The sequence below is a fragment of the Leiobunum rupestre genome, chromosome 1 (genome assembly GCF_980474605.1).
Source record: "Leiobunum rupestre chromosome 1, qqLeiRupe1.1.hap1, whole genome shotgun sequence".
NCBI classification, from domain to species: domain Eukaryota; kingdom Metazoa; phylum Arthropoda; class Arachnida; order Opiliones; family Sclerosomatidae; genus Leiobunum; species Leiobunum rupestre.
The window spans coordinates 4,480,628-4,542,630 of record NC_143384.1 but is presented as its reverse complement, the minus strand read 5'-3'; the positions used below and the strand labels follow the sequence as shown (position 1 = coordinate 4,542,630).

The following is a 62,003-nucleotide window of genomic DNA, read 5'->3' as shown; positions in this document are numbered from 1 at the left end:
TCATCCAAAAAGGCTCTTAAAACATCCGAATCTTCCATGGAATTTAGAACTCTTTCGTTTTTAATTTGTGCCAAAGAGTCAGATAAGATGTTTCGATGATAGGCTAAAAATAATAAATAAATTGTGGATAACTAAAAATTAAATTTTCAAGAGCTAAGAATATCAATTATTGCAAACCTTTAACTTCATCTTTACTTAGATTTCCGCCGAGGCTTAAACGCAAACTCATGTTAACTATGTTAAAATAATTTATTATTAGATACAATTTTAGTAAATGAACGTATAATTAATTATTGTAATGTACAATACCTTTTTAAGATAAGGAAATATACATCCAGAAAAGATATAGCAAAAATAAAAAGGAAATAGAGTAGTATCACCTCGTAGCTTTGGCCATGGCCGCCATTTTAGGCGCGTTTTTTTCTCTATAGGAAAAAGTATGGGTGACGTTGCGTGATGTAGCACTGACACTACTCTATATAAATAAGTGGCAATTTATGTGGTTTTCTAAGGAGGGTAGAGCTATATCTAAAACCCTAGCCACCGACTGAAAAATGACTGGGTTCGAAAACTTTAGTAAAGGCGCGCAACGTTATAGGTAAATTAAGACAAGATTTTCTATACTAAAAAACTTAAACTTTATTCGGAGAATTGGCTCATTTATGGGTAGAGCCGGATTGGAACGAAACGGCGTTCGTTCCCTGAAATTCCTTGGTTGAATCTGGCGAAAAATTGGGAAGGAGCTACTTTTGAATCAATAGCTTCTTTGGTACAATAGGGGGGTTTTTCTTAATGGTGTTTCTAAAAGCGCGCGAAAACTCTCAAAACCTCGTTTCAGTTGAACTGTAGAGCAGTTTTGAGCGGAGGAAACGAAACTTTCGCTTCTTTTGGGCACCATGTGTGATAGATACTGGGACCCTACTCTTCGCCCTCGGGCTACTTATATACCAAGAGGACAATTGACGAAGTATTTATGGTCCCAGAAATTGGCGAGAGTTTCGTTGGATACACTTTTAAAGAGGCTTATATTTTACAACTTGGGTCTAAGGGTATCTGGTTTTCATTACAATTTATCTCATAGTTGGGCAATTTGAATTTAAGTTTAAGGGAAATATAGACGATTTTATACAATGTAAATGGATAATAAGTATTTTAAGAATGATTAAGGATTGTAATATAAACAAATGGTTACAACAAAAAATACAAAAATGGTAAACAAGATGTCGCGTAGATCTTTCTATACAATATTCAACACTCTATACTAAGAGTACTGTGGCGAGCAGCGAAAAAACACCGAAAGCATAGTAGCAGACGACCGAATACAGGAAATCACAACCGGAAACAGCCTAGGAAAATTTGGCGAGAGCTAAAATATTCAACTGCAGGCTACTCCTCTTCTGTTTATACTCTATGCTTCTAGCTACCAATAAGGTGACGGGTCTGTAGGGCTTATAGGATTTTCATATAGAGGTTCATTTAGAAATTCTTGAAATGTGGTTGGTGGTAGAAGTTTGGGTACAAATTTTTCCATCAGTTTAAAAGTGAGATGTAAAAACGCTAGGAATTTAAATTCAATTGTTTCATTTTGTAAACTAGGGTTTTTATTTCGTAGGTAAACAAATTAGATGGTTTTCAATTATAAAGGAAAAATTATTTATCTGTTCTATTGCTATTAAGGATAAGTTTAAGTGATTGTAGGTGGAATTTAATTTTAAGTACGTTTGGCTCGCGTAGTCCGACACCACCCTCTCTGGCAGGTTGTCTGACGTGTTTAATTGATAGCCAGTGTTTGCGGGCATTCCAGATAAATTTACTGCTTAAAGAAAGAATGGTGGCTATTTTTTCTTTCGGCAGATATATACTCGGTAATAGGATTCAGATTTTACTCAGCACGTTGTTCCAAAGTAAAGCTCTGCTTTTATAGGAGAGGTGTAATTTTTGGCGATGGAGTATGTAAATGTTACATTGCAGGATGGTAATGATGATAATTACACCAATCAAGTAACGCTGGATTACCAAAGAATTTTAAATGGTAGTTGGATTCTGAATTGTAAATTGCATATTAATAATTCTTTAGTTATATTTAAATAATCAGCATTGTATTACGAACAAAGATAATTTTTTCACGTGCTTGATGTTTCTTTTAATCTTGAGTTTATTATTAATTATTCTTCTTCAATCTCGTCATCATAACGTAGTTCATTTATATGCAAAATAGCAAATTTTAATTTTTTATTTTCAGCTTCCACCATCTTAAAATCTATCGCTGAAATATCAATCGCGAAAATAAAACCGTACAACAAATATAGGACTTCACGATTGCAATCGAAAACAGAAAAAATAAACCGTAATACAATCTCTTACGTCACTATGGGAATCGATAAAAATATTTCTTTTAAAATGTCGTACAACAACCTCAGCGCTTAAACATCGCTGAAATTGGAATCGCTTTTTTGAATAAGCGTATTTTGGTTGTTGAACGCACCCACGCTCTTTTCATTTTCCTGATGTGCTTCCGAAGAGCGCGAAATTGGAATTTCATTATTTCTTCACCCTTTAGAATTTGTTTTGTTTTAGTAAAAACATAGTAAATATCAACTCTATAATTTATTAAATGAAGTATAATATTTTAGTGATTAATAGCCCTTTCTACAATATAATATAAAGAAATACAAGTATAAAAACGTTAGTTCTTCGGGTGTGAGCTTAGTGTCTCGTACATTTTCGCACGCGTGCTCCGAGAAATAAAAATAAATGCGCGCGATCTCAACTTTAATAGTGCTGTAAAACTAACATAACCACGTGACCTTCCGTATTTTACAGAAAGCCCTATTTTGTCTTGTATAAGAAGTTCGGTGAATTTGTAAATGCAGTTTAATTTTTCGTGATTAAATTTATCTTGTATAGGTGTAATATGGAATTGTTTGCAGAATTCTACATATAGTACGGGTAAAAGAGGCTCAAAAAGGGCTCTCCACTCAGCCACTGGCGAAATTCGCCTCAACTTTGAGGATTCGATGAGTCCGCAGATTTTCTGGGTGTATAATTTAAAGCAATTATCACACAAAAACAATGTGTCTGGGTTTTTTCCATTAGAATTTCAAAATTTTTGTAATACTATTTGACAGTTCAAAGCATGGACTGCGTTACTGAACTTATTTTTCACTCCATTTAATTGGTTTTTGGTTTCGAAGTTTATAACTAATTTATCTTCGTAAATACCACTGCAAAGATTAAAAAGAGTCAAGCACTTCCAATGTTATGAACAATGTTTCGACACTATCAATGTTGGGTAGTAGCTGCCATAAAGTGTTTTTTTCATCAATGTCATAGCCATTTATTTTCAAAACTCTTTGGGAAGTATGGTCTTTGATATCAAAATATATTTGAACAAATCCAGATTTCATGTCAATTTTGGAAAACACCAAACCTTTCTTTGTAGGCATCACCATCCAACCCTTAGGCAAGCATTTGCCGGCAAGCAGTTGAACTAAATTCTCACTATAAGCTGTGGTCTTTGTATCTTCCGTAACCTCAAGAGATTCAATTAATAATGGCGATGTGTTGGCTGTTGAGTGAGCCTCATCTTCTACCATTATTTCCTCAGCTATATTAACCCGGGTTTCAACTTTAATAGATGATAGTAATTGAAGTTCTTCGCCATCAGTCCCATGTTCTTTCTGCACTTTAATAGGCCTATCCTCATTCCCGGTTGTCGGTTCCAACCATTAATAGCGATAGCGTTTGGGAATTTTCAGTCTTTCGTCCTATTGTGGCTTCCTGTACTTTTAAAAAATCATTGCTTGAAGTTCTGTGAACCTCAAATCCATTTTGTGACAGAGTTTCGGATAGGGGTTGTCTATCAAGCTGTAAACAAATGAAATTAATGTTTAAGTTTTCATTTTCAAAACCAATTAAGTTCATTATGCTTCTTACTGTTAAACACCTATTGTCCTGAGTTTCAGTGAATGGTATCGGGTCTGGATTTTCACTCGTAGGGCCCCGACCACCAACAAAATGTTCGGAGCAGAATGGGATGTAGTGCGTGTACTTGTTTACTTTTTCAATTGATAGTAGAGTATCATATCTTCCACAAGCTGACAGTGGCGCCGATCGCTTTTTTTTTCAATGGGGGCCGAAGCTCACTAATAAACTTGGAATGAGGCTGCTGGCAACACTTTCTTGCTACGGATGCTTAAAAGTAAATGTCCTTTAACATCGGCGGTTTTACCAATGGGGGCAGAGCCCTCATTGATTTTTCCCAATGGGGGCTTCGGCCCCGCCGCCCCCATGGGATCGGCGCCACTGCAAGCTGATATCCACGTTAGACATTTACTAAAATTCTGTTTAGGCCGCGGAAACGGAAAGTACCGTACATGCTCACTATTTTTTTTTATTATTAAAATAGAGCTAATACCCTAGGCCTAACAACGTTTTCTCGATTCCAACAAAGGGAATACATGCATACATTGTCTTCGTATCATTTTAAAAATTAATAAACACGAACTATATAAACTTATTTTACTACAATCGACATGTTAACTTTATATTTTTTATGAAATTCTACAATTCAAATATATTTATGACACCCGAGACTTGTCAGCTAATTTCAAACACGCAGCCATTTTGGAACTTTAAATGTCCTTGACGGTTCGTTTGGGGATAAATTTCCCACCCCCCTGGTTTCTGAAAAGTTGTCTTGGGTATCTCAGCCGGTTTAGTGCTGTGAAGGCTACGGCTATTTCCCGTCCCTTTAGAGATATACGGTCCGTGCTTTAAGGGAGGGACTTGCACATTTTTCGGTGGTGAATTGATTAGCCTCTCGTTGCATTGCAGATTTAACACAATTCTAGTAAATAATTATTTCCCATACATGAAAACTTAAAACCGCAGTTAAAATTCAAATTGAGGATTTCCATTTCAACATCATAACTTTGTTAATATTGTATGTTTTTGTACCTGGACTTGATTGATGATTGTAAACTTCGGAAAACGTCGACTGAGAATAACAATGATGCCAGAAGCATTCACGACTTGGTTCAAAGTCATCCAGGGAAGGCCATTCATTGTTACACAGAACGTGACATTATAGAGGAGATAGTGACTATAGTAATCGCTGTGAGCAAGTGTTTCTCCATTTCTTGGTCATATATAGATCCCTGTGATTGTTCTGTAAAGAGGTAGAAACAGGGTGGAACTTGTAGCTTATCTAAGGAGACTGACAATTATTTATATAATTAGGTGCTAGGCATAAGTCGTAGTGAACCCCACCTTGAAACTGCCGCTAAGACATTATCTCAAGTCACATGTCAACACACGATCCTGAGTAATAATACCGAAACCAACATGACAGTCTTTGTGATGTTGACCTACACGCAAGCAACACGGAAAAAGATTAAATTAATTTTGTAATTTTGAATTATCTTATTCTCAACTTTAAATTTAATCGGTTGAAACAAGTCTCAATAAATTGCGTTTAATTCATTGGGTTACCCACCCTCACACGGATGTGTAAGAAAAGTGTACTTCAGGCCAATTTGTAGTATGTGTACATGTAAAATTGATTTTTTTGATATAAACACGTTTGCCATATAGTGTTTTTATTTTCCAAGTTACCGACATGTGACTTAAGGTCAAGAAGTTAACTTCGTCTATACACACTTTACATACACTCTGCTCGAATATAACTAAAACTATAAACCAAACAATAAAAAAGCCTTTCTAACTGACGAATGTTCTTAAAACATTCAATATGAAACTATATGCAAATGAAAACCCGCGGTGGGTGTGGATTTCAACGCGTTTACCCAATCGGGTGATTATAGGGTATTTTTATTGATAGGTCAGGTGGCTATTTCCTTACAGGGGTTTTTATTTTTTGGCTTACTTTTTGGTATATGGTTTCCAGCATTTTTTTCTATACGTCTGATCAAATCAGTCTCGACTAAATTATTCTCTTTGATCGTCCCTGTAAAGCTTTTTTCGTTACCACTGAACATTATTAAAGACTCCATTTCTGAAAACGGCAGATCCCAGAAGGAACTGACGTGGCTGTCTTGATCTCATTCATTAATCGGAGCGACAAGTACCTCGAGAATCCCGAGTTGTTTCATCCCGAGAGATTCGAGTCAGGTGACGTTCACCTCTTCGCCTTCATCCCGTTCTCCACAGGCTCCAGAAACTGTTTCGGTAACTATCTAACCTGTCACACGTGTATATAAGCCTATTGTTACTATTATAGCATCATCTTCATCTAGGATATCTTTCTTAGCAAGTGCTATTTTAAATAAGATCCTCCACTCCTAGTTTAATTTAAAATAAATAGCATTTCTTAAATTATAAATTAAAGTTATGCACATAGTTTTCTTAGATAGTTTATTAACCTTGAAAAAATTAAATTAGATCACGTTAAAATTATAGAAGTCTTTTTTTGGCTTTTAATATATTGGATAAACAGTTCAACTAAAACACAGCTCTAATTATTTTTTCTTGGAAGTATTGAAGTCCTGCGACCAAATATATTATACAGTAACTGAATCTCTGGTAATATAGTGGTGTATTTCCAAGGGTGGTTGAAATAATGTGTAAATATACAATCCTTCACGGGCTTTAAAAGCTTAACAGGACAATTGTATTTTTCTTTTGAACTCCGGCTAATGCAAAGAGAGTTGTGCATGGACATATTTTGTTGAAGTTCTTCTGTTTACGCCTATATAGTGAGAGCGCATGGTTACAAAATATACCCGAATTGTTCGAAATTGGTATACAGCTCTGAAAATTGATATACACGTGCCTTGAACTATACTCTCGACTACCTAAATTTTATTTTTCAAAAAAACCGACTGGAAAAACTATTATAAGCAAAAAACGCCCTTGTTTCCGAGGACGCGCGCATCGTAGTTTAATTGTGTTTTTAAAATTATAAGGTCTAAGTTGCACCGCATCTCCGCAACTTTAGGAATACAAAATGGTAAATCGCGTGGTAAAGGTGGTAAAGTTATGATTTTTTTATGGTAATACGTGTCACAGTGCTACTTAAAACCTGATATGGAACCACATCGAGGTATTTTTTTTACTTGACGTTTTTTACCATTTTTAATTTTTCTTCATAGGGAAAAATGGTAAATCGCGTGTATCTCGGGTGGTAAAGGTGGAAAAGTTTTGAAATTTTTATGGTGATACGTGTCACAGTACTACTTAAAACCTGATATGGCACCACATCGATATATTTTTTTTACATGACGTTTTTAACGATTTTTTGTTTTTCTCCATAGGGAAAAATGGCATATCAGGTTTTAAGTAGTACTATTACACGTATCACCGTAAAAAATTTCATAACATTTCCACCTTTACCACCCGAGATACACGCGTTTTACCATTTTTCCCTATGGAGAAAAATTAAAAATGGTAAAAAACGTCAAGTAAAAAAAATACCTTGATGTGGTTCCATATCAGGTTTTAAGTAACACTGTGACACGTATTACCATAAAAAAGTTCATAACTTTACCACCTTTACCACGCGAGCTACACGCGATTTACAATTTTTTATTCTTAAAGTTGCGGAGATGCGGTGCAACTTAGAATATTTTATTTTAAAAAACACAGTTAAACTAAGATGCGCGCGACCTCGTCAACAAAGGCGTTTTTTGCTTATAAAAGTTTTTCCAGTCGGTTTTTTTGAAAAATAAAATTTAGGTAGTCGAGAGTATAGTTCAAGGCACGTGTATATTAATTTTCAGAGCTGTATACCAATTTCGAACAATTTATCACCATGCGCTCTCACTAATACTCGAAATCACTGTTACCTGGAGAAGTAAATTGGTCGGCATTTAACAATAATACTCATACGCGGAGCTTCATTAACTGATCAGTAGATGGCGTTAATCGTCCACAGTGGTTTTAGCGGTGCTACTTATAAATAATCGCACCCACGCAACAACGAACTTACGGACTTTGCACTCAAGCTCGTACAGGAAAATCAACGTGTTAATTTACAAAGAAAAATCATAAGTTTTCTGTCCAATCGTTAGTCTTTGGTTATGTATTATTTTAAAACAGTGTTGCCATGCCCTTTTTAGCTAATAAACCGTTGAACACGACCAATCACAATGGTCGAGATAGTGAGGTCACCGTGTTACTTTAAATTTGAATTTTAGGTAAAAAAATGTATTTATTTAAATAGTATATATTTTACAAGCTTTTTTACGTTTGTAGTTTATTTTGGTGTCAATCAATATATTACACTTTACTCTCAGCAAAAATTTCTAAAGAGCAATCGCTTTCTTTGGGGGATTATATTTCCGGAGGACGTAGAAAAATCCCTGCCTTTGGTAGTGTACGAAGGTAACAGTGATTTCGAGTATAGTATTATTATAGGAAAAAGCTTAGCTACGCTGAGTAAAGAAGGCCATATATAGGTAGACCTGAGTCATTCGTTGCGACCAAGAAAGGACAGGTATTTGAGTGGATAATAAATAGTTTTAAATGTAAATTAATTCCAATAAATTTTATTTTTTGGGGTTACACACATACGTAATTTACGAGTTTACCGTATCACTTTAAAATTGTGTAGTTTTTGACAATCGCCTTCTAGTGACCGACGCTGTATGTATATATCAAATCACACTAAAATCTACATAACCGTAATGGCAACCACAATTGTTTACTACCCGTTGAAGTTTTAACAAAGTGTACAACACCAATGTACAAATATCATCTTATGTATTGCTGTTTTCCTTTTCAGCCTACACTGTAAAAACTGAAAGTTTGAAAGTGGTTTAATAATGGTTTGAACTTGATCTTGATTCCAATAATGGTTTCAAATGCGACAGTTAAAGGTTTAAAAATGGTTTCTGCAAACTTTAAACCATAAATGGTTTACCTCGAAAGTTCAGCCAAGCCCGTATATCGTTCTATTGTTATCTACTTATGTTCTAATCGCCTTATGGTCTCGCATAAGAACTCTATACCGCAATGTAAAGATTTCAGATCACAAAAACTTAATGTACTGATATTAGAACGAAAAATGGTGCCTTATGCACGTGCCTACTTTTCTGAATGGTTAATACGCCCCAGGACATCAGACGTAATAAATAATGCCTTAATTTTAGAGCGTAATATCATAATGTTCTGTTTTTAGAGATATAACAATACTTGGGTATTTACGGGAATATATAGTTTGAAATATTTGTAACCGCGAATTTCTTCTCAGCAACCTTGAACGTATACTAAAGCCATTTCTCTCTATTCGAATGAATGCACTCCCATATTGACCCCTTGGGCCCTTTCCAATAAAGGAAGGCATTGAATTCCATTCCAAAAGAGAATACGCTTTCCTAAAATTGTGCTTTCCAATTTCGACCTAAATGGTCTTTTTTGTTAACTCTCCATGAATTTATGACAATTATTCAGTCTTATCGATATGCCGATAGTAAGAGAAATTATATGAAACATAATTCCATTTATTTAAACTTCGCTACTTAGTCTTTGACTTCAGCGATATATTATATAATTTTTACCTTTAATCAAATACAAATTAGAGAATCCGCATTTATAATAAGCCAGTTTTCTGTTTCCTCTGTTATTTCAGCGCATTTAGGAAAGCGGGAAATTCGAATTTCAATTGAATTTTTACAGGACGAAATAAATACCGTGGATTTTATATCTTTACACGAATATCCAAATCGTTCAATGTTCCATAAAAATGAGTAAAATAAAATAATATATATTCTTCATTTTTCTGAAATTTTCAATCCTCCATGTCAAATCACCAAATTTCTAAAAACATTCCCATGGCACCAATCCCGATTTTATAGGAGCGTAGCTCCCTACTAGCGACTCAAATGGCGTTAAGTCTGTAACGCTGTTTCTCAGAAACTACCCCACCTATTGAAATGAAACTTCGCACACATAAAGAACTAAGTAGCCTCGATGTCCTCACGAAACCCGAATTTAGAAGTTTGAAGTTTATCTAGGAAAAAGTGAATTCTCACTGCGAATTATATATGTTGCTCTCTCAAGAGTAAAGAAAATTTAAGACCTCTTGATTGACCCTCCATTGTTTTTATAATTAATAATATTAGATAATGCATTTATTTTTATTTTTTTCCATACGAACTGTGTAAAAAATATACTATCATTTTCTCGGATTGACACCACCAAAAACAGACTTTGGAAATAGTTGTAACACTCAACTCCGAATAATTAATTATATTTGTATATTGGTAATGTAATATATAATGATATCTGCTAAATGATACAATTAGTTTTGAAATACAAAATCAAGGCAATGGAAATAAAAAGTCTTCAAGCGAAGCACCCGCGGGGAACGTGCTTAAAACGGAGGCGGCGTTGCCCTTCTGAACCGCGATGGCGATGCGTTGCATCAGGTATTCCATAAATCGGGGCTCTCTCGACATTTCAAGAATCTTATAGCCAATAGAGTGTGTGGCCCACGAGGGGTCGGAGTGTGCAATAACTGGTGGCTTTACCGGGGAGTCGGGGTCCGGCTTTTGAAACCCGGCGCACTGGGAGATGTTAGCTCCGTCCAAATGGTCCTATCTCCACCTCCGACTTCGGTCCGGTGTGTGTAACCCATCTCCCGCCCTTTTGGGGTTCCACCGGGATATCCGGTGCCAGCTGTGCCGGGTTATGCGGGCTGCTGTGTGATCGCAGTTCCCCTTTAGGTGCTCTCTCCAAAGGGCTTGGCTCTCTACCTTTCTAGGTAGGGTGTCGGCTGGCGTTGCCAGAGCATCCGCTCTCATTCCCACTGCTGTGTGCGAAGTGGCGCATTGGTCGGCCCATTGCTGCACCTTCTGCTGGGTTGAGCGGCTTGCGTCGAGGGTGCGACCATCAGTAGTAGGGTTCTGCTACCCATGCTGGTTTTGTCACCTGTCCGGGCGTGTGGACGCTGGCGTAGGGCATTTGATGATGGACCTCCGGTGGTGTGGTTTCAATCTTACCGGTACACCGGGCTATAAATCTGATGCATGTCCAGCCAATAGAGTGTAACAGGGCCAGACTCTCACCGCCAACCGAACCTAGCGTCTCAATGGCAACAAGACACGAGACTTTCGTACTTCTTGTTCTTCCAACCCGATTGGGACAATCCTCAAAATTAGAGCTTTAGAGACGAGAGACCCTTCATTCCCTCTTTTAAAAGAGGGAGAGGGAAAGAGCGACACTTAATTCCCTCTTTGAAAGAGGGAGAGGGAAAGAGGGACACTTCATTCCCTCTTTTGAAAGAGGGAGATCACTAAGAGCGTCGAAAGATGGGAAAATTCACTATTACGAGCGAGCGTTAGAAACGAGAGGGAGAGGGAAAGAGGAGCACTTCATTTCCTCTTTTGAAAGAGGGAGATCGCGAAGCGCGTCGAAAGGGGTGGAAATTCACGCTCCGGTTACATCCCTCCTAGAGAGAGGGAGTGGGACCAAAAATCGTAGTTCTTTTTTCAAGCAATTCGCCTCTTGAGGGAGAGTAGGTCAGTAGAGAGGGCTCACATTTATCCCCATCTCTGTCGGAAAGCGACTCGAGAAAAAAGATTGCTGTCCGTCGGAAGCCAAAGGAGTTGGGGGAGCCCCGGAAAGAGACTCTAGAGAAAAGATTGCTGTCCGTCGGAACCCGGGTTTTAATATTGCGCACCTTTTAAAATTTAACAATAAGAGCAGAAGTAAATAATGAGATAGTCTAATAGTGTCTTCAGATTTTACCTTCCCGCATGCTTGACATCCTTTTTGAAGAGCTATCGACCACGTGGTCTTTTTCAGCAATAGGAAAGTACTTTATTCGACATATTTTCCCGCGCAAAGTAGTGCATTCCAGGGCATTCTGGGACACATTGTTTCGGTCCTCGCTTTCAACGCCTCGAATGGTCTGCTTTTGTTTCAGAAACACTAACCTAGTATTTTGCTTCGTGATCGGTTTTGTTTAGACCTCGTTTAAAGATTTTAATTACGTAAATAGTTTAATACAGTGATTAAAAATGCCAATTAAGCAACCTTTGCCGCCGATTGCAGTTTTTAACGACCCAAAAGTTCAATCTACCCAGTGTAATTTTTAATTGAGGGATGAATTTGAAAAAATTGAAATGAGAGCAAAGGCTTCAGTTAGTAAACAAACCCAAACCGAAATTTTAGGTGCTTTGTTTCCATCCTCTGTTTGGAGTGATTTAAATGCATTCGCGAACCAAAAAAAGGAATCCAGTCCTTGCCAGAAAAGAAAGATAGAACAAATTGATAAGGGAACTCTGACAGAAGAAATTCACTCAACCAAAAGGCAGAAAACAATGGAAATGCCAGAAAGATTATCTATGGTTGAAAAGTACATTTCTACAATTAGTTTAAGTAAGTTCTAACATTTCTTCTGTACATCATCAGACATTATTGAATAAGGCTACATTCTAACAATATCTGTTTTTATATAGATTGGTTGGAAATAAATTATAAGAATCATAATAACCAATATTATCAGTTGGTGGTAACGTCGGAAGATTCGTTACTCGCAATCTCAGCCGATTACTATGACACTCCTATATAAGACTGTTATTTGCTGCTGATGGTACCCTAACTGTAACTACTTTGTTCAAGCCAGCTGAACATTTAAAATATATGACTGATTCTGAAGATTCGGAAGGGGAAATTCTAGATGAAGGTGTCATAAAACTTTCATTATCTAAGCTAAGCCCAAAACATGTTTTCTGTACAGGAATACCAAAGGTAAAATTTTGAAATAATTGATGGAATTTGTTTTATAATTTACACAATTTTCTTACACATGCAGGCTGATTGTCAAAACAGCGAGACGAAAAATCTTAAAATAACAGATTTCCCGTTTGAACGTTATCCAGTTTGGTTTGAACCGCCAACCAACATTCCCGAAACAAAAATCCAAAACAGACTGTACCAGTGTGAATATTGCAGAAGTTTAGATTGGTATATCTCTTTTTTTTCAATTTCTTTTTTACATTTAAGGACCTAAAAGAATACGTTAAACTTGTAGAAGGTGCAGAAATACGTCTACACTCCTACAAGTTTCTTCTAACATTTTTTATCTTAAAAAATATTTTGAAAGATAAATTTTTTTTTCAAAGATAAAAAATATTTTTAAAGATAAAAAATATTTATAAAGATAAAAAATATTTTTAAAGATAAAAAATATTTATAAAGATAAAAAAAATTAAAGATAAAAATATTTTTAAAGATAAAAAATATTTTTAAAGGAAAAGTTCAGGTTGGGTAAGATTTGGATTTATTTGAAAGATCATGTTTAAATAAACTCAAAAATATCAGTCGTAAAATTGTATCTTTTTTAATGAAGAGAAATTAATTTTTAAACGAGCGAAATTTATCCGCCAAGCGATCTGCCATTTTGTTTCGCGGTGACGTTTTAGGACTTAAATCACGCGCTTTTCGTGCTATAACAGCGCTCTGTTCCCTGCGCGCGCTTGCTCCGCGTGCGGTCTGCGGAGGGAAAGCGAAAGAAAATGGCAGCTCGCTTGGCGGGTAAATTTCGCTCGTTTAAAAATTAATTTATCGTCATTAAAAAAAGATACAATTTTAAATAAATCTATAGATAAGCATGTTTTCGACTAAATCTTCACACTTGACAAAGGATCTTGTAAGACCCGAAACGTAGTGTCGGACGTTGATCAAATATCACGTTTTAAAATGTTTGTTTTTAATTTTCATTTTGTTAAATAAATTTTAATTAAATTCAAATCGCCTCATGAGCTTTCCGTAATTAATACAAATACCTCCATTATATTAAAGATCAAAAGAAAAAGAAGGCGCTGGTTACTCCCACAAGGAAACTGAAACGAAGATTTGCAACATCACGCTGCCCAATTAGCAAACTGACACCAACATCTCGTAAAAAAAGGATTATTGGAAATAGAATGCTTCGATTCAGTCAAAGCCAAACAATTTGCCAATTAGAAAAGCAACTAGAAAATGCTAGGCTAGCGCTAACTGGAAAACAAGCTGAAAAAATGTCAATTCTTGTGTCTGAAGTTAATTCTAAAGGCGAAAAAGAGTTAGAAGAAATCTTCGAGGTGCAACTGCTCATAATGAATTTGTTGGTATGGCATTTAAGAAAGCTTGGGAGAAAGATATGAGACCCCTTTAGGAGAGGAATGATTTTATGAAGGACCAAATGAAATGCGCTAATGGCTCAAATGGAAATCGCTGGAATCCGTTAACTTACAGGATTGCTTTGAGTGTGTTTTCACGTTCTCCCGCTGCATAAGAGGCGCTTGCTTCATTCAACATATTACAGCTACCAAGTGCCCATACTATCCGAGCAAAGGCAAGAACTTTACCATGTGACCAGGGAATAGATTTCAAATTTTTAAAGGAAGAACGTTTTGAAGAAAAATTGAGCAGCTACCCCGAAAATAAAAAACCACCGAAGGAGGGGATTTTAGTGTTTGACGAAGTGAAAGTCGTCGGCAAACTAATTTGGAATTCACGAAGCGGGCAGTTTCTCGGTTGTGCCTTAGATCCAGATGATTACCCTTCATTGGACGATCTTTTCAAAGAGATAACGGCTTCTGAGGTTTTAGAAGCAGAATACGTATTGCAGTTCTTATGGAGGTTGCTCTTGATTGTGACGGGGGAAGTAATAATATCGGAGCTTTGAGGCAAAGTTTATGTGTGAAAAAGTTTTCGACTCACGAGAGAAATGAAGATGGCACTTTGGATTTTAAAATTGATCCAAAATTTTAAAATCCCTACGTTGTTGACAGTTTACTACATTGGATTATTTGTCCAAGCCGTGGACTGAAAAATAACATAAATGCTTTAGAACATTCCAAGGATGGTGGGTCAAGATATTTCACCAAAAATGGCCTAAAGGTTGGTTGGAAACAAATCAGAGTTATAAAGAAACGAGAGGACGACAAGCGAGAAGCAGATGAACTAGCCCAAGTGAAGGGGTTCAATCGCATATTGACCGAGACTCCTGGACAAAATTGAACGTGACCCCAGCAACAGGTACTTCATCAGTGGCGAAACGACCGAACTTTGTCTACAAACTTCAGTTACGTAGGGAACTAATACCACAGCTGGCAGAAGCATACCCTCTTTATTTAAAATTGCTATTGCAGGAGGAATGTCTTCGGGAAATTGATCAATGTTTCTTACGCTCAAACTAAGCTTGTAAAGCAAGTGGGTAGCGTTTCTTGGATTTTCAGTCAAGGGTTTCTTATTTTTTCGTAGTTTAGAGCGAACCTGCATTTTTCTTTACTCACTTTCCATACTTCTCCGAGACTACCTCCCCCGAGTCTGTTAATTGAGTATAATATGTCGCTCTTTATGTGCCTTATCACAGACTTTGACTTTGATGTAGGAACTTGATTTGGACCTTTCTTTCCTCCTTCTACCCAGGCATCTGATATTTGTTCGTTTAGTCTAGGTCCCAATAAATCTCTTCTTGCTTTGGCATATTCATTTATCACTCCGAGACCAATGTAATGTATCACAGAATACAGTTTTGTTTTATCAAAACATTCATCTATCACTATATCTTTGACTATATCGTGAGTACTACGACTATAAGCCCATAAGAATCCCGAATAGCCATGGTTTTTATCTCCAAAGTTTTTCTTCAAGGTGTTGTATTTTAAGCATATTTTATCTAGTATTTGCTAGATCCATCTATCAACAGCTTTATACGTCGTTACGTCGTAACCAATTCTAAAAAACTATCTTCATAATTTTTTAACAATGCTTCAATGCTTATGAAACCCATGTTCCTTTTCTGTCTATAGAATTAGATGAATACTAATCAAAAACTAGGAAAAAAAGTCTAATTTTAATGTCATTTAAAATTCTTACCTTTTTAAGTTTAAATCCTGTAAATAGTCGTTTCCTTGTAGTCGTTTTCCACATGGCATAAATTTTGTGGCTGGCGCGATATCACGTCATATTAGGCTTACAGAAAGCACTGATTTAAGTTACATGTGTATCTATTCTATTTTAAAAAGTAGTTTTATGATTTATGATTTATTAATAGACCCGTATAAAATACAACTCTTTTGAAACAGAGCGGCTCACCACCATATGTGGGCGCACGGTAAAAAAAAAAAAAAAAAAGTTTTAGTCGGAAATAAAATTACAGAAATTTAAAATTTAGAATTAAAAACGAAAGACCAAAAACAATTATAGTAATAGTGATAGTTCATATTAACAGTTCAGCCTACGTCATTCAGCTTAGTATTTCTTCCAATAGACTAGTATATGTTTCACCATGTTCAAATGCTCGCACCCTCCCGTAAAACCTAACATGCGCCATTCTAGGATGTCCTCAGCCACTTCCGTCTTCGGGCGGTGAAGGAGAATTATGTGACAGAGCTTCATTTTCCCAGCCGCAAAGCTTACAATTGTAAAAGTGCTACAAGTTATTGCGACGCCACGTGTCCTTAGCACGTTTCCATACACCAAGGATGTTCTTAACTTGTTCTAGATCGCCATCGTCGGTGTTGAAGCCCAGCAATTCCTCCGTAGATTTCGTATTGTTAAGTGTCCGCCATTCATCGATGTCTTCCTTTATATCCAAGGCCGGACAATCTAGTAGAATGTGTCTGAAATCATGTCGGCACAATTTGCACGAAGGTGAGATATTATTCAGGAGTTCGGATTGGCGCAGGCTGGTTAGGAGAGCGCCTGAACGTGCGTCAAACAACAAGCCACTAAACCAGGAACCATCATAGAATGGTTCCGGTGCAGGTTTACTCTTCGTTTTATACACCAAAAGGCTACGTTTTTCAGCAACATCATTTAGCCATAGTCTTTCCGCAGCATCCCGAACCTCCTTCGTTACAGTGACGCTCCATTGATTGTTTTTCAAATGTCGTATTTAAGGCTTCGATGAATAAAACAAGTACACAGGAGTTGCGGAGAGCTGCGAAATCGGTTTCGTCAGTGACCGTGAACTCGCGCGAGACGGAGGGGTTCAAACGCGACTACCGCCAACTGCATACGGAATTTTGCAACTATTCTCATATTATATCATTATTTTCGCGTCGTCTTTGTTGAAAATGCCGTTTTCGGTTTTGGCGACGACCTAGTGTAATATTTGAAATCAAAGTTTAATTAATTTAGTGTAGAGCTGAGAGCAAAGATGGTAAAGACATTTTTCAAAATGATGTCAGGGTGTAACCTGAATGTTCCCACGAATATTTCATTCATAATTAACACCAAACATCACGAATTTAACGAAACGCTAGAGTAGTTTGTTAAAATTTCAGAAGCAAATAACTTGGAAATAAGTGTAATATCTTAGCTCCGGTGTAAACGTATAATTTTCGTTAATTATCTATCATTTATTTTCACTAGATAAGTATCGGATAAATAACCTAGTACCATAATATTCAATTCTATTTCCGAGACTAAGGCCCGTAAAACTACCACCCTTAGGCCCCCAGCCGCTGCAGTGCCGGTTGAGCGTCTCGTCGTGACTATTCCACCGGATTGGACTCTTACCACCCATGAAAGGACGGTTCTCTCGAAGGGTTTATCCTTCGTTCCAGAGAAACCTTTGCCGGATCGCTTCCAGTTGCTTCACGATCTCGAGGTCTTCTACCGTCGTGTACGCCTTCGGTCTCATTTCTCCGACCAGCAGCCTAAACCCAAAGCTCCCCTCACTATGTTTCAGCAGATCCACAATCCCAAAGAGAAAGTCTTCAATCCTCAAGGGAAGCCTAAAACTCTTGATGTGTTTATTGCTGCCTGCAAGAACGAGATTGCCAATCTTCAGTTCCGCAAAACTACGACTTCTAATTTAACGAATGCCGAACGTGTTGCTCTCCGTTCTCTTCGAGGTAGGGGTGATATTGTGATTAAACCTGCTGATAAGGGGGGTGCTATTGTAGTTTGGAAGAAGGATCTTTATGTTGCCGAGGCCCTCCGTCAACTTTCCGACACCGATTTCTACGAAGAGCTTCTAGTTGATCCAACATCCGAGTTTCAAACACAGATTATTTCTGAGATCAATGAAATGATCGAGGCTACAGATCTTCCACCCATGGCGATTTGCCTTATCGTTGACAACCACCGGACATCTCGCTTCTATCTACTACCTAAAATCCACAAACCTCACAACCCGGGTCGTCCAATTGTCTCCGCCTGTTCCTGTCCTACGGAGTACATTTCGAGTTTCTTGGATAGTGAAATGCAGTCGCTTGTGACCTCTCTTCCGAGTTACATTAAAGACACAAGTGATGCTCTCCGCCGTTTCTCTTCTTTCTCCTTTACAGGTACTAAAAGGTGGTTAACTTCTATGGATATTAAATCTTTGTACACGGTGATTCCTCACGCTGATGGTCTTCGTGCCCTCCAACACTTTTTGAACAAACGGACCGACAAGTACCCTCCCACCGATACCCTCGTTCGTCTCGCTGAACTGGTGTTGACGATGTACGCTTTCTCTTTTGACGGCAAGTTCTACAGACAGGTTAGCGGTGTTGCTATGGGCACTAAGATGGGACCAAGTTACGCGAATTTGTTCGTTGGCTGGGCTGAGGAGCAATTCTTTTCAGGTTACGCTGGCCCTACTCCGGATTTACATGGCCGTTTCATCGATGACGTTGCCCAGTTCGCCTCTTGCAGTCGTCTTGACCTCGAAACCTTCCTCGCATCCTTTTGCGCCATGCATCCTGCCCTAGAGTTCACGGTCGAAGTCTCCGAGACAACTATCAACTTCTTGGATATGTGTATTTCGGTTTCCGGTGATGGCGTGTCCACTACTTTATATCGCGAGCCAACTGACTCTCGTTCATACCTTTTGCCGACATCTTCCCATCCTCGGCACACCACTAATTCAATTCCATTTTCCCAGTTTCTTCGCTTACGCAGAATTTGCTCTTCAGATAATGACTTCAACAACAAGGCCATCGAAATGCGCGATTGTTTTTCGGCAAGAGGTTACTCTGACAAGGTTCTACAGCTTGCTCTTACCAAGGCCTCTGCTGTTACACGCGATGATGCTCTTGCCGTTCACCCCAAGAAGCCCGCCACTGAGAGGCCTTCTGTCGTCCTGACGTATCATCCGCAAATTCATCGAATCGAAACTGTTATTCGGAAAAACTATCACCTTTTACAGATGGACCCAGACACAAGCCATATTTTCAGTGATCCGCCTAGATTTTGTTACCGCCGTGATAATAACGTGCGCTCTATCCTTGTTTCTAGCTCCTTGCCGGGACATGACGCCAGCGCGACTTACGAGTGTACCCAAAAGTGCAATCGTACGCGGTGTAACACTTGCGCTTTTGTGTCTGGTGATCTACTGGTGCGTGGTCCGAAGCGAGATTTCCAGATCAAAGGGTCTTTCACCTGCACGACGTCCAATCTCGTTTACGCTCTTAGCTGTAAAGTCTGCTCGATGCTCTACATCGGTGATGGGTGTGGGCCATTCCACACAGAATGGATCAACGTGGGTACCATGGGTCAACGGATTTTAATGAAAATTGACAGAAATGTTACTTTAGCTATACGAATAGCGAATATAAAGTGTTTTCTAAAAATTTGAAGTGGTTATTTCTTTATGTCGAAATGTATGACACCCCAGAAAAATTTAATTCGTAAAAGACCATTTCGGTACCCCTTTACAAAATATTGAATAAATTCCTCATTTTTTATATCAACTGGTCAAAACTCGCATCGAATATGTAATGTACGCTGACTAAAACGGTGGGCTACTCCGATTTAACGTAAATAGTATAGTTCGTAAAGTATAGAGTTATATACGCAAAAAACATAATTGTGGGGGGTGCCATTTTGGGTCCATTTACGGAAACTGTCCAACTTCAAAAACATAATTAAAATTACACAAAGAAAAACTGGAGGAAAGATTTTCAAAGGCCTCGACTGTGATGGGTACAAGAAGCCATCACCGATTTGTTCCCTTAAGTAAGTTTGAAATGAATATGCGCATAATATCATCCGAATATTTTAGTTCTATGGTTTCAGTTGTGAGACGAGAAAAAGAGTCCGACATTTAGTTTTCCGATATATCTGTGGGTCAGTATGTTGCTGCTATATACGACAAAGAAAGGCCCGTAGCCGTTGTGATGGAAACCTTCGGAGATGAAAACGATTACCGTCTAAAATTCATGGTCCGCGACCCCTTTTTTTATTTATATTATTATTATAATTATTTATAATTATTAAGCCACACGCTTCTAGCACTTCAGGGAGGAATTTTAAATTAGATAATGAGTGTCTTAAACAAATACGAGAGCTGTTTATATTGGGAAACTAATGTTATTCTATATACGCCTTACTTTTGAAATAAATAAATTGTTAAAAAATACGGTTTTTTGTTATTTTTTTTTAGTAATACAAAATAAAATACTCTAATAATATAATGTGTTTTTAGAAAGTTCTCGTTGCGTTCTACAATAACAACTGTTTAATTAATTTTTTGAAGTTGGACAGTTTCCGTAAATGGACCCAAAATGGCACCGCCCACAATTATTTGTTTTGCGTATATAACTCTATACTTTACGAACTATACTATTTACGTTAAATCGGAGTAGCCCACCGTTTTAGTCAGCCTACATTACATATTCGATGCGAGTTTTGACCAGTTGATATAAACAATGAGGAATTTATTCAATATTTTGTAAAGGGGTACCGAAATGGTCTTTTACGAATTCAATTTTTCTGGGGTGTCATACATTTCGACATAAAAAATAACCACTTCAAATTTTTAGAAAACACTTTATATTCGCTATTCGTATAGCTAAAGTAACATTTCTGTCAATTTTCATTAAAATCCGTTGACCCATGGTACCCACTTTGAACCATTCTGTGTGGAATGACCCGTAAGCTTACGTCATTGATATTTCGCTCAATCATGGCGCTCCCAGAATAAAATTAATTTTAAACGAAAGGCGTATAAATTCCGTTAATTTCATTATTATCTCTCGCGTCATTTTTGAGAAATATGAACCCTAGCACTTACTCCCCACTTCGTTATTTTGTAGCTTAGACCAAACCATAGAAATCGGATAACAAACTAGAACGCTTAATCGAATGGCTGACAAGGTACCGATTAGATTCTTGGCTAAAACGACAGTAACGCCATCTGCGCTGCCTAAAGAGGCGCGCTCGCGCGTAACTTGGTTAAAAGTTTTCCACCACCCCATTGAAATTAATGTAAAGTTGGCGATAATTAAACGTTAATTAACCTACCAAATGATATAAGAAATATTCCACTGACAATTTTTCCCGTTTATATGAACTTAAATGTAATATAAAATCGTTTATCGCTTTATAAAATTAAAAAATAATATTTTTCCCGCACCATGTAGATAACCGAGCATCTGCTCGTCTAGGTAAAGTTTGTGTTGTCAACGCGCGTATTAGAGAGAAAAATGAGATTTTAGAAAGTAGGTTGTAATTCGGAACGATATTAATACTTTTCACGAATTTTGTCATTGGTGAATTATAAATATGACTTGAAATAAGTTTCAAGGTTTATTTAAAAGCTAGTTTCATAACTTTTCATCCATTGGTTCGTTCAGAATGTATCTTTAAAGTAGACGAAAATTTTAAGGCGCGGAATCTTGCCCAGTCTTAAGCCTCGGTTTAATCTACTGCGTATTTTGAAACGGAAAAACCCGATTACTATCGTTAAATCTTGGTTAAATGATGGCGAACGCTCCTTGTAATAAGAAACAAATAACTAAATACGTTCTAAGCTTATTTAACGCCAAAAATTCCACGAATTTCGTTATTTGTTTCGTATTAAAAATATCATATTATTAATCCAAGATTAAACAATACAGTGCTTTCAATTCGAAACTCCCGACGTCACCAAGGTAATTTGCATATTGATAAAAAACGGTAACTGTCATGGCGGCCACTATTAACACTACAGTTGTGACGTTACAAGTTTTCAAAATCGTATCAGACGAAAGCACTCTATAGAGTAGTATCACCTCGTAGCTTTGGCCATGGCCGCCATTTTGGGCGCGTTTTTTTCTCTATAGGAAAAAGCATGGGTGACGTTGCGTGATGTAGCACTGACACTACTCTATAGTAATCGGGTTTTTCCATTTCAAAATACGCGCGTTAACAACGCAAACTTATTATATTATTAATGTTAATAATTTTAATATTATTTTTGAATGTTATAAAGCAATAAACGGTTTTTCAAGACGATTTTATATTACATTTAAGTTCATATAAACGGGAAAATTTGAATGTTGAATATTTCTTATATCATTTGGTAGGTTGATTCGCTCGCGTTCGAACAGTCTCATCGGTGTCGTGTTTTCTTTTCAAAGCATTGATACTGGTCTTTTGGATTTATTCCTTACGGCAGTCAATATGAACTTAAATTGAAGTGACCCATTATTCCGACTTTCCCGTCATTTTGTCTCACACAACCTTCACAATAGCTTCATTTTCAAGCGATTTATTGCAAAAATAACAAGAGTTAGCTGGGTGGTAAATTTTAAACGCGGTTACATGAAGAGCGGCGGATGCGTTTTAAGTTAACGAAGGCGCAAAATTGTAAGACGCGTTTCAGGTACAACGTTAAAACCGCGATTACGACACAACGATTGCTCGTATGTAAAATGTTCATAGAACATTTTTTGTAGGAAATAGCCGGACCCTAATGTTCATAATTGAGTTTATAGCCGTACATACAATACTAACGTAGATATTCGCGATAAACCATTACTGTGCACCGGTTTTCCCCATAACCACTGCTCGTAAAACAACTATTTCTAACAGTAACCTGTGAAAAGATATGTTTTTGTTTGGGTAATTTTTCCTTAAATATTTAATTACGGAATTTTGAACCATTCTTCATTTTTTATTTAAAAAACTATCTTTCTATGATTTTAAAGAAACTCGTTTTCTAGTGTGTTCTTAACGATTGGAAATTATGGTAAAAAGAAAACTATTTCTAACACTAACCTGTGAAAAGATATGTTTTCTTTTGAGTATGTACTCTTACACGATTTGATTACTTTAATTAAACATAAGTTACTTTAAAGATGTAAAAAAAACCACGTTAGCGTCGTGCTAAAGTCGGCCATTTAATTTTAGGCGAAATAGAGTGTTAGTTCCATCACGGCCCCCTGCACGCGCTCACGCTGCTCGCGACGATAGCGGCCCCGGCGATCGACTGAAAATTGCGAAAGTGAAATTAGTTAACTTTTTCCCTACATCGACCTTTGGCGCTGACGTAACAACTAAGAAATGGCTGGAGTATATGGCGAAAACGTTCCAATTTTTAGAGTTTCATTAATTATTACTAATTGTGTAATTTTAGGGTTATAATTTCTTTCCGTAATCTTTAAATTACTTATTAATAAATAAGTAAAATACGTTTGGATATTTTTTAAATCAAAATACGCGCCGAGAAAACCAGACAAAGAAGACGCTGTCGACAGCGTCTTATGTTAATAATGTAAAGAACTAGTCATGTGTCCGATTATCAGCTGTTGTTTTTCGATTTTATTCTTAGAGTTCTTTCGAGTTCTTTGATAGTAAGTTGTTTTAATATTTACAAATTTAACTTCAATTTAAGTAAATAAGTAGTAAATGTAATGCAGATTATAAAACTAGAATATTATTTTTACAGTTAACAAAGTCAGACAATGTTGAAGATTGCTGAAAATCTATGTATGAGACATGTAAGCATTCTAAATCACAGACTCACTAGTCTCACTCACAGTTCACAAATCACAATATGGGTTAGGCCTAAATGTAGAGATTCCCATTTTTTTTACCATAATTTAAGTTAAAATTGGTTTTGGTTAATTGCTTTTAATCCATTCCTGACTAAGAATCTCGATAACTTAGTAGTCCCACGCTCACATTAAAGTAATCAGCTTTTTTTAAGTAAAATTCATCAAGATTCAATTAAAATTACTGGATGATGTAGGAACATGCTGGATGATGTAGGAACATGCTGGATGATGTAGGAACATGCTGGATGATGTAGGAACATGCTGGATGATGTAGGAATATGCTGGATGATGTTGAAATATGCTGGATGATGTGGATAAACATTCTTTTCGTTTCTGATGGTAGTTATATTCGAATTTGAGACCTTATCGTATATTGGCTCATATGTAATGCCACCAATTAAGTAATAGGTAGTGACGTACATCTGGTTCCAAATCCTACGATTACGCATTAGCCTCACAACAGACTATCATTAACTGAAGTTCCTTAAAATGCAAACCACAAACAAATCTTCCATGTGAAGTGTATGCTTCGTTGACTACAAAATCATTCCTAGAGATGCTCTTAATCCACAGTTTGTATAAATTTTCATCAGCGGGTAACTGATGAAATGACACTTTGGCCTTCTTAAAAGTAGATGAACACAATGGAACAGAACAATGCTGGTATTTTTTAATTGGGTAATTTGGAGGGGCAGGTCACTTCCTTGATTAACGACGCATCTCTCAAAAGACTAAATCGTGATTATTTTGATTAAATTCAATTTAATCACGATTATGTTGATTAAATCATGTTTAATTAATTAATATAATCTTTAAATCTGATATAAATGATTAAATCTGATAAATGATTAAATCGTGATTAGTATGATTAAATCGCGATTAGAAATTAGAACGAGAATCAGAATGGTTATATTGCTGATTGGAATGATTATAATTGTGCATGATTTTATCGAGCTTATTAGAATAATTTACTAAATGATTAGAATTATTATTTCGTATTTACCGCGCTCGATAAAATCTCGATTCGACCGATTATATTGATTAAATCGTGATTAAAATGTTTAAATCATGATTAAGTTTAAATCGTGATTTAAAAGTTTAAATCGTGATTTAAAAGTTTAAATCATGATTAAAATGATTAAATCCAATTAAAATGTTTAAATCTGATTAAAATGATTAAATCCTGATTAAAAAGATTAGATCCTGATTAGAATGATTAAATCTTGTTTAAAGCGTGGTTAGATTTTCTAATCTTGATTAATTTTTGTTAAAGTCATTCAACAGTACTAGTCTGTTCTTACTAGTCAGTTTTCTGTTGTACTACCATCGTTTCATTAATTGTAATGTATATATATATTTTAACCAAGTCGAAAATAAACCGTTCATTACTTGTAGCTGATGTCACTGGATTTATTTCGGTATCTGTGCTCTGCTCCGTGTTGCTGTTGAAAACTTCAACAATTTTTTTTATTTTAATTACCCTGATTTAATCACGATTACCTTGATTTAATAATTTTACTATGATTAAGACGCACCCAAAATGGAAGTGACCTGCCCCTCCCGGTAATTTTCACTTATTAAAAAAACAGGATGTAACGCAGTCAGGGTAATAGCATTTGAGCAAAGTATTAATGTTTTATCTTATGCAAATTATAAAGAACAAAGTTTGGTGAATATGACAAAAATTATGAGCAGTTATCATAATTATAGTCTTAAATAACTACAAAATATAGTTTTTAATAACTTGAAAACTCATTGCCAATACAAAACTTAAACCATTTATGGTTAGGCTTAGCAATAAAATGTTACCACTCAAAATATTGAGATATTTATTTAAAAAAAATTTGAAATGAAAACTAACATACTTAAAAAGTGTAATTACTAATTGTTTGTTACAAACTTCTCCAAATTCAATAAAACAGTTGGAAAAAAACTTCACTAATGCAAATCCATCGCCATTGAAACGTATGTTAAACTTCCCGCCTCTTTGATAGATTCCGGTTGTTACACCAGCGTTCCAAGCGACGGAAAATCGCTGTCGCGAAAATACATGGGGAGGAAATTCTTTGCCGGGGCCGCTATCGTCGCGAGCAGCGTGAGCGCGTGCAGGGGGCCGTGGTTCCATTGAGTTGGGAATATTAATCTAGAGATCCAATCAAATCTGCTCCCCGCGAAACAAGTTTTTGAAAAATACGAATGTGCCGTCTGCTCTAAAATGACGAGCAAACGTTATCATATGACCCGTGGCGCCATCCATTATTTTGAATAAAAAAATATTTTTGCTTGAAAACGCGTCTTATTTGAACGAACCATTGAGAGATAGACGGCGCCACGGGTAGAATGATAATGTTTTCTCGTCATTTGGGACGCCGATGGGAGCAGACGACAGTATTCTTATTTTTAAAAACTTGTTTCGCGAAATACTGAAATCCGACGTTTTGATTGGACCTCTAGATTAATATTCCCAACTCAATGGTTAGTTCACCAGTTTGGCCATAGATATAGGAAACGTATATAAAGGTCTAGATAAAATATTTCAAAGGGAGTGAATATGTAGGTGACAGCTATCAGAAACGCGTAATTTCTGCAGGCTATCCTTATAAGGCGCTATCTATCGGTAAGAAAGCTCGTGCTATCGTCGCGAGAGCCATTGTCTCCTGCTTAAAAATGATACTAAAAGTCACCAACAGATGGTGTCTAAAGACTACGGCCTGCGGAAAGGTCAAGCACTTAGTACTAAAATGCTAAGAGAGCTCGCGCTCTTGGTCACGTGCCTTTCTCGGTGTCTGCTAGGTGTCAATTCCGTATTTTATGTTAGGCTTAGACGCCCCGAAATTTATCTAGACCTTTATTTACATTTCTTATATCTTTGAGTTTGGCACCGATGGCGTAACTTTCGTTGCCAGCCAAACGAAAAGCATGGGCCAAAGGCAGGGTTTTTTAAAAGTTCTAATCGGAACCTGCGACAAAATTTCAAAAATCGTTCTAGTTTGTTATTCGATTTCTATGTGCCAAACTTCCTTTTCCTCGTCGCGTTCCCACGTTGTGCAAAAATGTACTTTTCAGAATTTTCGTTCTGGCAAATTGACGTTGGTCTGTCAAGGACAGGTTCTTACCATTGAGTTGGGAATATATAGAGGTACAACTATAAATCTGGCTGGCGCGGGACCAATTTCATTCAATAAGGAAACTTTATCAACTTTATCGTTCTACCGTGGTGGCATCTGTCTCTGTTCTGAGTTCCAGCGGGAAGTGGGTAAACGCCATAGAAATCTCATAGGTAACTAGAATGCTGCCGTGTAACTGGCAAATGGGCCAAACGCCGTGGCAGACGATAGCCAGATCTCAGCCAATCAGAGCTCAAAGAGTGGTTCTGCCAAGAATTTAATGTCACCAGAGAGAATGACGTCACCACTCTACGGCCTCTCATTGGCTGAAGGTTCAAGGCGTAGGCGGCAGCATTCTAGTTACCTATGATATTTCTATGGTAAACGCTATCGGCAACGCGCGAGAGTGTGATTTCGAATCTAGGGTACGGCCAACTTTGATGACGCACTGACAATACAAACGTCGGGAAATTATCCGATGGATCATGGTGACTATCCTTCAGCTCGGATCTCTAATCCAATGCCGGGAGTACGTTGGTGTCTAAGGCTTTTAGCCGACATCACTTTGCGTGTCACTCTCCAAAAAAAAAATGCCGGGAGTAGTGGCTCACTACTGTAATCCCAGGCGTCCGGGAGGCAGAGTTTATGGATGGCCGTGTGAGGACGACCACCAATCCCCCAACGGGTGGTCGGAATACTTCCGCCACGGGTGTCGCCACCCCTGTCCCCACGTATCCCCCCGTTGGCGTGGCCGTTACACATATCTCGCCCTGATTAATCAGATGGCGTCTTCGCCGGGCTTGCGGTCTTCTCAGACTCAATCAGCCCTTTCTTCTTTGAATTAAAAAAAAAAAACTGTAATCCAATGAGGAAGCAAACGATTTTCAAAATATGATTATGCGTCACGTGCAGGTATTTCGTTCTTCTAATCTCATCAAACATTCCTTTGCTTATTGATAAAGTATTAAGTGTGACCTTTGATACAATTTTCTAGTCTTGGGTAAAGCATAACATCAAATTAAAAATGTCTGAAAGCGAAACTTCCAGAATTTCAGCTTTGCTGGTTAAATCTGTTGCAGATGATCAGGTGAGAATTTTTCTTGTTTTTAATTTCCAAAGAATCTAGAGAATAAATATTGTTCATATAATGTGGATAATCCAAAGTAATATGATTTCATTGTTAAAGACTATGTGAAACTAGAGAGGGAGTGTAGGCAAAATGATGTCTGTTACAATACCAGAACAGTTTTACCCAAGAGTCTAACTTCCTCTTTAGATTTTACTGAAAATTGGTATCTTAAGTTATTTCAATGGTAGGAACCAAATGCCTGATTTTCAGAAAGATCCAGATGGAGATGCGGCCATAAAATTAATTTCTTGGGAACTAAGTATAATAACTTAAGATTCTCAGTTTTGTAACCTATGGGTAGTGTATATCAGCGGATACAGCCTCCCGAAAACGAAGACATTTAATTTCTATGAAGACTTCGAGACGTGGAGACCAGTGTGTAACTCATGAAAAATTGAGCAGTGTAACACCAGGTCTCCAGTCTGGAATGGAGATTCTCATTAGCGGATATATACTTGTCTTTATTTTCCCCATTTTGGTAGCAAAAAAAATTGGTCACAGCCCCATGGGTATTTGTCCGCGTGGTCAGTCTGCCTAGAGACACTAGTTTGCTGCCAAATGAGGGGAAAATCATACAACTATTTTCTCAATGAGTAGGGATGTCAAAAACCACCTGTTAAAACCGAGAACTGGTTTTTTGTACTCAGGAGCACCAGTATTTTCCCCATTTGGAATCTTTCTTTTCTCTTTCACTGTCGCATCAGAAAGAATAGTTTCAATATTAAATGAGGTTGTGAGTGACAAACGCGCTCGTCTTACCAGTGAACATATTTCAGAAAGATTAAACCCAAACATGAATGTATTGATTTCAACAATGAATATCGAACTGCATTATGTAGTCTAGCCTCAGTTGCTTGGATGGCTGGGCCTTAGTTATTATGATGGTGGTCATGGGCCGCTGCTAAAAATTAATTATTAATTTTTTGTATGATGTAACACTATTAATTTTTGTAGTATGTTTACTGTTATTAGACATTTTATATCGATGAAAAGTATATAAAATTAAAAACCCTTAAATAAGTAATTTGTGTTTAAATTTTTTATTTTTCCAATTTGCGGAAAATTTTCTGGAAATTTTTCCGCAATTTATTTTTCTGAAAAAATCAACAACACTATTTTAAAACTTAAATAGCTTTAAGTGCCCAGGCTTAGCGCAAAAATTTGAATATACATCTTTTTGATTGAACGAAAATAGGAAACAATATTAATAATTATTTATGATTATCTTATAATTTTGTACAGGTATTTTTCTAAGAATCTAGAGTCAGTTTCTTCGCCAGTTAAATCCTGCAATCTCTGGAAAAAATTTGTGGATAGAGTTAACGACCAAAGCCTAAGTGATTACGTAAAACACAGAAACGCAGTGCCTATCGTGGCCCCAGATTGTAGAAAGTGTAATCATACAGTTTGATATTCGTGGTTCAAATGAATACATAATTAATTGATTCACTTTTTAATAAATTTAAAAGAAAGTACAAGTTTACTACTAATATTTAATATTAATAATTACAGTCAGTTAAAAACGTTTTTTTTTGGATTTATTAAACTGGATTAAAAGTTAACTGAAAACTGTTTTTTGGGGTCAAGTTGACCTCCCTATGTACAATGGAGACATGTCTGGTATTTTAAGCTAAATTAGAGAAATTCTTACAGTTAAGGATTTGAACCTTGAGACCAGAGATCAGACCTTCCAGTGGAAAATTTGCTGATCTATGGTTGGGAATCTGAATAAATTTATTAAATAGGGGTCGTAATGTTATGGTGCACAAATAAATGTCATATGGCCTGACATTCATTGTAAGTGCATTATATTCATAAATTCTAATGGTATCAGGTGTACAATGGTGTAGACAAGGAGGGTTTCAATTTCAAAATTCTAGCTACACTACTGCGAGCCTAGCTTATGAATTGGGAGTGTATGGAGATGTTGGCTCTTGTGGCATTTAGTGCTTGCCGTCACCTTCCTACGCATTGTAACACAGCCTCCTGAATTGAGGAATTAAAAGCCACTAGCTGACCTGAGCCTAAGGTAGTGCCTTACACCAGATAGTGATTCTGCCTGGTTAGGTATAGTTTGCAATTATTTCATATGTTTAAAATTTTTACTTAACTTGTTATTTTTATTTAAATTAATTTTCTCATTGCCGTAATATCAACCCAAAGCAGGGGCATTGTTAGGATTAAAATTTTTGAACAGCTTATTTGGCCAAATATTTTAATAGTCCTTGAAGTTTTTTTTATGCTTTTCGTTGATTTACTAACGAGCTGCAAGAAATAATACAACTGTTATCCTTTTCTCTACAAGTGAAGTGAGCAAAAAAAACTTTGCTTCTCTGGAGGGTAGGATGGCTTAATCAAAGGTACAAATGTCAACAGTAGGGTTCTCCTGCTGAATATAGCTGTTGATTACCTGTCCGTGCTGTGGACGCTAACCTAATGCATTATGTAATAAAGAATGATACGATATATCCCAGGTGCACCAGTATAGAAATTATGACCCATATGTTAAAAACATAAAGTTTAATTCCATTTTGACTTCATTTTTAAACAATTTTAAAAATTTCCTTTCTTTTTACAGTCTGTAACTATGGATTCATTTTGGTTGAACTCTCCCTGCGTCATAACATTTCTAAGACGGTTTGGATGAGCTTTCTGTCGCATTGGAGCTCGCGAGTTGAGTACCATCAAACCGGAGTTGGATGCTAATGGTGTCCGGCTTGTAGGTATTGGCCTGGAACAGCTCGGTCTTCAAGAATTTCAACAAGGAGGCTATTTTCAAGGAGGTATTATCAAATATAGTTGACTAAGCAAGGTTTTGGCGTAAATGTATAGAGGATATAAAAACCAAATAAAAAATTGGAACACTATAAAACAATTCAAAACCATGTAGTAAAGTTTTTTATAAAAGGCCATTTCACACTTAATACCAAAAGTTAGTTATTGCGAAAAGGCTTCAGAATCAGCTTTAAGCTACTGTGTATTCGTTTTTATGAACTAGCTTATTCCAAAAGTTTGTACGTGTTTGGAACATAATAAAGTTCCAAAGGAACTGAAAGTTTGTAGAAATAATTTTTATCTGTGAATAACAAAACTGGGTGGTTAATAAAGGTAAAGAGGCATGTGATATCATTTAAGTGAAGATTTTGCTGATTTAAATATTTATAAAAGGGATCTATTTGTGGCAAATAGTTTATTGTATTGGCAGTAAATGTTTCTAATATCAGGAATCCCTCTTCTCCAAAACTTTATACCAAGATTTTAAACAAAAAATTATTCATTGAACATTCTAAGAATATCAATATTAAATTTGCCACTTCCAAAGAATTTAGAAAATTTGGTCTTTCTGACAGGGGTATAGGTAAATTTTGAGAGGGAGTAAAGCAACACAAAGCCTGTAAAATAGGGTTATAGTTTTGTAAATTTAATACAATAAAAATCTAGAAAAGTAGCACAGATTATGGAATTACAAGAAGTGTTCATTTTTATGGTATATGGGGGTTAATTTGAGTCATTAAGCGGTTCATACCTGTAACTCGTCAATTTAAAGTTTTGAATCTTATACCCTTTCTTAGTCAGTTTAACCAGTCAAATAGTTTAATTAAACATGAACTATTTCATTTCCACTGTTTTCTGTGCAGTTTCTAATTTTTGTAACTTGTTATTTTAATTGAGTTTAGAGTTGTACCTTGATGAGAAAAAAGAAAGCTATGCGAAACTGGGATTTAAAAGGTTTGTTTAAACAACTTTCTACATTATCTGTGACGCAGTGCATATTAATTTTAGGACATTTTGGCTGCGTTTAGTAATTAACGCCCAACTGATTCACTGTAACTCACTGTTGAGTAAACATAAGATTCCTTCACAATGCCCGTCCGTTGATAGACGTAAAAGTTAGGTTTTTTCGATCCTCAACTCTCACATGACGTCGCAATGTGGAGGAAGGCTAGCAACAGACGATATCTTACAAAATTTACAACAAGTGTGAAAAGTGTCAACAAAAATAATTTTTCAGATATTTTGTTGAGCATTACTGAATCAAAGATAATATAGACCATACCCTAGATTTGAAATCACTTCCTTACATATAGTCATTAGTGTTAACCCACTTCCTGCTTTAACATGGAGAAAATGAACTGTGGTTGTTACCGTGCTATCCAGCTATAGATTGTGCAATACAGCAACTGAAAGTTTTTGTAATTCAAGTGGGTAATCGTTAAGAAAGCTCTGTTTTTAAATTTAGAGTACAAAGTATGTTATCTTTGTATTAATCTAAATTTAAATCAAATTTCTAAATACTGGAAATTTAAAAAAAATAAATTGCAATAAATTATTTAAATACTAAGCTTACTATTGTTTTATTAATCTTATTATAAATTAAAATTATTAACTGGCAATGTTATGAATGCCAGTGTAAAATAACTAAACCATGCTCAAATTACTTGAAATATCCTCTTTTTCACACCTTTTTTCCCTCTCGTATGCTCCTGCGCATTCGCCATTACCTCTACCTTTGGCTTTGGTATGGACTCTGGTTTAGAGGGGGAAACTTAAGATGGACGCGCCCAGCGAAAAAGAGTGTATAGCTTTAATTAGCATGTTATATCTGCATTTGAACTTTACTACTTTTCCAAGCAAGCTCCATAACTTAGGCTTGAAAAATCCTAGAATATGATTGGTCCATTAGACTAGTGTAGCCCTTTAAATGGAAACATGTCTGGTGTAAACTAAATTCATAGCCAGAGTGACATCGTAAAAAAATTTAACAGAAAATTTATTTATGAACAATATAATTTTTTTTCTAGATTTAGTACAATAGGAGTTCTTCTCTCATTATTTGGAGGAAAATCAAGAGCCTTAATTTCTCAGGTACATAACTCAACTTACTTATGTTTTTCTTTTAGGGTATGTTAATTTAAAGCTTAAAATTTGTTTCCATTGAGCTTTAGTTGCAGAGAGGAGATGCTTATGGGCTATTTCCAATTTGGGGATTTTAAATAATTTCATATTTAGAAAGGAAATGCTTTTCAAAAATAGGCAAAAAATTATTAGGCTAAATTCTGTTTTAAAATTAATAATAAAGGACTGTTATTGGATTGAAATTTGCTACCTGAGTGCAAGAGTCTAACAAGCAAATGTGATTTTTTAAATAAATTTGAAATAAAAATCCTTGTATTTTTAACCTCTTTTTTTGTGCCCTTATATTTTTAGTTGGGTGAAGTTAACTACAGCAAAACAAGATGATGTTGCTGTAGTTAACTTTTGCCTTTCAGTTTACTATTGTCATTATTTAAGATTTAAAACTTAACCTGTTTTTTCTTGAATAAAGGTTTCTATACTTGCTCTCAGATAGTGAATAATTGAAAAATAAATTTTAAAACTTAAATTCCCATTTATAATTAAATTTGTAAATTAGTGCTTGTAACTAGAAAGTTACGTGAGTACGTATAGGAATTGCGATATTCCATAGGTACATTGCAATCTCTTTGTTTTAACTGTCCATTTTTCTTGAATACAGACGAGAGCAGACAAAACAATTGGTGGTGATATGAAGGGAGATGGTCTACAAAATGGTGGAGTTCTAGTTGTGGCCAAAGGAGGTGAAGTTTTGTTGTCTTTCAAGCAAGTTTCTCCAGCAGATCATGTGGAAACAACTGATGTGTTGAAAGCCCTGGGCATAGCAATACCTAATCCTTCAAATGTTGAAACTAAGCAATAAAAATGACAGCACAAATTTCTAAACATAGCTTTATGTAATTCTTCAAATAACCTCACTTTTGTATGAATATAATATTGGTAAATTAATGCAATATTATGGAGAAACTTAAAAGATAAGGTGCGTTGAAAATTGTAAAATGCTATGTTATGAATAATTATATTTTTGAATTAAGTTACTATGAGGAATAATTTTTACTGATAGTTAAATAATCGATTATGATTTAAAATAACCAATTGCCGATTTAACAGTATTATATAAACCATAATGGCTGTTGCCATTTGAAATTATAAGGGAAAACCCTAAGAATGTAGTGTTTTCTGCATCACAACACTTAAGTCATGACTTCTGATAATTGTATCATATAGTAAATTCTATTTTTAAACAATCTCTTAACTATTTTAATATAACTCATTTTGAATGACTTGGCTTTGGATTAAATTAAAAGTCATTCAATATTTCTTTAAGCTAGGGTATATCTTATTAGTCTTAGAAGACCAGCCGAGAGGCAAATCATAATGAAAATCAAATCTGTAGATTTGGCCATATAAAGATTAAAAATAAGTTGAAAAAAAACTGACGCCCAAATGCAATGGAAACGATTCAGCTGACTCAATAGCAAAGCTACATTATTGGTTAGCTATACTTCAATTAAATATGATTGGCTGCCATAATTTCAAAAACTTCTCTAAGATTATGTCAAAGATACTCAACATCAGGGATTCAAATCAATTTTATGAAATGCCAGTATATTCATAGTGCCTAAAAATTTAAAAACAAGTCATTTCTATGGTATAAACTTGTCTAAAATTATTATTGTATATACATGATTAATAATAATCAACCATAATTGCCAGTTAATTTATGGTTAAAACATTGTGCAAAATTTTTCATTATACTAAATGCGAAATTCAAAATGATAATTATGTATTTACATTTCCTCAAGTATTTCTTTTCTAATTGGTAAATAAATTTTGGTACTGAAAGATATTGTGTTTGTGGTATTTTCAGCAGGAGCGTTGATTGTAGTAATAGTTATAGTCTTATTATGAATATGTCCGCATTATTCTAAGGTTTATTGTACATTCATTGACTAGCTCCATTATATTAAAATAGTAGAACCACTAATTAATCGAGCGACCTAACTCAATAGAGCTCAGGCTTGCAGTGTTTGTTTGATAACTGAGAAGGTCCTTTATATAAACACCCCTCTATCTTATCTATGGGCAACACTAGCGCCATCTGTACTAATGGGGTTGTTAGGTCCGTTACACTTTATTGGCATGTGTGTTTCACTTTAAATTTCTAAATTTTGATCAATCTTCAATAACTATAGAAAAACCAGGGTTGTACAAAATGCAAAATACTTTCTAAATGCAAAATGTATTCTGTTTACTGTTATTAGTCAAATAGAACACACTGCTTTAATATTTATTTCTTCTTTTGTAATTTTGAAGTATTTTCCACCCAAAATATATAGTAAAGGCTTATCTCCCATTGTTAATTTGTTATCTTCAAACTAACTATGATAACCATAGTTTATAATTCTTAATGATTAGTGATTAATAATAATTACGTAGTGATTTCAAAACCATTCCCGCCGCCAGCATGGGAAATAAAGTGGTGGCACTGGACGAATGTTTCTCTGCTACTGAGTAAGTGAGTAACTTGAGTATTGCCATCTATGATTACTTGGTAGTAAATAGCAGATGAACTTTCTCTACAAGAGCTGTAATGATCGTACCAGACTAAAAGCATTATGAAAATGTTTTTCCACGTATCAAACTCACAAAATGTAGAATGCAAAATACTTCTTCTTTCCTAGAAACTCAATATGTAAAATACTTTTTCTAACTTAAGTTTTGCATTTTCAAAATGCATTTTGAACAACCCTGGAAAAAAAAATTACACGTGACCTTCCACATTTTATAGAAACCACTAAATAATTTAATTTCAATTTGAAAATGGAATTAAAACGTTCAATTTAATATTTTAATCGTAAATGGGATAGAAATATTCCATTTAATATGTCGATTGAAAATCGGACTAAAATATTCTATTCAATATTTTAATTGAAAATTGGTAAATGGATTTAAAACATTCAATTTAATATTTTAATTGAAAATGGAGTTCAAACATTCAATTTAATATTTTAATTGTAAATGGAGTTCAAACATTCAATTTAATATTTTAATTGTAAATGCGATAGAAAGATTAAATATTTTTATTGAAAATCAGATTAAGATATTAAATTTAATATTTTAATTGAAAATCAGAATAAAATATTAAATTCAATATTTTAATTGAAAATCAGATTAAAATATCAAATTCAATATTTTACTTGAAAATTGTATTAAAATATCAAATCAGATTAAGATATTAAATTTAATATTTTAATTGAAAATCAGAATAAAATATTAAATTCAATATTTTAATTGAAAATCAGATTAAAATATCAAATTCAATATTTTACTTGAAAATTGTATTAAACAGATTGGTACTAGGAACAAATGTGTACAAACACAAAACTGCTAAGTATAAAAAAAATGAATTATGGTATTATTTTTTGTTCTTGTTTATTTAAATTTATCTCTGTATATTTCCTGTACATTTATTTATTTATTTTTATCTCGTCTAATAGTATCACTTTTGTTGTTCTATCTATATCTGTACAGGGTGTTAAATAAAAAATGGACCAGGGTGAATATCTCAAAATGAGTCTTAGCTACGATTTTGAAATTTTAGGTTGTTATAGAGCGCTCAGGGGGTCAACCAACTATGAAAATTTCAATGACCTTGAACCATGTCTTCAACTTAACGACCTTGATTTTGGCCTAACATTGCTCAACTTCCTATTTCGCAAATCAGATCGAGTTAAAGCTAGTTAGCCATAAAATGAGACGGGGAACACTTTTCTAATTGGAACCAACTTCGTAGCTCTTACGGTTCTCGTTAATTTTTAAACGACCTTGAAGACATGGATCAAGGTCATTGACATTTTCATAGTTGGTTGACCACCTGAGCGCTCTATAACACCCTAAAATTTCAAAATCGTAGCTAAAACACATTGTGAGATTTTCGCCCTGGTCCATTTTCAGTTAACACCCTGTATGTATGTATATATATATATACATATATGTATATACACATATATATACATACATATAGATATAGATAGAACAACAAAAGTGATACTATTAGACGAGATAAAAATAAATAAATAAATGTACAGGAAATATACAGAGATATTTTTAATAAACAAGAACAAAAAATAATTAAACTATTGGAGTGTCACGGTGTAAATTTAGTATAGAAGTATGAAACTGATTTAAAGTAGCAGAGGTGTCAATAATCACACGAGAAAGATTTTCCACAGTTTAATACCGCGGCATCGCACACTAGAATTTCGAAGCGTAGGGGCCATGAGAGGAACTTGGTAGCCATATTTGGATACTTTTGTATTGTATTGCTGATGGTTAGATATTGGTTGAAAATGGTCACGAAGATATTCAGGAACTAGATTATTTTGTATTTAATACATAAAAATGTACATGTGAAGTAGATACTCTTGTTAGAGGGTTAGCCAGTTAACTGAATGACGAGCCGCCGTGGCAGAGGAGCGTCTTGATAAACCCAGGATAGTTTTAGCCGCACGGTTTTGTAACACTTGAAGGCGATTTAGATTAGCGACAGAGGCTGAATGATATAGTATATCGCCGTAGTCAAATAACGGCTTGACCATCGATTTAAAAATCAAGTTCAAAAGGGGTACATCCAAGAAGGGCTTCAAGGAACGAATGCACCATAGCCTCCGATTAACTTTGGTTGAAAGATAATCCACATGATTAGACCATGAAAGACCCTCATCCAATTGAATGCCAAGGTATTTCATTTGAGCAACACGGTCGATTTTAGATCGCGGAAGTGAGTGTATATTTTCAAATGGTCGAAGCTTGAGTTTAGAGCCAAATAACATGAAGGTCGATTTCTTAGGTTGAAGATAAAGTTTAATTTCATCGTACCCGGCAATAATATTACAAACATCATTGTCCATAGATGTTATTAGTGATAAAGGGTCATCAGCTATTGTGAGCGTTGCCGTGTCGTCAGCAAATAGGTGAGCCAAGCTATTAGTAAGGCAATCTGGGATGTCGCTGATATGGGCCGAGGACACTGCCTTGAGGAACACCGATATTAATGGTACCCAAAGACGACCAAGCACCATCAACTACCACAAATTGAGTTCGATTTAAAAGATAAGAGTGTATCCAGTTTAAAGCAGCAGTAGAAAATGAAAGTCCACGGAGGGTAGAAAGGAGAGTGGTATGATCAACTGAGTCAAAGGCTTTGGCGATATCCAGGAACACCACTCCAGAAAATTTTCCTCATGAGAGAGCATCTAGGATTTGTTCAACTACATTAACAATACAGGTAATGGTGGAATGCTTTGTTCGAAATCCAGACTGCAGGCGGTACAGTAGGTCAGAATCAAGAAGAAAAGATAAGACTTGCTTATGAGCAAGTCGTTTGGGTATTTTAGAGACGGATTGAAGAACAGCAAGTTGACGATAGTTGCTAGGGTCTGACTTGCATCCTTTACCTTTATATAAAGGACAGATTTTAGCATCTTTCCAATCAGTCGGAAAATATTCAGTTTTGAAGCTAAGGTTTATGAGTTCGTTAGAGCAGGGGCGTAGGAACCAGGGGGGGCAATGCCCCTTCCTAGAATTTTGCTGGGAGGGGCAACTAATGTTATTGCCCCCTCCAACTTCTTGGTCTGTTGAAATTTTCAAAAGGCTCAAATGCTCATTTTAAACTCATATTAAGCTTACAGAACCACAACTGATTTTAAATGTCAGTCTTTTCCCACAAATTTACATAGAAGTAAAAAGTACACATGCATTCGGAGAAGCTACACTCCATTAAAAATTCAAAACCATTCTTTAGACCCCTTTTCGTTTCTCTTTGGCCCCACCAACTTCTAGAACTCTCCTACGCCCCTGCGTTAGAGGATCAACTAAAAGTATCGCTGCACCCTTTAGTATCTTCGCTGGTATTCCATCAGGACCAGTTGCCTTATTGGTCTATAACAACTTCAATTCCAAAAAAGTATCATGAGAGAGAATTTCCGTAAAATGGAATGCATTTTCAACGTCCGGACCATAGGGAATCATTGCCGGATCAACCGGTGAGTTTTTAGTAAAGTGAGAGTTAAGGGCATTTGCGAGGTCGTGAGGGTGAGTAATTATTAAGCCAGAAAGCTGAGAAATGGATACGCGCGGTACAGATAAATGTTTCTTGAAGGATTTCCACAGTAAACGAGTTCCCTTTACAATCGAAAATTTCATTTAGGCCTATAATCTGATAATCAAATAACCTCAATATCTCTAGAGTGGCAAGGGAGCATCAAAAATGGATTCAGAGAGAATGTATCTACTTTCATTCAATTTAATATTTTCATTGAAAATTGGTAAATGGGTTTAAAACATTCAATTTAATATTTTAATTGTAAATGGGATTAAAGTATTTAATTTAATATTAATTGTAAATGGAGTTAAAATATTAAATCATTCAAGCTAATATTTTAATTGTAAATGGGATAGAAATATTAAATTTCATATTTTTATTGAAAATCAGATTAAGATATTAAATTCAATATTTTAATTGAAAATCAGATTAAAATATTAAATTCAATATTTTACTTGAGTATAAAAAAAATGAATTATGGTATGAAATAGGCCTGGTTAGGCCTATAATCTGATAATCAAATAACCTCAATATCTCTAGAGTGGCAGGGGAGCATCGAAAATGGATTCAGAGAGAATGTATCTACTTAAGTTTCGTAATATGGCAAAATCTGTAGAATGTGGTACAAAACATCTTCCACTTGTAATTGTATAATATTTTTGAAACTTGTTGGATGTTTTATAGTCTCATGTCGCTGGTACCATCTAAGCAGCTCTTATTCTTAATCATTTTTGGTTAATTTACTTTTGTAAGATTAATGATAATTTGTCACGTATGCTTTCAACGCTGTACTTATACCAAACTTTGAAAATGTACCAAAGTAAAATCTTTCTACTAATTTGGGACTTTCAATGCTTTAACCCCCCCCCCCCTCTTGTTTATTTGTGATATTTAAAACGTTATTGGTTTTCTAAAGTTAGTCATGATTAAAATCTTTAATATGAATTATAGTTTGATGATGTACAGAATGAAATGGAATTGATATAGTAATTAATATTAAGTTGGTGGCGGTCCTGGAGGTGGTGGAGGTGGAGGCTGATGCATTCCCTGTTGTGGAGGAGGAGGTGGTCCTCTCGGAGGTGGCGGTGGACCCATTGGAGGTGGCGGTCGTCCAGCTGGAAAAAAAAGCTTATTATAATAATATCCTGCAAAAAAAGAGGAGCATCATTTTTGTTTCTTCAATGATAACATGATTTAAATTGAAACACTCCAAAAATGGCATTTACTGACATTGTTATCCGTTTTGCACACGCTAAAGTTAAGGTAGAATTGTTTGGTTTTTCAGAACTACAATTGGAACTCTAGGTTTCATGGGCAGCCAATTTTTTTTACTTTTACATTATTTTGTTTAAAATCACACAAATGGACTAAAACTCAAAAATGATATATTACAAACTGGTCTAAGATGGACGATTTTACATTTTCTATTTTAACTCATCTAAACATGTACCCTTCATTTTATTTCAATTTACTTTCTTTTCGATAGAGATAGGAATCATTTAAAAGTTGCTAAGGCGTTTCGTAATTAGGCTATTAATAATTGTTTATAAAATATTTTGCACGGAAATGGTTCACTTCATCACATGAAAAGTGGCTTTTACATTCCTCATAATGCTTTAACCCATCTAAACAAAATATGGTTTTTACGATGGAGATAGGAATTATTTAAAAGTTGAGGTTTTATGCACAAACAGATTCTTATTAGCCTCTGGTTTTTCAGAATTTATCCTATAGCATGAAGCTGTGGCAGCGCTTACTTCATCTAGTCTCAGATGGCAGTACTAATCATTTGAAAGGTTACACCTGCTATTTTGGAAACTAGCACGTGAAAGAAGTCAAATTCAAACACCGGTGCAGCCTTTTAATAAGTAGAAAACATACCAAACTGTTGTTGCTGCATTTGTTGCATCTGCTGCATTTGTTGGTGTTGCAGCTGTTGCTGCATTTGCTGCTGTTGCATTTGTTGCTGTTGTTGCATCTGCTGCTGCATTTGTTGTTGTTGCATCTGTTGTTGCTGTTGCATTTGTTGTTGCTGCTGCATTTGCTGCTGTTGCATTTGTTGTTGCATGAAGTTCATGCCAGAATGAGTCTGAATTCTCATTTGTTGGGCATTCATTGGCATTCCTTGCCCTTGGAACATCTGCATACCTATGATGTCAAAAAATTAATAACCAAGAAACAAAAAAATTAAATTGTAAACTGAAACTCGCCCATTGGTGGAGGTGGTGGTGGTGCCATACCCATATGGCCAGATGATGCTGATGTAGTTACCATACCACCTGCATTAAGGTTTAATTGATGCTGAGAAGGTGTAGCTTGCATTCCTCCATATCCTTGCATTTGCTGCATCATAGTATTGGATTGAGGTGGTGCCATTGGCATCGCTAAAAAATTAACAATTATTTTCTAGAAAACATTTACTTAAGATAACCCTAAAACTCATTTAAATTTAAAAAAAAATTGTTTTATATTAATTTAAAAAGAAATTGTGGCATGAATTTTTGAAAACTTCAGAGTATAATGATTTCAGAGTTAATTCAGCTATAACAGTTTCGCCACTAAGCAAGCAACTTTTTGTTTCAAACTGAGCATATTAAAAATACTATTAAAAATTCTTACACATAGGTGGAGGTGGTGCTCCTTGACCAAACATGGGTGGGGCACCGGGTGGTCTCATTGGTGGTGGTGGAGGAGGCATTCCCATTTGCATAGGTGTACCAGGTGGTAAACCTACGTTAAAAAGGAAATTTTCAGTAAAAAAGTATTAAAATTAAAAAATACCAAAATGGAATGTATATTAAAGCTTTCAAATTTATCGAAGTTTTCTTTTGGGGGGGGCACCAGATGCATTTGGTAAATATGTTAGTTTTGATAAGGTGTTAGATGAAAATTAAAATTATGGAGTTATTTTTCCTAGCTTTAACCGTTTGATGTAAAATTAAAATTAAAATTCTACATTCTAGGCTGATAGAATATCATAATTATTACAATGCAATCTTCTCAATCTACTACACCCCAAGTTGAAAGATATTTAATAGTTGTCAAGTTGGAGCTGGGCAAGAGTGTCAATATCGAAAAAAGTTTTGGTAAGAAACTTAGCATTAAAACCATGGGAAGTGTCATGCTTATTGTTACTATGTCACTTCAATTGGTAAAGAGCATTATATAAGAAAGTTCCTTTACCTGCCATCATGCCAGCCATTTGAGGCGGTGGAGGTGGTGGCATTGGTGGAAGCATTCCTGTAATCATGGGAGGGGGAGGAGCATCAGCAAAAAGTTGATGCGGACGATCAGCATGAGAAAGTGGATTCTGGGCAGCCAACAATCTCTCTGTAAATAGAAATAAATCAGTCATTAATATAGATTTACTTTTCATTTTGGAGATTTTATAATTAAATTTTATACAAAAATCAGGGAGGCAGTCAATATAATTTATCATGTCAATTTCTAGTACTATGGGTTTTTTTGCCTGCTCTAAAAATTCGAGTATGCATGTAATCTGCATGCACCATTTATGCAATTTTTCAATATCTACGTTATATAGATTTCTATATAAAAGCAGTTGTTCTTTCCCGAGCACCATGTGAAGTCACTGCTCTTATAAGGTTCCATTACAAAAAGTGACATGTATTTGGCAGAGTGTTCAAAGAAGTAATCAATTAATTATAAATATTAAAACTTTTAGCCATGGTTTATTATAAATTGTTAAATTTTAAAAAAGCTGCTACTTCATGACTTAGAAAAAAACTTTATTTTATTCGGAGCTTTCGGACCGTGGTCCTTCTTCAGCGAGTGACTGTTACAAGTGATTCCTTAATACGAATACAAAACCAAAATATTTCTACCATTGGGCATTGAGCTTTAACCCTACTCTCGGACAACAGTCACTCGCTGAAGAAGGACCACGGTCCGAAAGCTCCGAATAAAATAAAGTTTTTTTCTAAGTCATGAAGTATAGCAGCTTTTTTAAAATTTAACAAATTAATCAATTAATGTTCAATGTACTGTCAGTCCGTAGCCTCATCATAGAACAATGTTCATTTAAAAAGAAACAATTTTAAGTATAGGTCGCCTGTTGGAAAATTAACATTATTCCTATCATTTTAAACTCTTAAAACCATCAAAATATGACTCAACAGAGCACAAAACCTTTAAAATAAAATCAGTAACAAACTTGAATGAGCTAAGCTGAATAGCAATATTTTTCTAAGGTTCTCAGTTTCTTTAAACTGTAACCACAAATATTAGGGTAACAGAACCATGATCCCAAAAAACTGGCGAAATAATTAACAAAATTTCTACAATGCAACAGAAGACAGTACCTTTCTACACTTCAATTTCATATTTAACTAGTGATAAGTTTAGTTACCTGCTGCAGAACCATGTCGCTCTCCTTTCGCATCTTTTTTAAAAGCATACGATATACTGATTGGTCTATTACAAAGATACTGCCCATTCATAGCTTCAATAGCAGCATCTGAGGCTTCAAAACTGGCAAAGTTTATAAATGCATAACCACGAGAATTACCAGTTTCTGGGTCACGCATAATCTATTGAATAAATTGTTAGAAAGAGTGAGCGATTTTTATCATTTTGAGCTAAATTAAGTGGTAAATTTTAGTTTAAATAAAGAGCGAAACAAAAACCAAGCCAGCTTCAGTTTCTCAAATGAGCACAAAAAATAAAAAGATTTCATTTATCAAATGAGCACAAAAAAGAAAGAGTTAAGCATTTAACAAATGAGCAAAGCTTTTTAACAAAAATTACCATCGTGGTTTAGTTATTTTGCCACTATTAAAATATTTATACATGTACACTCACAACTGCTACTAGAGTAATGACTATATTTACTATTTAAACAACATTTAACAGTTCTGTTAAATAAAGATTAAGAAACAGTTTAATGTACAGATCATACACTAATGCTCTTAACTATCAAAACATAATTCAATGAGGTTTAAAAAACATTAAAAATACAAACCTTGGGTGTTTGTAAAATTACACCAAATGCACTGAAAGTATCATAAAGCAACTTTTCATCAACTTCCGGATCAAGATTTCCGATGAAAATGTTAGCTCCAACATCAAGATTCTTCTGGTGGGCTGATGCTTTATTCACCCTGATAGGTTTACCATATAGTTTAATCATGTTCATAATTTTGATTGCATAATCCGCATCTTCTTCCCCCATAAATTCAACAAATCCATAGCCCTGGTGAAGCCCTGTAATTCTGTCTTTTGGCATGTGAACGTTAACTGTAATTAAATAACAATCCATATTAGCTACTTGTTATGTCTGATCAGATAACCATAAAAAACTTTATTAACTGAGGGAGCATTTGTACAACAACAAAAGTATTTGTGTATCTCATTTTAAGTACCAATCTATTTCTTGCATTTCAGTATCACATCAGTAACGTAATATAACGTATTAATTATTTTAACATCTTTAACATATTTCTATTTAAGATATATATTTGAGCTAGAAACTATAATAATCTTAATATGGTAATATGAGTTTTTAGTGAACAAGGTAATACTATTCAAAAAACCAATCTGGGGAAACTTCAGAAACAGCATAGTAAGCCTAATTTATGGAAATTGTATCAAAACTAGATAAGTGTTTAGGCTTGAAATTATGTTACAGGAGGCACCTACCCTAGGAACTTGGATTGGTGAGGAGAAACACAAATTTGCTAACTCTAGACACTATGATTGTATTCCTAGTGTAAGAAAATAACATCTTACCAACTGGCCCAGCTTTAACAAAGAGTTCCCATAGTATCGTCTCTGATACCTTTTCATCCAGTCCACCAACATAAATGGTGGCATCTGAAATATTTGTTAGATTTTATTTGATTAGATAATATAATGGCTGTTTCCAAGAAATAACTATTATTATATAATTATTTTGTAAAATTATCCTAAATAGTACCCAAAATATGTAGATTCTACCCCCTAGATTGGATGTCTATACACTCTTTTACGCGTGTCTTTCCCCCCATCAAGGACCCTCCCACGATTTTCTCCACAGGCAGCTGCCATAGACGTACTACACGTAGCTCTTCCGTGGAAAGTTCTTTCCCCCAAAACCCGTTATCTCGCGTGTAGCACGGTAATGGCGACTCCCATGAAATACGCGCGTAAAAGAATCTATAGGGTAGTATCACCTCGTAGCTTTGGACATGGCCACCTTTTTAGGCGCGTTTTTTCTCTATAGGAAAAAGCATGGGTGACGTTGCGTCATGTAGCACTGATACTACTCTATATAAAGGGTTATTTCACTTTTTATGATAAAAATTCAAATTTACTTTCAATCTTTCCTCCAATTCTTTAATCTGTGATACCTTTTCTGGCAAGTCTTATTACCATTTTTATCTCCACTGGCCCCAAATTAAATTTCCATCACACAAGGTAGCACGATTACTAATTAAATCTCTACCCTAATTGCTTTCTTCCTCCCAGCTTCTCTAGTATGAAGAAGGTAAGAAGATTTAGTGGTTTCCTTGTTCTGCTATTGGAACTATTTTTGGTTTATAACTACAAAAACGAATAGAATGACTCTCTTTCCTCGATAGATGTAACTAATGGGCCTGCACAAACTGTATGAGGCACCACTGATTATCCAGCAAAAATTTCCGTGATTTCCAGAGTTAAGAAGAAAATGCGCTGGAGAGGGCTATAATAGATTGAACCTCTTTTGAATCCAGTCACTGTGTTTAGGAGTTATTAATTCTTAACTAGCTTCGATAACAAAGCTGGTTAAATAATTCATGCAGAAATCATAGCAGACGTTAATTTCGCAATTTAGCACTCTAAGCCTTTGACCATGTTGAAAATTCATATGTATCATTGATAGAGGACAAATTTAACAAGTACGGCAAAATACTACATTAAAACTGCTTCATAAACAAGATTATATTATATCTCTACGAATCACAAAATTGTTTTAAAATTTGTTTCACCTTGATTCCTTTCGGCAATAGGTCCAGCAGCCATTATTGCTTAGACTATTTTAACAACAAGCAAAGAGTTTTTTTTTGATAGACACAAATCGGTGTCGACCCAAGGCCTTAGACACCAGCACACAATTTAGTGAGATAAGTGTAACGGCCACGCCAACGGAGGGTTTCATGGGGACAGGGGTGGGGACAACCGTGGCGGAAGTATTCCGACCAGCCGTTGCGGAGATTGGTAGTCGTCCTCACACGGCCATCCAACAAGCAAAGAGTTTAATGGGTGTTGGCAATATTAGAGACTCGAAAATCTCACCTAAAAATCGCCCAATTTCATGAGGCCAAGAAATAGTTTTGTTTTTATATAGATTTTACTTAATAATGGATTTTTTTATTGAACATTATTTTCGAGCTATGCAGTTCAAAATGGCATCGGTGTTTTCGTTGTTTTCCCCAAGCACGCGGTCACGAAGCACGTAAAGAATATGGCTTCAACAATGGAAATGAATAATGTTAATTTTGTTTCGGTGACTTTAAGTTACATCTTTGAAGCACCTAAAGAAGATTACCAGATATTGATTAATTTAAAAAAAATAATTAACTGGCAGCCGTGTATAGATGTCACTACTATTCGTAATGCCCATCGATGGCTTCGATGAGGGGGAAAAAGCGTACAGTAATGTTAAATTGTTAGTACCGTCTGTCGCCTTTAGATGTCGCTACCATTCATAAAAATCCTACGCACTTTAAAGATTTTGGCATAGACGTATAAAATAAAATACACCCTCGTGCCCGGCAAATAGGCTAAGCCTAACAATAAACATGCAAGCAAGAACTAGCAGTCGTGAGGTAAGTTCAGTAAAAAGCGCCATCTGAAATTACAATTCGAAATTATCACAACGTATTTCGTGACATCTACTGATGGCTAAAAAAAGCAAAAAAGAACAAGCGCGGAATTCGACGTAGGCTTAAAAGGTTTAGTATTTACAAATTAAAAGTGCTAAAATGGCCAAAAGTTGTGCATTTCACATTTTCGAAATTATAAATTAGGCACAATCGTATCTTTTCATAAGTAGGCATAGTTTTAAATATTTTATATCATTATTAATAGGCCTGTAATTGTTTTAAACTAAATTTTCCACACTTTCACTTCTGTAAACCCGAAACACTCTCAAAATGGAATAGTGCCGTCAGCCGTGATAACTGGCATCAGGAAACTTTATACTTGGAATGTCTGAGGAAGATTTTTACGGCCGTGATGAAGCTCGTAGAAACGGGCGTGTCTTAAAGCGGGAAAACTCACGAGAAAAACTCGCGCCTCGCTACCGGGCTACCCTAATTCGACGAAAACTCGTCATTAAGCCTAGTCATGGATATTATATTTTTAGCTTACCTGATTATATCTTTTATAACCATACAAATACCTGAAATTAGGCATCACTACGCTTATTTCGCGAAGAACACTATAATTACTTCAAAATATTAAGTACGATAATAAATTGAGGTTTTTAAATCCATCGTTTTATAAGCCTTTTTTGCGCGGGAAGATCGCCTATGTGTTACCATGACGACGCATTCTTTTTGCGTCAAACCTGGAGCCAATGAATTTGAAATATCGTGTTACGTCTTACACTTGACGTAGTTAAGCCCCGCCTTTTTCTCGACGCGCTTTCGTATCACCGTCCCAATGGAACCTTAGACCAGGGAACACTTTGTTCCCTACTTAGACATTCCAAGTGTATACCTCTATAGATTCTTTTACGCGCGTGTTTCATGGGAGTCGCCATTACCGTGCTACACGCGAGAGAACGGGTTTTGGGGGAAAGAACTTTCCACGGTAGAGCTAGGTGCAGTGCGTCTATGGCAGCTGCCTGTGGAGCAAATCGTGGGAGGGTCGTTGATGTGGGGAAAGACGCGCGTAAAAGAGTGTATAGTTTCCTGCTGGCATCCATCAGAGAACGATTTTATTTGTAGTGACCATTTTTTAGACGCGAATATAGAAATATTAAATGGAAAACGGAGACTTGTACCCAACGCAATTCCAACTGAGAATTAATTTCGTGTTGAAGTAGAATCTGCAAAGGATATCTCTCAAACTACTGACACATACCTCGATTAGGTTTAAGTATAAATATTAATCTATTAGTACCTTGCGGAAATTACTGTTACAAGCAGTGCATTTTACATATCTAATATTTCCATGGGGAAAATAAACGGGTTCCCTGTCATGCAGTTCGCTTTCTACTATAATTATTTCTAAAATAATTGAATGCTGATGACTAAGGGGGGGGGTGCCTAATAAAAATCAGCGAAACTTCCGTCAGCACCCCCCCCCCCCTTGAAATTTTCCCTCAAAACCCCCCTGAAATAAAATCCTGGATACGCCCTTGATTGAATGTAGCTTATAAGGCCTTTTGATAACCGAGCATGATCGCTCTTTTTCTTAAGCGTGGAAATCTGAAACGTCAACACCTGCTGAATTGCAGCTTAGTGCTTCTTAGAACAGGGCTACCATGAAAAATTCATAATATTTCATGGTTTCATTTCTAATTGATACACAGAAGGGTGTTTTTCTTTTCTTATACTAAGAACATTTTCTAGTCTTTGATTCGAGCGCGATTTTTCCTTTCATAAGCAAACCCAAAATGAAACGAAATGGTTTACGATAATAAAGAGGTGAACGAGCACTCTAGAAATAATCATAGCTACTTTTTGTGATCTTTATATGTAAATTAAAAATTAACACTAATTTTCATCTCTGTAATCAGTTTCTCTCAAAATTATTCGGAACGATTTAAACAAAGTGTATTTTAAAGCCAATCATTAACTAACACTTCGAAAGACCAATATTTCGTTTAAAATTCCATCAATAATGTATTTATTTATACGTTATGACATAAACCTATCATAAGGTCTGAATTAATGGCTTCAAAAGTCGTATGATGACTTAGGCCTAAGGTAGTGCCTTGGGTATTAGCCTAGCTGATTATTATAAGCAAAGGTCTACCATAGGGGCCCATGTTAACGGCGTTCTCCTGGAGATAAGAAAATTAACATACGACGATACGGTAGTAGCGATATCTTCGTTTTCAAAATTTCTACATCTAAAATATTATCTTAGTTGGTAGAGCAGCCGCACTCGGGTTGATAAATCCCACACAAAACGCGTCTAATTCTAAATCTCAATTTTGAAAAATAAATACCTTCAGAAACCAATTATCTTATTTCTAAAAGACAGTTTTAGGGTCTGAGGAATCATTTTGCAACAATAAGTGTTATTTTTAAGTTTGAAAGAGATAAAATTGTGAATAAGCCTTGGCTACGGTGCTAAGGGCTGGCGGCGGAGGTTTTTCCCGCGAGAGTCTAAGTTCGCGCACGGCTTCTGCGCATTCATCATGCAACGCGCGAAGTTCATTTGGGGAAATGCCTAGTTGAGGATGTGGCCACTAGGAGGTGCAGATTTTGAATACTTACCTCTTAATATCGGGTATGTGATCGTCAAAAATTTGGCCTAGACCTTTGCTTATGGGGACCTTATGATAGGCTTATGGTTATGACTATGCATCGTGGTCTAGTTTTCCCCGGCACGAGAGGGGGGAGAACAAACATCATCACCGGCATGAGCTTTAAAAGGCGCTTAGTGTTTATATAGTGCTTGTGGGTAAAAGGGAACGCCATGGGGAACGCTAGTTGCTGGCGTAAAGGTGAAAAATTTCCATTATTTTAACAAGCACTATATAAACAGTCTCTTTCAGGTCTCGGAAATATTACTTCTTGGCGATTTCCTGGGAGGATGATGCAATTGTAAATTGTAAGTTGTAGCACGGCCAACTTTGATCTCGAGCTGAATTTCCGTGAGCTAGACTCTATAACAAGCGTGGCGCTGAACTCGTACAGTTTTTACCTCTCCGAGGGGACTTTGTACCCTAGGAGGGGTTATACAACCACCGGGTCTGTCTGTCAGGCCTGCGAACGCGTTCGCATTTTCGGGCCAAAGGGTAATCACTGCGTACGCAGTCGAATAACCGTTTTAGCAGTTTAAAGGTTGGCAAAACCACCGTGTGTCGGTAAGCGTTAACGGATAAATTTACGATTGCGTTGAGTTTGGTTGGTTGGTTTTGTTTTCGTTAACGCCGGTTGTCATGGGTGTGTTTTTTTCCAACTACTTCTTATTGACTTTTGAGACGGACCGGGTGCTGAATGCTATGGCAACCTCTCAACGTCCAATGGCAGGGTTTCCACCAATTGTTCACGGTATTCGTCTTAGTATTAATTTACGATCGCATCGGGGGGGTTTCGAACCCAAGACCGCCTGCTTGACAGGCGGACGTTCTACCACAGAACCACCGACACTCATTACGCTTCATCGAAAATTAGACCTTCAGCTTTATCGGAAGCGTATTTAATAGAGTATGAAATTTTGGTTTAATTGATATAGAACAAGATTTCGTGTAAATACAGTTATAGTGGTGTGTGACGACACCTGGATATATCCTCCGAGGAGAGGTAATATTACGGGCTTGACCGACTTGTTTATATTGGCTTCAATGCAAAACTATTCTAAAAATAAAAACAGATATTTTGCTCGTATGTTAACATAGAAATTTCAACGAATGGGTTGGCCGCTATAGAGCGACATCAAAGTTGGCCGTGGTTGTATTGAAGATACAGGGCTGATTAATTTTTTTAGGGTGACGGAGAGGTGATAATGCCAAAAATCTTCCCAACATAGTCCTTCTAGAGTGTAATTAAATAAATTATCTGGAAAAAAGTTTAAAACTAAAACGACCAAGATATACATCCTTTTTGGCCTTTAGAAATTTTTAAATGGTCGTAATTAAGATAAAAAATTAACATATAAATAGTTTAAAGCATGGATTATAGCATGGATTAAAGTTTATCAAATCTCAAGTACAATTTGAAAGAATTAAGTACAATATTTATTCAAAACTAGCAACGTAGTAGAGATGTTTAAAATAAGTCTTTAACTAGTCAATTTTAAATTTTTAACTGACCAAAAATCATTGAAGGGTTAAATGTATTAGTTGCCCCTTCCGGTAAAATATTTGGGGGTAGCACTGCCCCCATGCCCCTCCTAACTACTACGCCGCTGGCCTTGGTTAAGTTTTCCATCTTAAGTGTTTAAAAAATATTCTCCATAAAAGCATCCGGAGTTTTTTTAACCTTGGAATTTACCACCATCAAATCTTTAAAGAAAAGGCGTTTATGTGGTTCGTGTGGGCTTGGACACTGGCCAACGACCTTCACCTTAGACAAGATTAAGCGAAATACAAACGAAAGAAATCTTACTTCATAATATTTTCGTTCCATTTTGCGTCGATAAAAAGTCAAGAACCTCGGTTTTTTGCCAAAGTGGATCTTTCTTGATTTGCATCCCCTCTCGATCCTAGAAACCTTCCCTTTTTAAAATTATCGGTAAGGTGGGTGGCTTAAGATTAAGAATATTCGAGCTAACTCCACCCACCTGAATAATAAATAAGTTCAAAGTTTTTCAACCGCTTAATAGGCGCTTAAATAAAACATCTTCCAAGGAAATCGCAAAGAAGTAATATTTCCGAGAGCCAGGATCTGCAAGTTACTGTTTATATATAATAATGGAAACTTTTCACCTGTAAATAGAACGTCGTGTTTTTGTTAAGCTTTATTATGTCAAAAAAAGCTACCTGGTTAAAAGGAAACATTTGATGCGTTTCGTACCGTTGAAAAAATTCCTTTAATTCAACAAGCACTATATAAACGGTATAAATGCAGATCCTGTCTCTCGGATATATTACTTCTTGGCAATATCCATGAAGATGTTTTATTGAAGCGTCTATTGGCTGGATAGATTATAAGCAAATGTCTACCATAGGGACCCATGTTAACTGCGTTGTCCTGGAGATAAGAAAATTAACGTACGACGATAGGGTAGTAGCGATATCTTCGTTTTCAAAATTTCTACATCTAAAATATTCTCTTACTTGGTAGAGCAGCCGCACTCGGATTGATAAATGCCACACCAAACGCGTCTAAATCTTAAATTTGAAAAATAAACACTTTCAGAAAACAGTTCTCTTATTTCTAATAGCCAGTTTTAGTTTCTGATGAATCGTTTTGCAAAGATTAGTGTTAATTTTAAGTTTTAAAGCGATAAAATTGTGAATAAGCCTTGGCTACGGTGCTAAGGGCTGGCGGCGGAGATTTTACCCGCGAGGTTCTAAGTTTAAAAACGTTCGCGCACGGCTTCTACGCATTCATCATGCAAAGCGCGAAGCTCATTTGGGGAAATGCCTAGTTGAGGATGTGGCCACTATCAGGTGCAGATTTTGAATACTTACCTCTTAATATCGGGTATGTGATCGTCAAAAATTTGGCCTAGACCTTTGCTTATGGGGACCTTATGATATGCTAATGGTAGTAAGTATAAAGTTCACTGGTATGAGCTACATTTGTATAGTGGATCAAAAAATTTCTCATTTCTGCCACCAAGTTTAAAGGGACTTTCAAGGGAGGTGTGAGGGGTTGGGAGTCAGTTCAAAAACGTCACCGAAACGTCATCAGAGTGTAACTTTCTAAATGCGACGAACTGCGACCGAGTGACGTTTTTAAATGGATACTTCAACCCCCACACAACTCTCCCTTGAAAGTCTCTTTAAGAGGTAATTTAGTTCATACTCTCTTTAAGAAGAATTACTATGTTGACACGATTTTGAGAGTTTCACGCAACCGGCTTCATGGTCTTCTATAATAATCACCTTAGGCCCCATGCAGTCATCTAGCGACTTATAATGCCTTTAAACAGGTATCCGGGTTACAATGCGTAGGGTGGTGGTCCCAAGCCCTTCATGCCACGCGAGCCAACAGCTCTCTACACTAACTATTACCGTTAACCTCAACAAGTTTTTTATGGAAGGGGGAAACCGAAGAACTCGGTGAAAAACCCCTTTAACCAGTGGGGAGAGAACTTGCAAACTCAACGCGGAAGGAGTAGTTCCGAGTTTTCACCCAGTGCGAAAGCGCTAACCACTCCGCCACCCCATGAGATGTACGCCTCTCCCCCTGCAAAGTCCATCAATTCAAACCGGTTTCTTATAGAGTGTTGTCGTCTGAAACCCTGCGACGTCACCATTGTAATTTGCCTATTGATAAAAAACGGTAACTGTCATGGCGGCCACTATTAATACTACAGCTGTGACGTTACAAGTTTTCAAAATCGTATCAGACGACAACACTCTAGTTATGTTACTGTTTAGGTTTTTCTTCTCGGTGCTATAGTCGCAAGCCAGATTTCCCGCACGGTACTGACGAGTCCCAAATAAGACGAAACCAGTCTACCGTTGGAAATTCTGTCTATTTTATTTAATTTAATTTAGTTTTTCACTCGAGGATCTATTTGGTCCCAGTTTATGCATATTTTTGTTCGCTCGAAGACCTATCGGTACGAGCTATTAGTAAGTTTTTAATTTTTTTCAAATTTGTTTCGGGTTTAGCTTTTTGATCCCTTTTCATAATGGACTAATCTACTTATTCGCTAATTTTATCATCCTGATCCCCTTCTCGTGCTGTGGGAAAATTCAGCTTTGAGGCCGGTGGATCGTTACAACATGGTCATCCTCCTAAAGTATAAAATACATTCGTGGTTTTAACCGAGTTTTTAACTCCCTTAATTAAGTCGATTATCTCTGCAAGTGGTATGTGTAGCGGAACGACTCAACGTCCAAATTGCTCGCAACGCCCAGATCATTATCTCCAATTTCACGTCAACCTTTGTCAACTATATGCTAATTTCGCTAAACGTAGAGTGCCGTATAATGAGGCCATTGGCAGTCAAAATAAAGGGATATAGCTCATTACAGTCTCAGAAGGAAATATTATGCCAATTCCACCTGACGGAATAGATTTAAAAAATGTCACAATGTTGATATTTAAGTGCATGTGTGATTATTAAATTGGGGTAGGTACATTTGTTCGAATTTCAATCGTCCGAACGGTGGAACAAATGTTCGAATTTCAATCGTCCGAACGGTGGAACAAATGTTCGAATTTCATTCGTCCGAACGGTGGAACAAATGTTCGAATTTCATTCGTCCGAACCGCCGAAATAACAAATGTTTCAATTGTTCGAATTGGACAACTTGTTTGTTTCATTCGTCCGAATCGGTAGCATCACTTGTCCGAATTCTGTCGCTAAATTAGTATTTCTTATTGCTGTTTTGTTTGGTCCGGAATTTTTTTAGTGCAAGAATTAAAAATAAAAAACTACATTGTAAATATCGTTGTTTGTTCAAGTTGTTTTTTCTTAATTGCTGCTATATCTATATATTGTATATTTTACTTCATATTCGTATTAATATCGATCAATGTTGTGGATATTTTAGGTTAGGTTAGGTTAGGTTAGGTTCACGTTAATGTTACTATTTTCTTATATTAACAATATTTAAAAAAAAACCAATTCGTAATGTTCGAAAAAACGGACAAACGATTATTCGAACAAATTAAATTCGCCAGTAAAGTTAACATAAATTGAACGACTAAATCACCAACAAAAGTTTTGATAAATTTTTCGGACAAATGAAATATGTTTTCGGACATACGATCCTGTTTTCCGGCATTCGGACAAATGATCATTCGGACATTTGTACCACCGTTCGGACGAATGAAATTCGAACAAATGTACCCAAATCATTAAATTACCTAAAGTTACACGTAATTTTAAATTATTAAATTACCTAACGTTACGCGTATTCATTAAATTACATAATTGCCATGTATTCATTAAATAATCTAAATTTGCATGTGTTCATTAAATTACCTTAATTGCCATGTATTCATTAAATAATCTAAATTTGCATGTGTCCATTAAATTACCTAAATTTCCATGACGTGTGTTCATTAAACTATCTAAATTTGAATGTTTATAAAATTACCTAAAGCTAACATGTTTATTAAATATATGAACTATATATATAATATATATATAAATAATATACATATAATATAAAACAAATTCCAACCTTTTTTATAAAGGTTATATCGTAAGCACAAAACACAAACAAACCCAATTTGGAGCAGTAATATTTTGCACGTTCTCTGAATGTTGACACCTCAAAGTAATAGGGAGTCGTGCTGTAAATCATTTTCCACACTTAACCAAAAGTGACATAATTACCAAAAGTGTGACAATCCCTGTACATGTACTTTCGTATGCTAAAGGTTTAATGAATGCTCGACTCGAGATCGACCACATAAAAGACTATTTATTGTCACCTTTCTGAATATTTTTTAGTCTATGGTATTATATCGTAGGTAGATGGCGATAGCATCTCCACAGAATGACGAAAAATAAAAAAGTACACTAACTTTGACCAGTGCTGTTACTTAGTTCCTCCGTTCCTCACTAGGAGGTGTTAATTGTTGGTTTTAACTTCCTTCCCTCCCCAAGGCATACTTTCCCTTCTCCCCTCTCAACTTGTATTTCGCTAGTAACATTCATTACGAAATAGGTCCGATTGACATACTTTTGATTTTTGACTAAACTGATTTACCTGCGGAAGATTGGGGGCTGACAAAAGGGGGTAAATACTGGGTATTTTATGGCGCGTGAGGATTCGAGTTTCGCAAATAGTGACTTAAAAATTAGGCACCTAAAAGCCAAACAAAATTTTAAAATATTAGATTTTGAACAACTGGTTTTTATGTCCTCCTATAGCAGAGCCAAAGCCAAGATTGGCAGAGCTATCGGCAGCACTTTCGTTGTTTTATTTCATTTTTGAGTGAGACAGATTACACGACGACGCAATGCGATGTTTAAACGAAAGTAAACTTACTATTTCGTCTTTGTAATTGCAACGATAATACTACATGTATAACAAAGACGAACAACTATACTATTGTCCATGAACGCATTTCGTCTTGTAAATACGGACCTAAGACCTATTCGTCTAATTAAAACAATTTAGGTGCTGCAAGTGTCACCATCTGGTATATAAGTGTTTTATTCATATTTTGTTACATTCAATACGACTCCTTAACGTTCCTCCATGTTGAAACTAACAGGAAATGGAAATTTTTCTAGATATTTTTGCAATAGGTACTTTTTGTCTTATTTAGTTTTACCCGGGGGAAAAAGAAAAATCTGAGAGAGCACCACGGGACACTTTCGAAAAGGGTTATTAAATTTTAATGATACCTTAAGAAGGGTACGAATATCGTTTATTCTTCGCGTTTTTGGTGTTACAATTCTTTTAATAGACTTTATAAAAGAGGTACATGTTATTGTAGGATTAAAAGTACTATTTGAAGTCATCCTTTAGAAGAGGATGTAAATTGAATTTCAAAATATTTTCCCGAAAATACATTTCACTTTATTGCTCTAAAAATGTAACGAGGGGTTTCGAAAAACAATTATTGTACACGTACAAAAAATATAAATTCACTTTATCTGGTACAGGTTTATCATCTAAAAATATTTATGAAATAACATATTAAATGTATTTCATTTTATCCAGTATTTTTAATGTTGCGATATTTTATTACGTGCAACTATAAGGTAGTTTCAAAGGTTCATAAATAAGGGATAAATTTATTGAAAGTAACTGCTATACTCCACGACGAAAGATCGCAAAAGGGTTGCCTTTCGTTATTGCGTCAGAAGCAGTGGCGTAGCTAGGAAAATTGGGCCCCAATGCTAGATAAGAAAATGGGCCCCTGTGACATGCAGGGGCGTAGGAACGGTCTAGAAGTTGGAGTGGGCAAAGATTAACGAAAAGGGGTCTGGATAATAGTTTTGAATTTTTAATGGAGTGTAGCTTCTCCGAATGCACGTGCACATTTTACTACTATGTAAATTGGCGGGAAAAGACTGAAATTTAAACACAGTTGAGGTTCTATAAACTGTATATGCTTTTAAAATGATAATTTGAGCCAATATCGTCATAATTTCCGTCTAGGTACACCTAGGCCCATCCTTGGAAGGGACCATCCAGTGACCTTAAGTACCGTTAACGAAGGCATGAACCTATAATATCAATCTTAATTAAAATTTTAGAAATTGCTAGGTTGAACTGCGTTGAAGATTTTGTTTTACAATTACCAAAATTTACTATATTTCTAAAAAAGGGCCCAGACTCCTTATCTGCCTAGGGGCCCAGGATCTCTAAGTCCGGCACTGATAATGACATCACGGTAATACTCTCTATAAAAATATACTAGTATACGGCGTTCTTTCGTGAAACCGCCGATCAGACAGTTGACTAAGTGAAAGTTTATGCGCCCCATGACTGGGGTGGGCCCCAATGCACCGCATTGGCTGCATTGGCGTATTTACGCCACTGAATAGAAGCTAAGAAATGGTTTGCTGGAGGGAGCAACTAATGTAATTGCCCCCTCCAACTTTTTGGTTAGTTAAAAACTACAGATTGACTAAATTCTAATATTAGAGGCTAAATAGAGATAATATTAACCTACCGTAACTAATTTTATTAAGAAACATTGGTTTTGTATCATAATTTACTTGAAACTTACTGAAATCGTTCCTATTTTTTATGTTAAAAATTAACTTAAATCTATAAGTTTATATTTAATAGTTAATAGTTAATATTTAATAATTAATATTTAATAAATAATAGTTAATACTTAATAGTTAATAATTCTATTATTATTAAAGTAGTAACTATTAATTTTTAACTATTAAATATTAACTAATAACTAATATTTATTAACAATTAATTATTAACTATTAAATATTAAATATTAACTATTATATATTAATTCTTAATTCTTAATTCTTAACTTTTAATTTAATAATTTTTAATTTTTAACTATTAATGAAATTATTATTAATTATTTCCTCATATTTGATGAATTATAAATTAGACTATAACGTTATTATAATGTTGTATAACGAACTTAACACAAATAGCCCACAATTCCATTAGGAATTTTTTAATTTCATTTAAATGATATACAATTAAAAAACATTACGTAGGTAAAAACATCTATTTAAGCATACACGTTCGAACCAATCTGGTTCAGTATTGTTACCCGTGGGAAAAATCGTGACATCAACAAAAATATTTTTGAAATGGAAATTTACGTTTAGAATTCCGTATGTATTTAAAAAATGAATTTTTTGGGTTCAGCTTGTACGGGTCTACGGTCTCATTAGTAATTTCAGGTAATTTTTTTTCGATCATTTTGTGTCGTGAGTCACCGTCGCCATCCGGAGAGGTACATTCCATTAACCCACAAAATATTTTAAAGAAACCGGGGAAAACTTTGTTCTTAAAGAACAGAACGAGTTAATAGTGCCAGAAGAAGAACGATTTGTTTTATTCCAATCGTCGATGGTTGCTACAACCAAAAGTATATAATATATACCGCTTACGAAAGAAGTATCCACCGCAGTCGTAAAAATTAAATATCATATTATTATAAGGATGTAATAAATATAATAATATTATTATAATGACGTAATATATATAATAATATTATTATAATGACGTAATATATATAATAAAATTATTATAATGACGTAATATATATAATAATATTATTATAATGACGTAATATATATAACAATATTATTATAAAGACGTAATAAATATTATTATAAAGACAATAAATATTATTATAATATTATTATAAAGACGTAATAAATATTATTATAATATTATTATAAAGACGTAATAAATATTATTATAAAGACAATAAATATTATTATAATATTATTATAAAGACATAATAAATATTATTATAATATTATTATAAAGACATAATAAATATTATAATAATATTATTATAAAGACATAATACATATTATTATAAGGATGTAATAAATATAATAATATTATTATAATGACGTAATATATATAATAATATTATTATAATGACGTAATATATATAACAATATTATTATAAAGATATAATAAATATTATTATAAAGACAATATATATTATTATAATATTATTATAAAGACATAATAAATATTATAATAATGTTATTATAAAGACATAATAAATATTGTGAAATGAAATGAAATGAAAAGAGTGTTTAATTATAATAATATTATTATAAAGACATTATAAATATTATTATAAAGAAAATAAATATTATTATAAAGAAAATAAATATTATTATAAAGACAATAAATATTATTATAAAGACAATAAATATTATTATAAAGACAATAAATATTATAATAATATTTTATAAAGACATTAAATATTATTATAAAGACAATAAATATTATAATAATATTTTTATAAAGACATTAAATATTATTATAAAGACAATAAATATTATAATAATATTTTTATAAAGACATTAAATATTATTATAAAGACAATAAATATTATAATAATATTTTTATAAAGACATTAAATATTATTATAATAATATTATTGTAAAGACATGAAAAATATATTTATAAAAAGATATTGAAACTCTATAATAGTTTCCTTAATTCAGACACGTTTTTAGAAAAAAGTGGGAAACATGATCCTTTTCTCGTAAGTGAAAAACGTATATATTTCTGATACAACATCGCGAGGGAAGGGAGTAAATGCCCAAAGGCGTGCTCTAGCCGGAGTGGCACATTCGTCATTCCCCAATTAAAGTTTGGATTCCCCTCGCGTCCTTCGCATTTGCAAATTCCTCTCATTAATGCGATGGTCATTAATGCGAACAAGTAGTCGCCCACGGAGAGGCGGTTAAAACTACCCGAAAATTAAACGATTCGGAGCCTTGTAATTCTACCGTGTAAAGGCTTAAGGACAGTGGTGTTGCGGAGTAGTATCGACTAGGGTCAGGAATGCATACTTCTACTTGGAATGCTTATCGCGGCAGATTTTCGTTTGGATGTGGCTGACGGTTTTTTTGACGTCACTATGTTAACTTAACAATCAACAACGTGAGAGGGGAGCGCGCGCAGCTCTATGGATTTTTTATCTCGTATTTGGGGCCAAAGCCGTCAGAGTGATCTTACCATACGTGATACGGCAGGATAAGCATTCCAAGTAGAAATATGGATTCCTGCTAGGGGCGAATTTCCAGTCAAACGAACCAGGGTTAGGAAGGCATTCTATGGCCTTGAAATTTTTTAAGGGTCAACAAATCCTACCACGGGGCTCAAAAAATGTAAAATAACCGAAAAGGTTTCGAGATTAATTTTTTAATTAATTAAAATTATATTCAAAGTTATTTCAATGAGCATAGAAATTGAAAATTTCTACACTATTTTCCTAGCTTTAGGGGACAAAAAAGGTGCCCTAAAATCCTTCTAGGGGCCCCAAAAGATAAAAATAGGGGGTCCCCACCGAACCCAATAATCCTGGCGCCACCACTGCATACAATTAATGAGCAAAGAAATTGAAAATTTAATAGCCATAATTTTCTAGCTTTAGGAAATAAAAAGGGGGCCCAAAATCCTTCTAAGTGCCCCAAAATATAAAAATAGGGGGTCCCAACCTAACCCAAAAATCTTGGCACCACCACTGCGTACATCGGTTTAGTCAACTGGATACTTCGATTTCACTAGACAGACAAACATATCTATTTCATGAGACGGTTAAGAATATAATTGGTAGTATTCACTTCAAACGCTTACTCAATTAGCGCGGGCAGGATTGGCTTCTCGTTCCCGCTCGTTGTTCGGGTGATATTAATTATCATTTACCCTTTCTCAGTCTCCCCGCGCACCCCCCTGGATACGACACCGACTCCTGCCCTGCCCTCGCACATCTACCATCTACAATACAAATTAATCACACAAACTGCAATAACGTTTTATCTACCGGTACACTGCGAATGCGATGGGAATTAACACGAAACTTTTTCGCCCGGTCTTGTATCAGTTGGCTAATTCAGGATCTCATGGCACAAACCTTTAGTTCTTGTATTATTTAAGTTCAATTCTTAAAGGGACTTTCAACGGAGTGCTGTTGCCGTTCATCGCATTTACAAAGCTACACTCTGATGACGTTTCAGTGACGTTTTTTGAATCGGCTTCCGACCCCTCACGCCTGCCTTGAAAGTCCCTGTAAAGGATATTGTGTTATTGAAGCTCAATTTTTAAAAATTGTTTAATTATTGAAGATCAAATCCTACAGGATGTTGCATTATTGAATTTAATAGATATTGGAACTGATTTTTGCCCGGATTAATAAAGTCAAAATTGGAAAAATAATAATTTGATAAATAAATGTACTTCGAGGGGGTATTTCAAATTTTTGGACGACGCACAGTGTTTCAAAGCGCCCAATTTTTGGCGAAAATTAAAAAATGGTCTTTTACAAATAATATTTACATTTTTGTAATAATATAAGGGAATAATGGAGAGTGACGCAGCACCAAAAGCTTACGGCTGCGACCCCTAGCGGTGAAGTTACTTTCTCTGCAAGATCACAGGGTTTTCGTTGGTGTCATTCGAAAGCTCTTATCAAATTTAGAGCGTGGAAAAAATTAACAGTCATACGTAACAATAGTTACAGCTATAGTTAAGGGGGAAGACTACAGTGGCCATTGTCTACTTTCGCGCTATTTCAAGCTGAACGCTTTTCATTTTGTATGTTAAATTATAAAATTAATATTTAAGTTTAGAACAGCCTCTTGTTTAGTGCCTAAAATAATTTTGACAATTTTAAATTTAAAAGTAATTAAGTTAATACGTCTTAATTCGGACCCCCGGTGCTAAACAAGTTGGGCAAGCGCCCAAACTACCCTTTAGTTAGGACCTTATATCTCGTTAACTATTAATATTAGAATTATCAAAATTATTTTAAGCACTAGAGGAAGGTTCAGTCTAATAAGAAAAATATAATTAAATTATGTAATTGTTAAAACAAACGTTCAGCTTGACCGAAAAAGAGGCTTTTACTGTATTCTTCCCCCTTAAGGGTTAGAAAAATCCATTTAGGAGCATAATAACACGGGATTTATTCCGAGAGACGCGTGTAGATAACTATAATTTTTCCAACGATTATTAGTAAACGTTACAATTAGTCCATTTAATAATTTCTTTTAAGTTTCCCTTCCCAACCTTTGGAAAAAGTTGAGTTTTAAAATTTAAAAAATAATAACTAAATTCCTAGCGAAAATTTGGCAAGAAATAATTGTAGCAGAATACCTTAGCGCAAATTAGTGTT

At 35.3% G+C, this 62,003-nt stretch overlaps 2 protein-coding genes across 2 annotated transcripts; one reads left to right on the top strand and one right to left on the bottom strand.

Moving 5' to 3' along the window:
* Positions 1–27,762: 27,762 nt before the first annotated feature.
* Positions 27,763–34,643, top strand: LOC149960437 (prostamide/prostaglandin F synthase-like). The gene is given in 5 exon segments (XM_090163116.1): positions 27,763–27,902; positions 30,523–30,727; positions 31,622–31,673; positions 32,747–32,810; positions 33,460–34,643. Coding segments are annotated over 5 exon segments (585 nt in total). The 5' UTR covers positions 27,763–27,839; the 3' UTR covers positions 33,661–34,643.
* Positions 34,644–39,826: 5,183 nt separating this feature from the next.
* On the bottom strand, positions 39,827–45,943 carry LOC149960436 (uncharacterized). Its single transcript, XM_090162193.1, has 9 exons — positions 45,870–45,943; positions 44,653–44,736; positions 43,886–44,160; positions 43,274–43,454; positions 42,088–42,234; positions 41,524–41,634; positions 41,115–41,288; positions 40,786–41,052; positions 39,827–40,019 (listed from the first exon to the last, which is right to left on the bottom strand). The coding sequence occupies exons 1-9, from the start codon at positions 45,901–45,903 to the stop codon at positions 39,901–39,903; spliced, it is 1,392 nt and encodes a 463-aa protein (XP_090018319.1). The 5' UTR covers positions 45,904–45,943; the 3' UTR covers positions 39,827–39,900.
* Positions 45,944–62,003: the final 16,060 nt, after the last annotated feature.

Excerpts from the sequence above, each read along its gene's own strand:
- LOC149960436 (XM_090162193.1), bottom strand. The coding sequence starts at position 45,903 with ATGGCTGCTGGACCTATTGCCGAAAGGAATCAAG. Across the intron at positions 44,161-44,652 it reads TGTTAAAGCTGGGCCAGTTG|TTAACGTTCACATGCCAAAA; the intron begins GTAAGATGTTAT and ends ATTTAATTACAG. Across the intron at positions 42,235-43,273 it reads GCGACATGGTTCTGCAGCAG|AGAGATTGTTGGCTGCCCAG; the intron begins GTAACTAAACTT and ends TTCTATTTACAG.